This window comes from Salmo trutta, chromosome 20, assembly GCF_901001165.1.
Source record: "Salmo trutta chromosome 20, fSalTru1.1, whole genome shotgun sequence".
NCBI classification, from domain to species: Eukaryota; Metazoa; Chordata; class Actinopteri; order Salmoniformes; family Salmonidae; genus Salmo; species Salmo trutta.
In genome coordinates this window covers 47,422,621-47,494,709 of record NC_042976.1, presented here as the reverse complement: position 1 = coordinate 47,494,709, position 72,089 = coordinate 47,422,621, and positions in this window count along the sequence as shown.

The window sequence follows — 72,089 nt, the reverse complement described above, 5'->3', positions numbered from 1 at the left end:
ACACAAAGTCTGCCCACACACACACACACACAGCTACTCCCCCCTCCAGAAATGTAGATATTTGAGATTCCTCGAAAGACTCTTGTTGAGTGACTTAAAATCGTAGTCCTTTTTTGATGCAGTAACTTAATGACTCTCTTTCAAGCTAACAAACCTTGTCATGGTACTATACCTAATGAATTAGCAAAATTGGTGTGAAGTATTGTTTTGCACTAAATGTGGTGAAAATAAAAGACAATGTTTAAAGCCTCATATTGGGCACCAATGTGGACGTGTACAGAAAGTTGGAAATACAGTATCTGGGGACAATTGACATATACTGAGTCCCCCCCCCACAATAAAAAAAAAAGAAAAGTGGATAGTACCTTGACTTGAAAATTGCTACAAAACAACACCTGCCACATTATAAAGGTATACTTAACCTAGAACAAAACACAGTAACCAAATGATAGCTAGTGTGCTCCACTCAACCAAAGCAATTACGCAATGAAATTGACTAAAATGGTCTGCTTTCAACAACTATCAAATGGTACAGTATTTTTGTTTACGAATGTATTAAGACTGCCAACCATTTTTATCACACCCAAACTTGCCCATATACACAACTCAACCTTTTCAAGCTGAGGGCTATCAGACTCATGCCTCGGCTCTATCTCTGGAAAATTAGACTTCCATTACTGGCTGAGGCACCACCTGCTGCAGAGACGAGGCTACTATAGTACAGAGATGCCAGTGCTGACACCTCAATCACATTCGCCGTCTCCAAGGGAGACGTGCCACCGACCAAAGGGAGTCTGCCTAATAGTTTTGTGATATGGGTTTTGCAATCTCTCTTCCTAAAGGAGAGGTGATGTTGGGCATTTTTAAGAGGGGGTCTCACTGTCTGGGGCTTTATCAGGATTTGGGGGATATTCAGCAGAAGTATTTAGATGCAATTCTCGAGGGTTAAATAAGGGTCCAGACAAATTGATAGTCCTTTACGATCTTACAGATTTGAGACATTTGTTATTATACTTTATTCTAAAGTGGTGGCCTATGTTGACTTTTTGGTAGTATGTTCCGTTTGGGTTTTCTGCAAGGGACCTTTCAGTTCTGGCTTTGCCAGAAGAAGTGGACATAATGTTTAAATCATAGCAATGAGAAATCCATCCATGAAATGAGAATCTCATTCTCAGCTAAAACATACATTTTCCAAAGCATGCATATTAATGCATTCAATGTGTATTCAGTTTCTCCCAACATTCTCTATTTTGTCTTTAATAAAATTATTGCAATAAAATTATGAAAACGAGTCACCTACAACCACTATAACATGTTCCTGTTTGTAAGTTATTCATGAGATGTCAATAATTAATCAACAGTAATGTAAACGGTTGATAAATTATCTATGATTAATTCATTATTATTGTAATATTTGATCTCACACGTAAAAGAGACTTGTATAAAACCGCAGAAGAACTTATTATAAATGCAACATATAGTCGAAAGTTATGTGTTATGGGGACATAAAATAACAAGCGTACCAAATGTTGATAGAATAAGTTAGAGGTAGTACAGAAGTTTATTTGCTAATTGATTTTCTCAGATTTGAGCTGGAGTGTTTGCTGTATGGTTTGTATTTGGGTTGCAAATTTCTGGGAACTTTCAGTAAATTACCTGGTTGTCCAGAAATCTTGGTTGGAGGTTTCCGAATTTCCTGCTTATTCCCTCCTGATTCCGAGAATCCTGCATCCGGGATTTCAGGAAAACCAGGGAATTTATTGAAACTTCCCAGAATTTTGTGACCCAAGTTCGTATACACATTTTACATAAAATGTACTTAAACTACACATTGTACTGTTTTAAGGTAACAATATGTTTTTGCTCATGGGTGTGGGAAGATCATTTCTGGACAATTATATCTGTCCATTTAGGGGACCCGTTTAGGTTCAATAGCACAGTCAGAGGGAAAAGTTCTGTATAGCCTCTAAGTTCTCTCACTCTCATCTATATTTATTTCTTGCCCATCACAGTTACATTAGGGTTCACAAAGTGAGAGGGTAAGATTTCAGTTTCATACCAAATTATACTGTACTTAACTGGCCAAAGTAGCCACAACATGGTACCAGTAAGAAAATTTATAAATTCAACTAAATTCCGGTGACTGCTCATAAGATAAAATTCCTTACACAATGTTTTATTTGTTGTATATTCTCTGCAAGTTAATCAATCATTTGGTTGAGTTTCTCACCATTTTGCATATTAATTCTCTGCTGCAGGGATTCGGTCAACAAGGATGCACCACTTTGCCAAACGACTGATGCCAAAGAAATTCTAAATACTACAACAAGGAGCAAGCCACATGCTTGGTTGTGTTTAGAAGAGAAACTAGTAATTCCCTCGTCTATACTCCATGATGGCCGGTAAGTGACGGGCTGTCAAAAGCAGCTCTTGCTAGGAGACGGATTTGCCAGATTCACAACAGTCACGACTACTGCCGAGGGTGGTTCCTCTCCCTGTTCGGCTGGTGCTCAGTGGTCGTCGTCACGGCCTAGTAGCTGCCATCAATCCCCTTTTCGTTTTTCTGTTAGTCATGTCTTTATTGTGGTGTTATTTAAGCCCGCCTCTCCACCTGTTCTGTGTGCGGGCTTGTTACGTGTTTTCACTGTGTTTGTGTAGTGGATCGTGTTATTGGACTTTGGGTTTTGTTTTGCCCTTTTGTGTTTGGGCATAGTTTCTCCTTTTTTGGTACTTATTAAATATATTGTACCAAACATTTTTCTGCCTCCTGCGCCTGACTCCACACCCATGACGTCCAAGCGTTACAACAACCTTCAACAGTTATATCAGAACGGTTTGAATCTTTTCTTGGATTTTAACGAACGACCACCTTCAAAAATAAGAAATGTGTTTAGTGTGAGAAAAGTACTGAAAGAAACACACAAGACTGAATAAGAAAGAACATGCATGTCCACACACACACACACACACACACACAGGAATTGTGTTGCCATTGTCAGACATTGATTCGTTTCTGATGCAAGACACCTCACTTTGTAAAGAAGACGCCATTGCGCCACTCTCAGAAACCTACTTTTACCCTGGGGTGACTAATTTGTCACCACTGACAGGCAAAGGCCACCAGGTAGACAGCCATAATCAGAATCGATAGTCTTGAGTTGACGCAACTTCACTATAACCATACAATCACTCACCCGGATGCAGAATAATATCCCCTATTCCCTCTTGTCTATCCAGTCCTCACCTTACGGCCCTCTCAAAAACAGAATAACATAAGAGTTTCCTCGAAACTGTCGACAAACCCTTTTCCTCTGCCTCATGAAAACTCCCTCCACCCTTACAAACACAGCTTTTAATGGGTTATTGATTAAATATGAATTGAGAGTACCCTCGGAAGCCAAGCAATGCATGAATATTACAAACTACCTCACCCTAAATGAATGGCTGATCGATATGGGATTAATTGCTTTCCGGGAGCAGTGCGGCATAAAAGCTTTGGATGTTGGCTTGGCGCTGAGACAGCGAAAAAAACAAAAGGCAACACGCCGTAGCCAATCCATTGGATATCGTTCTGAAAATACATTTTAATAACGGATACACATAAATCATTAGGATTATACTTTCAGATGTTCCTCCCATGGTTGGTTACGAACTTACAAAGGCAATTGATTTAGTACACAGGTTGGCTACTCTGTGTGTATCAAGTGTTACCAATTGTAAACTTTTCAGAGAGAAATCGCAACGCTTGGAATTAATGGCATCTTGTCTTGTATACAGCATCCCTCACGCACACTTCAAACAATAATCAGTATTTTAATTGTGGGAGTTGGTATTACGTTGTCAGACGCAGACTGAACTGCCAACAAAGCTAGCCTTGAGAAATTCCCCATCCCCACCTCTGTTCAACATGGGAGGCTGATTGCTGCTCCCTCAGTAATGGTACATTCCCAAGGACGTTCTTTAAGGTCAGTCCTCATCTGTCACAGACTGGACAATCCAAAGGCCCAGGCTGACCGCAGGTTAAGACCTGCCAACAGTGCTCTGGAATATTGAGTGGTCTCTGGAGAGTAATGACATTTTCCACATCACAGAATCGCCTGAATTAGAGGACACAGATGTAAATTAGGCTTGCAGGCTTGGCCTTGGAGGGCAAGAGGGGGTCTACGGGGCAAGTGAGGATTCTGGAACATAAAGAAGAGAATAGAATGGTATCCAGCGTGTGTCCATACCAGAGCTTTCCTTCTGATAGTAATCCTTCACCGAGTCTTTTGAATGTAGTCTTCCTTTACTATTGACAAAAACATTCAAATGAGATCCAGGGATATGGTGCAACAAAAAGGTTTATTCTTCTTATATCTACAAAAATTGATTCCCCAATCAACTTAAAGCATAGATTACTTGATGTGAAAAAAACATAATATAGCCTGTTTGTTTGTATGTCTGTATGGTCTAAAGACTATACCGCTCTCGCATCTAGCAATAACTCCCCTCCCCCGAAAGCCACATTTCCTGTCTTTACCCTATCACTAACAAACTTACCACAGTACAATGAATGGACAACAGGGGAAGCTAAAAACTAAGTTACACTAATAACAAAGGAATATATATCTCAATCAGGTAAATATAAATCATAAAAGGTAATATTTCATCATATACATTCATATATTTACACACACATATGGAGCTCTGTATGTTCTCTTTTTTACAAATATATGTCTAAAATCAGCTCTAACAGGTAGCCTTACACTTTGAACCAGCGTGTATATAGCATTACTGATGCATTATACATTTATAGAGTATTTGAAAGCCATGAGCTGTTATCATTGCTTATAGAGCATTATCGGGGGATAGAAGGCATTAGAAATTAATTAAAAAATAACAATATTACCGCAAGTCAAGCCAGGCGAGGTAGCCAGCTTAACATTGATACAGACACCACTCAACTACGGGTTGTTCAGAAACTTTCCAAGCAGTGTACATACTGTTTCTTATTTATTGTAAAACTTTGAAATAACATCCTTGGCTTAACTTGTTGAAAGAGAATAACAACACTTAATAATATGTTTCTCAATAAAGACTAGTTTTTACTTATACAAACACGATTATGAGAAGAACCCAAAGGATCTGTGCACTTGTTTTGAACTTTTGTTCCAACACGATGGTCAAAGACACCCACACCATGATGCAGCTTGCTTTATCTTGTAAGTTATTTAAACAAGATTTTAAACCAACTTATGACCCCACAGGCCTTGAACAAAATTTTGCGCAAACAGTAACAACTCTTATTTCATCTTCTTGTAACCATAGTTATATTATACAGATGATGATACAGTACAGATTCCAGAATATTAATGCCTCATGTCCTATATGGTTCAACAATAGTACATTCATGAGGTCCTTAATGAGTTATTGCACTCAGGCCAGGAAGAGATCAGTGGAATAAAGATAGAAAGCAACAGCCTGACAGAGAAAGGAAAAAGCATAGAGGAAACTAGCTCTTCTGGAGGATGTCCTAAGTTGAACGGTACAAAAGGAGATAGAGCCTGCACCCTTACTGAGTGGCCAAACAATATTGTGAGGATGTAAAACAAAAAGGTTATTGACGTCAGAAAGTAGCTCTTTAGATTTGCACACAGACTGGGCAGGCAAAACAACAACCGCAATGGTTCATTCAAGAGGGGTCTAGTGGGGGAAGAGGCAGCTTTATGATGCAACTTTACCCTAAAAAATATTATTGTTGCCGGCTGTTGTATAGCTTTTTTAACCTCATCTTAGTTTCAGTTTATGAAGGTTTCTTTTCCAGTACTGTGACATTTTAGAGGGCCCCCTCTTCCTGGTTGTTTCATCACACGCACCTTCGATAATGGCACATGGTAGGTGTAGCGTATGTGTATCTAATCACAGACACTTGAAAATAAATGCTTGAATAGAACGGCTTTATTCATCAGCATGTTCTTGAGATGGATCATATCCATGTTCTTTTATCTCTGGAAGCCACTGATGCATTCATAACTGCTCTGGTGTGAAGTGTTAAACATCCCCAATGACGAAGAGGCAAAATTGAAAGCAAAAGAAAACAGGAAAGGAGCATGCGTCTTGATGAAGTCTCCCCATTTAATGAGAATTCCGGATGAGGAGAGAGTTGTATGATTTTCTTTTTTAATTTTAGGGTAACATGATATAGATCAGTTAAATATGAATGTGTGATGGGGCTCAGATATGAGCTGCCTCATGGCTGCCCGAGCAAAACTGTCACTTCAGACTTCATAGATAAGAAATTAGTTTGGCACTAAAGGAATAATCTGATAAACTGTCAACATACCACCAATGTTATTGAAATGTCCTTTCAGTTGAAGTTTGTGTTTTTTGTATTCCCAAACTGGGTTTCAATAATTATTTGGTCTTCATCACTTTACTATTATGTTGATGTCACGGTTTTGTTACCTTTTTTATGACACATTTTTTTGTTATTCTTTTGCCTCTTTTTAGCTGGATATTCTAGGAATCACTGAAAAGTTTAAAGCAAACAATGCATATCATTACAAAATATCTGTTTATTCCTGTCAGAAGGTGGGTGTAGCTGGTGCATGAAGTCAGGCGCAGGAGAGCAGAATGAGTGAGCAACGTACTTTACTCAAAATAAAGGCACAAGGTAACAATACACTTGACCAACAATAAGCGGTAATCAATTACGCACGGGTGAAAACAGCACCCGTCGAAAACCAGTCATAACGTACCGAATGAACATAGAAACAAACACGCACAAAAACATGGGGGAAACAGAGGGTTAAGTACATGAACATGTAATTGGGGAATGAATCCAGGTGTGTAGAAAACAAAGACAAAACAAATGGAAAATGAAAGGTGGATCGGCGATGGCTAGAAGACAGGTGCCGTCGACCGCCGAACGCCGCCCGAACAAGGAGAGGAACCGACTTCGGCGGAAGTCGTGACAATTCCATACTTTTGTCATCTCATTCACTGTCTGATTGAATGGATACATTTTCTACTAAATCACTTTCAGTAATCAGTAATACCTGAAGGACAGTGAAGAGGGCAGACATAAGTCACTGGCTGCCGCCTTTCTATTCTCACATTGAAGGACTTTCTTTTACACTATGAAAACATTGTCAGCAATCCAAGAGTCTGTCGATGTGTGGGCCGGCACAGATGGCTGTTATAACAGCAGGTGAGATTCCAGTTTTTCATAGAACGTGAGGTAATGGCAAATTAAGCCTAAATATTTTAAACATATTTCCTAAGGTTAGCACTCTGGGCCAATTGCAACCAGTATTGGTCCACCATAGTACTGCGTTATTACAGCAAGGTAATCTCTCATTATTAATTAACCCCTTCCCTCACCCATTAACATCAGTATTATACACACCTGGCATGGTACATCAGGTAAGCAGGAGCTCTAATTAAGGTTATACCAAATACAGTTAGTATGATAGTAATGGGAAAAGGTAACCTAGGGTCCATACAAATAGTACAGTTTTCCACCATCTTCACTCTTCTTACAAAATGCAGAAATGCAGCAGTTGTCTAAAAAACACGGTTTTGAGGATACTGTGAAAAGTATTATTTTCTCCATGTGTCCAACCACATGCGACCGTCTGCAACACGTGTACCTGCATTCGGTATAGTTGTGCAGCTGAGCAAAATGTTATGCAGCATTGATGCAATGACGCAGTCGGTGTGTTCAAAGCATAAGAGTGAGAGGGATTTTGCCCGGGCTTGTCCTCAACGCACATGCAGTCAAGTTCCACGCAAATGTTATGTCCGAACAAATGTGACAGATGCAGAAAGTAATTTAAAACATTTTTAAGAAGTGGGTAATATTCAGTATCTTAAATTGTATGAAAACGTCCAAATGGTTCTTTATGCTTTTTGAAGGTATTCAAATATTGAAGTAAAACCATAAAACTGCATTTTTATGAGAAAATGATTGATTCTATGGAGCAATATTTACTAAGCCTTTGAATATTTTTTTGGTGTATTTAATACCTCTTTCCTTTTCCAGTCTAAGACTCTTCATACAGTTTTACAGCATCCACCAGGGAAGACTAATACACCTGGCTCACACCTGGGGCTGTAAGCAGCGACCTAGCTATGAGCAACCAGTCATTTTCAATGGCACTTTGTTTTTCTCGATTGCTTGAACACTGAACGAAACTGGGATTCATATGAGCGAAACAATTATCCAAATGAGCAAAACTATTATCCACATGGCCAAAACAAACTTTTCCTCACAACAGAGTCCTATACTATAAATCTGGTTTGAGGAGTTAGCGAGGTAACTTTGGTCAACTGAGTACAACTCGAGATAACCGGTGACACTAATGTGGCTCACCTTTTAGCCTGGTACATTTCTACGGTAACAAATCCTTCAGAACTTACCTGCTCCGTGGCAGGCTAACTCAGGGCTTACTCCACTTAACCTGAATGAAGTTCAGGTTGTAAATGTAAGTGTAAGTGTTTGAGGACCAATCAAATTAGATTTCCTTCTTCTCTCAAAGAGTGCACAATCATCCCTTCATTTTCCGGACCATATTTGAGGAAGTCTGTTAAAAATAATCATATTAAAATACATATCACACAACACATTTAGTAATGACAGGATGCATGATACTTTCATTTGACTTAATAAAATTATTATATTATAGGCATGGAGAAAAAGGGACTATTGTATTGATAAGCACACCAAAGAAACAATATGTGTAAGAAAGACTGCATTTCTAATAGCCCATTCCGCACCATAGTGTGCTGAATTTGCAGTAAAAAAAAAATATATATATTTAGCTAAATATTCTGCAAAAATGTAATATGGTCCTGACTCGACCCATGGATTGATGTTTCAGTACTGTCTCAATGAAACGTTTGCAGTTCGACTAGCCATGTGCAACATGAACGGCAGTTTCAAGCCCAGCTCGAACAGGCTTGAGTAAGCAACGGGTGCATAATCAATATCTACCTTCGTAACATGGCTAAAGCCTGAGCTGGAATGTGAAGCTAACTGAAGCTAGCTAATTTCAGAAAAGCCAGAGTACATCTAGCTAGATTCGTAGTATACCCCTTAGATGGGCCATGATTCACTCAGATCAGCAGTAACCCGTGTTAACTATCAAACACATAGCTTTTCATTGCCTTTGTTTAGGGGGTGTCAGAGGTGTAAGTGCGTTAGCTGTAAAACAATGTTTACAAAACATATGAAAAGCTATGCGTTTGTTGGCTAATGTGGGTTACCGCTGATCTGATTGAACCCTGGCCTTAGAAATGGGCGGAAAGGGTCCATATCGGGATATCTTTACATAACACGTTTTTGATATTCTAGAAAATACAGACTATTTCCAATGCACCATATCCTGACAAATTCTGAATCCAGATGTATCGTTTACATATGATATTGGGATTACTCCAACTATCACACATGGACATTTTCTGTGGCCGGATATGGACTCAATCAATACCTGAGATATGTGACATCTTATTTTCTCTCGTAATGTTGCCAAATATTGACTGTTTACATCGCATATCTGTGTTTTCTCAGCACATTCAAGATATGAAACTATATTGATTCCAGATATGGTTCTCTTGGCTGAGGTCCATATCTGGATATTGATATGCATTTTGACATGCTGAAAATAAAGACCATTTCTGATGCATTTGAGTTTTCAGCTCATATTCAAAAATAATTGGACAAATATGAAATCAATATTTTTCTTTCATGCACAGATAATTTTGGGATTCCCTCCTGATATCATACATGGTATGGCCGGATATTGACTCATTATATTTCCTGAGATAAGCCTTTTCTCTATATGACGACAAATACTGACAGTATATTTTGTCAGCACATACTGTCTGTCAGCACAATGATTTCTAGTGCCTGAACAGGTGAATTACATTTTTTAAAGAAGTTACACAATTTCAAAATACAAAATACTTTCCATGAAAAAAAGCATTTGTGAAATGAGTGGCTCACACCCAGGAGGCAGCCCAGTTTCAAAACGAATGCAATCAATTTCCACGCTTTGAGAACTCCACCCACCTGGGCACTCGGGCCTGCTTAATCAAATTCCCTCACACTAAATGTCCCTCACAATGATTTCTCAGTTTGGCCGGGCGGCCAGCTCTAGGAGGTGTCTTGATGGTTACAAACTTCTTCCATTTAAGAATGATGAGGCCACTGTGTTCTTGGGGACCTTCAATGCTGCAGAAATGTTTTGGTACCCTTCTCCAGATGTGGCCTTGACACAATCCTGTCTCGGAGCTCTACGGACAATTCCTTCAACCTCATGGATTGTTTTTTTCTCTGACATGCCCTGTCAACTGTGGGACCTTATACAGACAGGTGTGTGCCTTTCCAAATGATGTACAATCACAGGACTACTCCAATCAAGTTGTAGAAACATCAAGAATGATCAATGGAAACAGGATGGACCTCAGCTAAATTGCGAGTCTCATAGGAAAGGGTCTGAGTACTTATGTAAATAAGGTATTTCTGTTAGTTTTTTTTGTAAATTTGCAAACATTTCTAAAAACCTGTTTTGTCAGTATGGGGTATTATGTGTAGATCGATAAGGGGAAAAAAATTACTTAATCCATTTTAGAATAAGGCTGTAACGTAACACAACGTGGAAAAGTCAAGGGGTCTGAATACTTTCTGAATGCACTGTATATACAAAAGTATGTGGACACCCCTTCAAGTTAGTGGATTTGGCTATTTCAACCCAACCTGTTGACTTACTGAAGAGCTCAGTGACTTTCAACATGGCACCGTCATAGGATGTCACCTTCACAACAAGTCAGTTCATTAAATTTCTGCACTGCTAGAGCTGCCCCGGTCAGCTAGAATTGCTGTTATTGTAAAGTGGAAACGTCTTGGAGCAATAATGGCGTAGAGGCGAAGTGGTAGGAAACACAAGCTCACAGAACAGGACCGCAGAGTGATGAAAAATTGTCTGTCCTTGGTTGCAACACTCACTACCAAGTTCCAAACTGCCTCTGGAAGCAACATCAGCACAATAACTGTTCGTCGGGAGCTTCGTGAAATGAGTTTCCATGGCCAAACAGCCGCACACAAGCCTAAGATCACCATGCGCAATGCCAAGCATCAGCTGGAGTGGTGTAAAGCTCGCCGCTATTGGTAGTGAGGAATCACGCTTCACCATCTGGCAGTCCGACGGACGAATCTGGGTTTGGCGGATGCCAGGAGAACGCTACCTGCCCCAATGGTGGAGGAGCAATAATGGTTTCGGGCTGTTTTAAATGGTTCAGACTAGACCACTTAGCTAAAGTGAAGGGAAATCTTAATGTTACAGCATACAATCACATTCTAGATGATTCTGTTCTTCCAACTTTGTGGCAAAGGTTTGGGGACAATCCTTTACTGTTTCAGCATGACAATTCCCCCGTGTACAAAGAGGTCCATACAGAAATGGTTTATTGAGATGGGCGTGGAAGAACTTGACTTGCCTGCACAGAGCCCTGACCTCAACCCAATTGAACACCTTTGGGATAAATCGGAAAGCCAACATCAGTGCCCGACCTCACTATTGCTCTTGTGGATAAATGGAAGCAAGTCCTTACAGCCATGTTCCAACATCTAGTGGAAAGCCTTCCCAGAAGAGTAGAGGCTGTGATAGCAGCAAAGGGGGGACTAACTCCATATTTATAACCTTGATTTTGGAATGAGATGTTCAACGAGCAGGTGTCCACATACTTTTTGTCATGTAGTGTCCCTCAAAGGCTGTTGAAGAATGTTGCGGTAAATGTGTCACTCAGCATCACTCAAAGTAGTAAAACATTTCATGAACTGAACATACCCCTGGTTTTATCTGGTTACATGGCTAGGTCTCTAGCTGGTTTTTAACTTCTTAAGGCTAGGGGACAGTATTCAGAAGTTCGGATGGCTGACGTGCCCCAAGTAAACTGCCTGTTACTCAGGATATGCATATAATTGGTAGCGATGGATAGAAAACACTCAGAAGTTTCTAAAACTGTTAGAATAATGTCTGTGAGTATAACAGAACTGATATGGCAGGCAAAAACCCGAGGATAATCCATCAGGAATTTTATTTTTTTGAGGTCACAGTCCATTCAAATGCTTGTCTATGGGATATTCAAAGGAATTCCTCACAGATTGCAATTCCTATGGCTTCCACTAGATGTCAACAGTCTTTAGAAAGGGTTTTGAGTTAGTAGTTGTAGTTTTTCCGAGGTGGCTCTCATTTGGACTGTAGTCTTGTGCCGCGTATGAATGAGGGCGCACACTTCGTTATTTATCTCTGGTATTGAACATACTACATTCCGTCTAAAATTTACATATTAGGGTACCTGAGGATTGATTAGAAATGTTGTTTGACTTGTTTGGATGAAGTTTATTGGGGGATATAAAGAAGGACTTTATCGAACAAAACAACCATTTGTTGTGTAGCTGGGACCCTTGGGATTGCAAACAGAGGAAGATATTCAAAGGTAAGTGATGTATTGCTAATTCTGATTTTTGTGACGCCTCTAATCGCATGGTATGCTTTCACCGTAAAGCCTTTTGAAATATGACAAAGCGGTTGGATTAACAAGTTAAGCTTTTAAATGATGTAAGACACTTGTATTTTCATGAATGTTTAATATTACGATTTTTGTATTTTGAATTTTGCGCTCTGCAATTTCACCAGATGTTGTCGAGGTGGGACGCCCACCTATTAAACCATCAATATGTGCTAAAATCACCTGCACAGCTTATCTCAATTGCAACCAACTCTCAAAAACTTTGAGGACATTTTCGCCCTTTAGTGGGTATTATTGGTAACAAATAAAACCTGCTAGTTGAGCAGACTAAGGGTAGAGTTAACTATATATTTGATAATCATTCCATACAACTGAAATAATATATTTCCTCATTTACCACAGCAATTCCACTATGGCAATTTACCCTACACATTATATGAATGGAAAACTCATGTTGCTTTACTCTTATACATTTTTTGTTTCTAATTTATGCAATCCATAATTCATGTAATCACATTAAAATATCTGATCATTTCTTGTCAAGATTGAAAAATAGAATATCCTGACACTTTGAAATGTCTAACTAAATCAAACCAATCAGGATTGAGGTATATAATGAATAATTTTTATTAAATGAATATGTAGTCTAATAAAGTGTAGTCTGATAAAGTTATTTCAAAAGGGCACAGAGCTCAACAGAGCCCCCTCAAATGGCACAGAGGCCAAGTGAGACCCCTCAATTATCCTCAAAGTACTTATGTGATAATGTATAGCCCCATTTACACAGACAATAACTTAAATTTGTACCTTTATTTAAACACTATAAATGTTGACCTCTTAAGAACCATCATTGTCCATAAAATTGCATTTTTCCCTCAAATAATTTTGTCTCATTTTCTCTCTTCATTTGGAAGTAATATTAAGTGACATTTGGGAGTAAAGACCACAGCATTATTAACCCTTTCATTTGTGAATTCCAAATATCTCTAATGGTCGACCCAGTGTGAGTTTTTTTATGCACGTGATGTTAGAATGTTCTCTCCATTCCAGAATGTGATTGTTACACAACAGTAAATTTAATCCACGCTGCCTTCAAACCAAGGCACGCAGCCTGTTTTTATTCATAGGATGTTTTCAACTTGTCAATTTCTAATTATTTTCTAACAAGTTATTTAATTTCTAAGAATAGTTTGAATTGAGGTGTGTTCCACCTCACTCATTCACATTAAAGTAGTCATTTTTACTTTTGTGAACCAATACATTTTTTAGACATTGTTGACCCGGACAAAATTCCCCAAACACTTCCCAATTGTTCGTGCAGTTCAAGTCTGCAGACATTTGCTCATCTCCCGTCCTGCACACACACACACACATACACACACGTGTTCACATTTTCCGTCTGTTGCCTGCATCGCAGTCATAGTTGTTTTCGTTACCAATAATAACTTTGGAAATGTGTGCGTTTCTATCAAAGTAAGTGCCTTATTACATTATAATAGTTTCTGCATGTCATGTTATGTCATTCCTACTGTAGCATAATATTTTGGTGTATATTCCTTATAACCGTGGACACGCGAGGTAACGTTACTCATTTCATAACCTCTATAGTGTTATACTCAATGCTTAGGTAGCGAGCTACATTCTTCTATTAGCTCTGGAAAACAATGTTAATTGCGTCAGAGAAGTATTAGCATATGTTGTATTTTGAAGTTACCCTGGCCTTGTAGCGCAGCTGTCTAAGGCACAGCGTCTCAGAGGCGTTACTACAGGCACCCAGGCTCAAATCCAGACTGTGTTTCTATCAAAGTAAGTGCCTTTTTACGTTATAATAGTTTCTGTATATTTTTTTTATTTCACCTTTATTTAACCGGTAGGCTAGTTGAGAACAAGTTCATTCACAACTGCGACCTGGCCAAGATAAAGATAAGCAGTGCGACACAAACAACAACACAGTTACACATGGAATAAACAAGCGTACAGTCAATAACACAATGGAAAAAGAAGAATGTTTATATACAGGGTGTGCAAATCACGTGAGGTGGTAAGGCAATAAATAGGCCATAGTAGCAAGTAATTACAATTTAGCAAATTAACACTGGAGTGATAGATGTGCAGATGATGATGTGCAAGTAGAAATACTGGTGTGCAAAAGAGCAGAAAAGTAAATAAAATAATATGGGGATGAGTTAGGTAGATTGGATGGGCTTTTTACAGATGGGCTATGTACAGCTGCAGCGATCGGTTAGCTGCTCAGATAGCTGATGTTTAAAGTTAGTGAGGGAAATATAAGTCTCCAGCTTCACCGATTTTTTGCAATTCGTTCCAGTCATTTGCAGCAGAGAACTGGAACGAAAGGCGGCCAAAGTAGGTGTTGGCTTAGCGTATGACCAGTGAGATATACCTGTGGAGCACGTGCTATGGGTGGGTGTTGTTATCGTGACCAGTGATAAGGCGGAGCTTTACCTAGCAAAGACTTCTAGATGACCTGGAGCCAGTGGGTCTGGCGACGAATATGTAGCGAGGGCCAGCAGATTAGAGCATACAGGTCGCAGTGGTGGGTGGTATATTGGGCTTTGGTGACAAAACGAGCATAATATATTTGTGTATATTCCTTATAACCGCGGACACACGAGGTACCATTATTAATTTCATAACTTTTTTGGTGCTATATTCAATCGTGCTTATGTAGCTAGCTACATTCTTCTATTAACTCTGTAAAACAATGCTAATTGCATCAGAAGTACTGGCTTGTTGTAATTTGAAGCTACTCTGGAGAAATCTCTTCTTGTACCACTTGGTCGTTTTCTGAGTGCATTCCACAAAGCTGTTTATCATGTCCGCCTTATCCACTGCCCCAATTTTGAGGTTATAGTCCCAGTCTGGTTTGATTTTTCTCTCTCCCATCAGGTGGTCCACCTTCCCTGTGGCCGTAGTGGTTTCTGTATTGACAGTGGAGAGGTCATGGATGTCTTGTTTGTCATGCCACTTTACTGCCAGCTGTTGACATTTCTTATTTTGTATAGCGAACGGGTCATTTAGGATGGCAGTAGCATTGTTGATGAAATGCAGTCATCGCAGCAGAACTAGGAAGCGGTCTTGGGAAAAGAGGGTGGCAAAGAAGTGAGTTGCAAACATAGGATCTGTGCTCCAGTATTCTCTTACGGAGTTCTTCTTTACTATCCCCATGAGGACTGTCACCAGGAAGGTATACATTTCACTAATTGTGGTTGTCCCCCCCACTCCTGGCTCTCTTTTCCTGTAGCTCCAAGGCATAGCGAATGGTCTCTACTATGTCTCCCACCAGCTCCTCTGTCAGAAACAACTTGAAGCACTGCCTCAGATGGAAATGGTAAGGGACGTTACACTCCAGACTGGGACTCAAAGCAAATAGCAGGGCCAGGAGAGGTGAAATGGCTGTCAGTGTTCCAGCTACCACAGAACTCCTGTACTTCATCCACTGTTGGTATGCCTCCATCACCACCAGCATTATCAAAGGGAACTGGGACTTTGTCAGTGGACAAGAGGTCCTCAGATTCAGGGTTCTCAATGGTTGGGGGACAGCTCCTCACTGTCACTGTCAGAATCTGCTACGTGACTGTCAATCTGCTTCCTGACTTTCATACTCAGACTTATTGTCAGAATTTTTTTTAAATATCCAGAATTTCTGCGTTTGTGACTTGTCTCTTTATTGAACAAGCTAAGCGAATTGCGAATGCTACAGCTTAGCACACTAGCTACATACACAAACAACACTGAATGGCTCAGAGTGGGAGTGAGAGGTGGGTTTCACGTAATTGTCTGTTGGACCAAAGATGCTATAACAAAATGAGGTGAGTAAGGGTTCACTCCTTTTTTGAGAACTTCAGGAAGTGAGTGGTGGGATGTGAACGATGGTAAATGACACCCTTTCAAAGTGCATACTATAAACATTATCTTTGGTTTCTGTGAGGGAAGAAAGTATGGCTGCGCGCTGAAACTAATCATCTTTGAATTACTTTCAATTTCTAGAAAGTGTTTTACTCAATAATGATTTTCAATGGTGAGCTTACTCAATAATGTTTTTATCAATTGTGAGCTCACCCATGATGTGATTAATTATAAATTGTAATTGCTATTAGCTAATTCATATTGTAGTTTGTCAGCCGAGAGTTAAACCAATATGACTGCTTGTGTTGCATCCTCAGTTAGCGCTAGGACAAATGTAGGCTACATTTTTCCAGTTTGGATGATTGTGATATGCTATAGATACTTCTGTGAATATCTGAACATTGCATCCAAAAACTGACCACATTCTGGACATAACTTTGTAAGGACTGTGCTTGTGTAAACAGTTTCTGAAAAAAGTGTGGCCAACTCAAATGCTGATTGTTGCGTCATTCAAAACTGGCTGTTCAAAATAAGCGTTATAAATAAGCATTCTAATCACATGGGTGTGATTGTACGCTTCAGGGACCACTGTAGAATGATCACACCCGTGTGATGGTATTTGTGAAAGGGTTCAAATTGATTTTTGGGGAGTTTGTATCATTTGATTTTCACAACATGCCTGCCAATTTGAAGATGCAAAACATTATATATACACAATTTATAAAAACAAGAAATAAGACTAAAAAACAGAAAACTTGAGCGTGCATAACTATTCACCCCCAAAAAGTCAATACTTTGTAGAGCCACCTTTTGCAGCAATTACAGCTGCAAGTATCTTGGGGTATGTCTCTATAAGCTTGGCACACCTAGCCAACTGCTTCAGCTCCTTCAAGTTGGATGGGTTCTGCTGGTGTACAGCAATCTTTAAGTCAAATAACAGATGCTCAATTGGATTGAGGTCTGGGATTTTACATGTCTTGGAATGGCCTAGTCAATGTTTCCCCTTAAACCACTTGAGTGTTGCTTTAGCAGTATGCTTAGGGTCATTGTCCTGCTGGAAGGTGAACCTCTGTCCCAGTCTCAAATCTCTGGAAGACTGAAACAGGTTTCCCCTCAAGAATTTCCCTGTATTTAGCGCCATCCATCATTCCTTCAATTCTGACCAGTTTCCCAGGTCCTGCCGATGAAAAACACCACCACAGCATGATGCTGCCACCACCATGCTTCACTGTGGGGATGGAGTTCTCGGGGTGATGTGAGGTATTGGGTTTGCACCAGACATAGCGTTTTCCTTGATGGCCAAAAATCTAAATTTTTGTCTCATCTGACAAGAGTACCTTCTTCCATATGTTTGGGGAGTCTCCCACATGCCTCTTGGCGAACACCAAATGTGTTTGCTCATTTTTTTCTTTAAGGATTGATTGTAAACAACGTTTGACATCTTTCTATGAACGGTAATGGAACTATTTGACTTTTCCGGTCTGGATTTACGCTCGCACGTTATGCCTTTGGATAGTGATCTGAACGCACAAACAAAACGGAGGTATTTGGACATAAATATGGAGTATTTTGAACAAAAATAACATTTCTTGTGGAAGTAGGAGTCCTGTGAGTGCATTCTGACGAAGATCAGCAAAGGTAAGAGAATATTTATAATACTAATTCTGAGTTTAGTTGACTCCAGAACTTGGCGGGTATCTGTATAGCTTGCTTTGATGGCGAGATATGCACTCAGACTATTGAAAAATGTGCTTTCTCCGTAAAGCTATTTTAAAATCTGACACAGCGGTTGCATTAAGGAGAAGTGTATCTATAATTCTTTCAATAACTGTTGTAAATTTTATCAACGTTTATGATGAGTATTTTTGTAAATTGATGTGCACATTCACCGAAGGTTTTGGTGGGAATACATTTTCTGAACATCATGCGCCAATGTAAAATGGGGGTTTTGGATATAAATATGAGCTTTATCGAGCAAAACATACATGTATTTTGTAACATGAAGTCCTATGAGTGTCATCTGATGAAGATCATCAAAGGTTAGTGAATATTTTAGCTGTATCTTTGGTTTTTGTGATGCATGTCCTTGCTTGGAAAATGGCTGTGTGGTTTTTCTTGTGAAGTTTGTGTCCTAACATAATCAAATTTTATGCTTTTGCCGTAAATATTTTTTGAAATCGGACAATGTGGTTAGATTAACGAGAAGTTTCTTTAAAATGGTGTAAAATAGTTGATTGTTTGAGAAAATGAAATTGAGATTTTAGCTGTTTTGTATTTCGCGCCATGCTATTTCACTGGCTGTTGAATAGTGTGTCCCGCAGGTGGGACGGTAGCGTCCCACGTAGCCCTGAGAAGTTAATAATGTCTACATATCTTACATTACTCATATCACATGTACTGTATATACTGTATTGAGACCCAATCATTGGACACTTTAATAAATAACTAGTCATTTTAACCTCTTATTGACCCCTTAACACGCAAATCCCGTTAGCGTGATCGATTTGACAACAGCCAGTGAAATAGCAGAGCGCCAAATTCAAAACAACCAAAATCTCATAATTAAAATGTCTCACACATACAAGTATTATACACCATTTTAAAGATAAGATCCTTGTTAAACTCACAGACATCATTCAAACAGTTTTAGAAACTTCAGAGTGGTTTCTATCCAAATCCACTAATAATATGCATATCCTACCTTCTAAGTCTGAGTACCCGGCAGTTTAATTTGGGCACGTTTTTCATCCGGATGTGAAAATACGGCCCCCTATCCCTAAGAATGCCACTTTAACCTGTTACATCTAGGGGGCAGTAATTTCACGGCTGGATAAAAAACGTACCCGATTTAATCTGATTATTAGTCCTGCCCAGAAACTGGAATATGCATATAATTATTAGCTTTGGAGAGAAAACACTCCAAAGTTTCTGAAACTGTTTGAATGGTGTCTGTGAGTATAACAGAACTCCTATGGCAGGCAAAAACCTGAGATGCTTCTGTTCAGGAAGTACCCTGTCTGAACATTTCTTGCCCTTCTTTATTATCTCTGTCGTTTACAAAGGATCTCTGCTCTTACGTGACACTTCTCACGTCAACAATGGAGTCTCACAGCCCGGGAAAAACAGGAATGATGTCATTCAAAGCCCTGGCTGAAGCACACGAGAGCAAATGCTGAGTGGTCAGTCAATGGACTAAGCCTTAGGCGCGTGACACGCCCCGCCCCCGGCTTTTGGTTTTTTCCTCAGTTTACAGACAGGCAGATTCCCGGTCGGAATATTATCGCTTCTCTACGAGATAAATTGCATAAATATTGGTTTTAAACAGCGGTTGACATGCTTCGAAGTACGGTAATGGAATATTTCGAAATTTTTTGTCATATTTTGCGTCATGCTCGTGGCCGAGATTTAGCGTTGGGATAGTGTCTAGAACGCACGAACAAAACGTCGCTGTTTGGATATAACGATGGATTATTTGGGACCAAACCTACATTTGTTATTGAAGTAGAAGTCCTGGCAGTGTATTCTGATGAAGAACAAGCAAGGTAAGAACATTTTTCTTATAGGAAATGTGATTTTGGTGAAGGCTACACTGGGTGGGTGTCTAAATAGCTAGCCCTGTAACGCCGGGCTATGTACTTACATTATTGCAAAATGTGCTTCATCCGAAAAGCTATTTTAAAATCGGACATATCGAGTGCATAGAGGAGTTCTGTATCTATAATTCTTAAAATAATTGTTATGCTTTTTGTGAACGTTTATCGTGAGTAATTTAGTAAAATCACCGGAAGTGTTCGGTGGGAATGCTAGTTCTGAACGTCACATGCTAATGTAAAAAGCTGGTTTTTGATATAAATATGAACTTGATTGAACAGACATGCATGTATTGTATAACACAATGTCCTAGGTGTGTCATCTGATGAAGATCATCAAAGGTTAGTGCTGCATTTAGATATGGTTTGGGTTTATGTGACATGATATGCTAGCTTGAAAAATGGCTGTGTGATTATTCCTGGCTGGGTACTCTGCTGACATAATCTAATGTTTTGCTTTCGCTGTAAAGCCTTTTTGAAATCGGACAGTTTGGTTAGATAAAGGAGAGTCTTGTCTTTAAATAGCTGTAACATAGTCATATGTTTGAAAAGTGTAAGTTTTCGGATTTAGAGGAGTTTGAATTTCGCGCCCCGCCCATCATTGGATATTGGAGCAGACGTTCCGCTAGCGGAACGTGTAGATGTAAGAGGTTAAATAATGCCACTTTAATAATGTTTACATATCTTACATTAGTTGAATGCTCGGCCATCGCTCATCCATATACTCATATGTACATATTCTCATATTCCCTTTAGATTTGTTTGTAGTTGTTGGGGAATTGTTCGATTATTTGTTAGATATTACTGCATTGTTGGAACTAGAAGCACAAGCATTTTTCTACACTCGCATTAAATTAACATCTGCTAACCATGTGTATCTGACCAATAAAATTTGATTTGATTATTTGATTTGAAATTCTGATTTACAATGACGGCCTACCCCGCCAAACCTGGATTACGCTGGGCCAATTGTGCACCGCCCAATGGGACTCACAGCCCGGCGCTTCAATCAAATAAACACTTGTTTAAATGTACATTTATGCAATTAATAAGAGGCTTTGAGCTAATCCTGGCCATCAATGTTGCATCATAAATGCAATATTTATTTGGGGCCCAGCTTTTTCTTTTGTTGTTGCAAGCACATTCTACAAACATTTTACATACATGCCTTTTTGTTGTTGTTGTAGTTACATAGCAATAATAAAGTCATTTGAGATTTTTATATATAATACATTGTATCTGGATAGATAGTGATTATGTAATGGGGTGAGTGACTGGTTGCCGGGAAGTCGGGCGCAGGAGAGCAGAGATGGGTGATAACAGGAGAACTTTAATATACACCCTTGCCCAAAGGCTCAGGCGAGGCTGCACAAAGCACAACCACGGTATCATGTACCGGATTAAACAAAGCAAACAAACCTAGATTTGAAACAAACCTAGCGCAAGCCAGCCTGGAGCGTAACACCCTACACAAAGAACAATTCCACACACAGACATGGAGGAAACAGAGGGTAATATACATTTAGTCTGATGAGGGAATGTGAACCAGGTGTGCGGGAAGACAAAACAAATGGAAAATGAAAGGTGGAGCGGCGATGGCTAGAAGAACGGTGACTTCGACCGCCGAACGCCGCCCGAACAAGGAGAGGGACCGACTTCGGCGGAAGTTGTGACAGTACCTCCCATGGACGCGCGGCTCCAGTAGCGCGCCGACACCGGCCTCGGGGATACCTGGAGGGCGAGGTGCAGGGCGATCCGGACGAAGACAGTGGAAGTCCCGCAGCATAGAAGGGATCAAAACGTCCTCCACCGGGACCCAGCATCTCTCCTCCAGACCGTACCCCTCCCAGTCCATGAGGTACTGAAGGCCCCTCGCCCAACACCTCAAATCCAGTATGGAGCGAACGGAGTACGCCGGGGCCCCCTCGATGTCCAAAGGGGGCGAAGGAACCTCCTGCACCTCATACTCCAGGAGAGGACCAGCCACCACCGGCCTGAGGAGAGACACATGGAATGAGGGGTTAATACAGTAATCGGGGGGAAGCTGTAACTGGTAACTAACCTCGTTCACTCTCCTCAGGACTTTAAATGGCCCCACAAACTGCGGCCCCAGCTTCTGGCAGGGCAGGCGGAGGGGCAGGTTTCGGGTCGAGAGCCAGACCCGGTCCCCCGGTGCGAACACCGGGGCCTCACTGCAGTGACGGTCTGCGCTGGCCTTCTGGCGCAGCACAGCCCGCTGGAGGTGAACATGGGCGGCGTCCCATGTCTCCTCCGCGTGCCTGAACCAGTCGTCCACCACAGGAGCCTCGGTCTGACTCTGATGCCAAGGCGCTAGAACCGGCTGGTACCCCAGTACGCACTGGAAGGGCGAGAGGTTAGTGGAGGAGTGGCGGAGCGAGATCTGAGCCATCTCGGCCCAGGGCACGAACGCCGCCCACTCCCCCGGCCAGTCCTGACAATAAGACCGCAGAAACCTACCCACATCCTTGTTCACTCTCTCCACCTGCCTATTACTCTCGGGGTGAAACCCCCAGACGTTCCATGAATACCCTCCAGACCCTCGAAATGAACTGGGGACCCCGATCAGACACTATATCCTCAGGCACCCCGTAGTGCCGGAAGACGTGTGTAAACAAGGCCTCTGTAGTCTGTAAGGCCGTAGTGAGACCAGGCAGAGGAAGGAGACGGCAGGACTTGGAAAAATGGTCCACAGCGACCAGGATCGTGGTGTTACCCTGTGAGGGGGGAAGATCGGTGAGGAAATCGACCGACAGATGTGACCAAGGCCGTTGTGGAATGGGTAAGGGTTATGGGGTATTGTGTGTCAATCTACACACAATACCCCATTATGACAAAGCAAAAACAGGTTTTTATACATTTTAGCTTATTTATTAAAAATAAAAAACTGAAGTATCACATTTACATAAGTATTAAGACCCTTTACTCAGTACTTTATTGAAGCACCTTCGGCAGCGATTACAGCCTTAAGTATTCTTGTGTATGACACTACAAGCTTGGCACACCTGTATTTGGGGAGTTTCGCCCCTTCTTCTCTGCAGATCCTCTCAAGCTCTGTCAGGTTGGATGGGGAGCGTTGCTGCTATTTTCAGGTCTCTCCAAAGATGTTTGTTCAGGTTCAAGTCCAGGCTCTGGCTGGGCCACTGAAGGACATATAGAGACTTGTCCCAAAGCCAATCCTGTGTTGTCTTGGCTGTGTGCTTAGGGTTGTTGTCCTGTTGGAATGTGAAACTTCGCCCGAATCTGAGGTCCTGAGTGCTCTGGATAAGGTTTTCATCAAGGATCTCTGTACTTTGCTCCATTCATCTTTGCCTTGATCCCGAGTAGTCTCCCAGTCCCTGCCGCTGAAAAACATCCCCAAAGCATGATGCTGCCACCACCATTCTTCACCGTAGGGATGGTTCCAGGTTTCCTCCAGACGTGGCGCTTGGCATTCAGGCCAAAGAGTTCAGTCTTGGTTTCACCATACCAGAGAATCTTGTTTCTCACGGTCTGGGAGTCTTTAGGTGCCTTTTGACAAACTCCAAGTTGGCTGTCATGTGCCTTTTACTGAGGAGCGGCTTCCGTCTGGTCACTCTACCATAATGTAGAAGAAAAAGAAACGCACACCTATTAAGGCGAGGTGCTGGCTAGCGGAGTGAAAACTTGAAAATAAGGGAGAGCCGCACACTCTAGGAGCTCAGATGCAAAAATGTAATATCCAATATTTCTACAGCCAAGCTGTCTTCATCAGGGTATCATCACAAACACTGCGAGATGACTCATTTATATAGTGTCAGAAGACACACAGGTGTCTAATCATGGCCAAATGTGGCCTTATATCATTGGTTAACTCTGAAATATAAAAATGGCATACAAAGAACATACAAAAGAACAAATGGATAGCATACGATCATAGATACATTTTAGACTACACAGCTTACAAACAATTACAATGGCAAAGTCACAAAAATCACAAGAATGGCTTCAAATCAGTCTACATTGAGACCGAAGGGAGCAAGGGTCTTTACATTAAAGATCCAGGCAGCCTCTCGTTTTAAAATAAAATTATCAAGGTCACCCTCTCTCCTCTCTCGTTATATTGTTCGATGCCAATATAACGCAGAGACGAAATCGAGTGGTTTGCTTCCATAAAGTGGGCCGCAACTGGGTAAGTCAAGTTTTTGCACCTAATGGTGTACGATGCTCTGAGATAAGTACTTTTAATTCATGCTTTGTTTTACCCACATCATTTTTACCACAAGGACAAGTTATAAGATAAATAACTGCCTTAGTGGAGCACGTGATAACACCTTTGATTGGGATCGATTTCCCTGTTTGTGGGTGTTTGAAGGATTTACATTTATAAGTGCCATTGCATTGAGCACAGCCATTACACTTGTAATTTCCATCCAGTAGTGGCGCAACTAGACGTTGTTCAGGAATATCTTGGGGTGGTAAATCAGAGTGTACCAATTGGTCTCTGAGATTTCTGCCCCGCGAGAATACGACCAAGGGAAGGTCCGAAAAACATTACCGAGACTATCATCGGATTTTAGAATGTGCCAATGTTTGAGAACGATTCCCTTAATTTGTTCAGAGCGCTTTGAATAGCGGGTAGTTAGAACGCAAGAATGCGTCTTTTTGCGAGATTGACCTTGAAAAAGGTCATGTCTCGTTTTGTTTTGAATTTTCTCAATGGCAATATTAATCTGATCATTTTTGTACCCCCTCTCCTTAAACTTTCTGTGCATCTTAGCCATATTTCTGTCGAAATCTGATTGTGTTTTACAAATTCTTTTGATTCGACAGAATTGGCTGTAGGGCAAACTCAAGGGAAGTGGGTGACAACTATCAGCCCTCAACAAACTGTTACGATCAGTAGGTTTCCTGTAAAGATCAGTATATAGAACATTATTTTCACACAAGATCAGAAGATCAAGAAAACTGGCATTCAGGCCAAAGAGTTCAGTCTTGGTTTCACCATACCAGAGAATCTTGTTTCTCACGGTCTGGGAGTCTTTAGGTGCCTTTTGACAAACTCCAAGTTGGCTGTCATTTGCCTTTTACTGAGGAGTGGCTTCTGTCTGGTCACTCTACCATAATGGCCTTATTGGTGGAGTGCTACAGAGATGTTTGTCCTTCTGGAAGGTTCTCCCATCTCCACAGAGGAACTCTAGAGCTCTGTCAGATTGGCCATCGGGTTTTTGGTCACCTCCCTGACCAAGGCCCTTATCCCCCGATTGCTCAGTTTGGCCGGGAGGCCAGCTCTAAGAAGAGTTTTGTTGGTTCTAAACTTCATGCATTTAAGAGTAATGGAGGGCACTGTGTTCTTGGGGACCTTCACTGCAGCAGAAATGTTTTGGTACCCTTCCCCAGATGTATGCCTCGACAAAATCCTGTCTCAGGGTTCTTTAGACAATTCCTTCAACCTCATGGCTTGGTTTTTGCTTTGAAATGCACTGTCAACTGTGGGACCTTATATAGACAGTTGTGTGTGCCTTTCCAAATCATGTCCAATGAATTGAAATTACCACAGGTGGACTCCAATGAAATTCTTGAAACATCTCAAGGATGATTAATGGAAACAGGATGCACCTGAGCGTAATTTTGAGTCTCATAGCAAAGGGTCTGAATACTTATGTAAATAAGGTATTTCTGTTTTTGTTTTTTTATACATTTACAAAAAAAAACATGTTTTTGCTTGGTAATTATGGGGTATTGTGTGTAGATTCCTGAGAAGAAAAAAAATAAGGCTGTAATGTAACAAAATGTAGAAAAAGTCAAGGGATCTGAATACTTTCCGAAGGCACTGCATGTATTTACATGCACATGTCAAAAGCCTTGATGCAGTGTATGCCATGCCAGTAAACTAACAGTCCGGAGCCCACTCTGTCTCAACATGGCCCCCAGCCAAATTTAAATCCTTCATTTGAAATATTTATCTATTGCATAACCGCCTAGGAATATTGGCCAAGGAAAACATTTCAGAGGACATCAACACAATGTTACATTTATGTGCTATGCCAAGCAAGCAGTGCTGCTTCTTCTGTATCTGGAGTTACCTGCTTCTTTGTCACTCGGATAAAGTCCCTCTCTCCAGACTGATGGGTCTCCATTGAAAATGTGGTGGCTAGCTGGGTGGATTTATCCTAGATGTAACCCCATTAGGAATCAGAGTGCATTCAAAATGTAAACCGAAAGAGATGATAGAGAAGCAGTCTTGTCGATTTTGTACTACTGTCAGCAACTGAATGCTTTTATGGTGTCATATTAATATCATGGGGTTATAGAACAGCTTTTTCCTATTGTATTTCACAGTGCCATAGAGATCTTTCTTTCACACAACATTTTGAACATTCAAAAATGCATTCTCTTCAAATGATTGATTAACAGTGTTTAACGCAGAAGGTTCTTCATGAGAGGGTTCAGGTCACTGGCAACCGAGCGGTTGTGAGTTCAACTCCAAGGTGAGGTTGACTCCCAAGTAATCAGAATACAGCAGCATACTGTCCCATACAGCAATAATACCTTAATCTAGCTCTAAAAATACAATAACTTTTTGTATATTTACTGTATTTTCACTGCAACCATTAGCCGGGAATTTTTTAAAAGTGTAATAGTGAACCATCTGGTTCTAACAGTGTAATTAAGAACCACACATCCAAAGCCCAAAAAGGGTTCGCCTACAGCAGGGCTCTCCAAACCTGTTTCTGGAGAGCTACCATCCTATAGGTTTTCGCTCCAACACTAATCTAGCGCATCTGATTCTAATAAGTGTAGAGTTGCATATGACCTCACTGTTCCTTCAAATGAGATGCTACCATTTCATCAAACATTAAATGGTGGAACAGCGACACTGGAGGCCCCCAGGCACATTGGTTATTCTTATTGTTTTGTTTATGAAACGGAGTAGAGGAGCATCCAGCATAGTGGTAAAAAAAAAATCTCATTACAAACTCTGCTGATGTGCAATGATGTCCGAGGGAAAAATACAGTGTTTGTTGTCTGAAGTAACGGCTTTGTTGTTCTAATATCGCAAATGGATTTGGCAGTTTCACCATTACCGATTCCAGCTTTAACAACAACAATATCTCCTGGCAAGTGTAACACTGACCTCCATAAAGGAATGTCTCTGGGCTGTATCATGACATATACTACTGTGCTCATAATGCTCTATGACTATGGTGTTCCATCTCCTTATTAATACATGGTCTGCTGCACTATTTCTCTTTCAGGTGTCTCTCACCAATGACATTTACATGTGGTATTTTGGAGAAGCTTCCATCGGTCTTTCATCTTCCTTCTAAGAGCTGACCAAAGATTACTCTGAAAGATCAACGTCCCTTGGGCCAACAGGTCAGGCACATCAGACTATGCAAAGCCTTGGAAGCCTAAATCCACCAACCTTATTGACATTTACAACATCAATGATGACCATCTCTTCCATCTGTGTTATGGCCTTTGTGCCTAGTTGGTGACAGTTAACATGACCCAAATTACCACATCTGATTGATTAGCCCTTTAACGAGCATTAGCATGAATTAGCTGTAGATTGCTATTTCACATTGCAATTTTGTGACGGTCGCACCGCGGACCGCACAGTACAAAATTAATTATAATTTATGCCCGTTAACGCTCACTTTGCACTATACACATGATATATAAATACTGGTGTTACATAGTAATTTCCAGGAAATTACTGCGAAATTTCCAACACAAAGTCAGAATTCCTCCTTTACAGATGGCACTATGCATTTGGGCAGGTTGCGTTATCCTGGCATCCTCCAAACCAGATGGTGAAGCGTGATTCATCACTCTGGAGAACGCGTTTCCACTGCTCCATAGTCCAATGGTGGTGAGCTTTACACCACTCCAGTCGACGCTTGGGTTTGCGCATGGTGATCTTAGGCTTGTGTGCGGCTGCTCAGTTATGGAAACCCATTTCATGAAGCTCCCGACGAACAGTGCTGACGTTGCTTCCAGAGGCAGTTTGGAACTTAGTAGTTGGTGTTGCAACCCAGGACAGACGTGTTTTTATGTGCTTCAGCAGTCGGCGGTCACGTTCTGTGAGCTTGTGTGGCCTACCACTTCGCGGCTGAGCCGTTGTTGCTCCTAGACCTTTTCACTTCACAATAACAGCACTTTCAGTTGACCAGGACAGCTCTAGCAGGGCAAAATGTTGACAGACTGACTTGTTTGAAAGGTGGCATCCTATGACGGTGCCACGTTGAAAGTCACTGAGCTGTTCAGTAAGGCCATTCAACTGCCAATGTTTGTCTATGGAGATTGCATGGCTGCGTGCTCAATTCTATACACCTGTCAGCAACGGGTGTGGCTAAAATAGCTGAATACACTAATTTGAAGGGGTGTCCACATACTTTTGTATACATAGTGTATGCCTTGCCACCGTGATATATAAGCCTAAGGCCAAGACAATAAGAAGACACAGTGAATAAATTCAGAATAAATCGCAGAATAAATTCAACCACACCTGTGTTTCATCACAAAACCGGAGAGTAACCTCTGTCCGGTGAAGTCCACAAAGCATATTGCATATAACAAACAGCATGGTCAAGCAAGTTAACATTTCCGACATTTTCGGAAACTAAACATCTATTTATTTAGAAACACAGAGTTACTGCATGTAAATGGAGCTGCCTCCACTATTCCAGCACCATTTCAACTTTAACCTTTCAACGTCATCAAATCACCTATGCTTAGTCTAATACAGTGACAACTAAAAGATACCAAAAACAATTTAGTCCAATCAACATAAGCCAAATATGATGTGGCTGTCCATGGTACTGAATTCTAAGTGTGTGTATGTGCTTACAAGTAGAAAAATGTTTACTTACCCTACTTGTAGAGAAACGCCAATGCCATCCTCCTCTCTTTCATGTTGACGAAATGTTCTATCACTCTGTTATACAGTACACAATTTTACAATAGTTTTTGTTGTCCTAGGCTACCTGGCTAAAATTCTTGCTCTCTAGCCTAACTTCCTTTCATGGGCAACGATGACTCAACTAGTTAGCATTAGCCTACTACATCTAGCTACGTATTGAACTACCATCCTCTCAGGCAAGGGGCACAATGTACTGTATGAATTAGTGGTTGGATCAGAATTGACATTATAATCATTGGCCAGTACAGAGAATTAAGTTTAATCACAAAATCCAAATCCCTAAAAAAAAAGAGTATGACATTGTTGCCGCCCGTAACATTGAATACAAGAGAAGCCATCAAGCATTTGGCCTCCTTCGATAATAAAAAAAACTGTAATAATAGCCATTCAGCATTGAGCTAAACTGAGTGAGCTGTGAATGGTCCTGGCACTCCAATAAAGGGTCAAGGGAAGCCAGTTTGGATTTTGCTTCACACCAATCACACCAAAAACCAAATGTCAGTTACAGAAACCAATTGAAATGTTGCATATCTTTGTATTGTTGTCTTCTGGTGGTTAGCTAGCTAGAAAAATTAGATTCACTTTGCTGTTCTTCGTCAGAATGCACTCCCAGGACTTCTACTTCAACAACAAATGTTGTTTTGGTTCCAAATAATCCATAGTTATATCCAAATACCGCCGTTTTGTTCGTGCGTTCAGGTCACTATCCGAAGGCTAACACGCGAGCGCATTTCGTGACAAAAAATTCATAATATTCCATTACCGTACTTAGAAGCACGTCAAATGCTGTTTAAAATAAATTTTTATGCTATTATTCGCGTAAAATAGCGATAATATTCCAACCGGGCAACGTTGTATTCATTCAAAGGCTGAAAGAAGAAAAATGGAGAAGTCTCGTGAACGCGCATCTCAGTCTCACTGTCCCCAGGCTGACCACTCACAAACAGAGCTGCTGTACTTTGCCCAGAGACAGCAGACACGCCATTTCACTTTCTGGTGGCTTTAGAGAGCCAATGGAAGCCTTAGAAAGTGTCACATTACAGCACAGATGCTGTAATGTCGATAGAGATGCAACAGAAGGACAACAAATTGTCAGACAGGGCACTTCCTGTATGGAATCTTCTCAAGTTTTGGCCTGCCATATGAGTTCTGTTATACTCACAGGCACCATTCAAACAGTTTTAGAAACTTTAGAGTGTTTTCTATCCATATATAATAATTATATGCATATTTTCGTTTCTGGGCAAGAGTAGTAACCAGTTTAAATCGGGTACGTTTTTTATCCGGCCGTGAAAATACTGCCCCCTAGCCCCAACAGGTTTTAAACTTAAACACACAAAACAACAAAACGACCATAAACAGTCCCGTCAGGTGCAACATACACAAAACAGGAAACAACCACCCACAAAACACAGGAAAAAACACCCCTACTAAATAGGACATTCAATTAGAGGCAACGAGGAACAGCTGCCTCCAATTGAAGGTCAACCCAAGAAACTAAACATAGAAATAGACATACTAGAATAAACATAGAAATATACTAACATAGAACATAAATCAAAAACACTGAAACATATAAAACAAACACACCCTGCCACGCCCTGACCAAACTATAATAACAAATAACTCCCTTTACTGGTCAGGTCGTGACACATAGACTGACCAAGTGAATCCAGGTAAAAGCCATGATCCCTTATTGATGTCACTTGTCCACTTCAATCAGTGTTGATGAAGGGGAGGCCACAGGTTAACCCTCCTGCTGTGTCCGGTCGAATTGGACCGTTTTACAAGTTCTCTCTCTGATTGTCATAAGGTTCTATGACTTTGTCCACACTGGGCATCTGAACACACAATATACATTGAGAATTTTCATTACATTTTGGATGTTTTATTTAACTTTTGTACACCTGTGGTGTTCCCGGTCAAAAATGACCGGTCATTAGAAATGAATGGGAGGGATTACAATTAGTGTATACAATTTAGTTCAGGCACATGCCCATTCATCAGATGCACACACTTCCTTTCCCAGATGCCCACATGCATTTGTTTGAGCGTGCGCACGCACACACACACACACACACACACCTCACTCCCCTTCTTGGCATCCATGACAACGCCCACAGGAACCTTTCCCCAACAGAATCTTTCCCCCACGGGAACCACACCTGTTGGCATTCTCACAAAAAATTGCAACATTGTTTCAATAATATATAAAACTTTTCTCGCAGCTCTGGTATATAAAGATTTTTTGAGGCCTTACACACAATTCATTCTGTGGCAGCACAATGACCAAACGATATACTGTATGTGAGGCTCTTGATCATATCTTTGATTGTGACACTGGTGAGGAGGAGAGAGTCCTTGTTAAACTTTGACACAAAGTAGTCTGTGATAAATAGCACAATATTTTTCATCTGAATATTTGTTATAGTCAAAATAATCCATACATTGTTTTTTTTACTCCAAAACTAGTTATATGAGCTCAGGTCAATGAGGCCTACAGGCCATAAATAGCAAAAGAAGTTCAAAATGTGTAATATTCACAAGAACTTAAGTTGATAAAAAGATCTAACACAACATTAGGTGATAATATATTATTATGGATTTATAACCAGCTATAATGGGGCAGTCATTTTGGACCGGGAACACAGAATTAATTAACATGAAACAAACACAGCAGGAGGGTTAAATAAGGATTTTTAAGCATTGAGACAATTGACATGGGTGGTGTATGTGTACCATTCAGAGCGTGAATCTCACATGGGATGACGCTGGAGAGACGAAGCAGATACGGGGAGTAAAACATTTAATATAGAACGGACATGGAACGAGACAGTAATAGCGTCAGCAAACAGGTAACACAGACAAAAACAATTAATGTAGCAGCAGGGAAAAGAGCAAGGGAACTGACAAACATAGTGAAGGTAATAAACAGGTGATGAGTGAGTCCAGGTGAGTCCAATATCGCTAATGCGCATGACGAGGGAAGGCAGGTGTGCGTAATAGATGGCAGGAGTGTGTGATGCAGGCAGCCTGGCGCTTGGGGGGAAGAGCGGGAGCAGATGTGACAGTGAATGGGCAAGACAAAATATTTAAATTAATTTGAACAGGGTATGGTAGTAGATGCCAGGCACAACGGTCTGAGTGTGTCAAGAACTGCAACGCTGCTGGGTTTTTCACACTCAACAGTTTCCAATGTGTATCAAGAATGGTCCACCATCCAAAGGACATCCAGCCACAACTGTGGGAATCGTTGGAGTCAAGATGGGCCAGCATCCCTGCGGAACTCTTTCGACAACTTGTAGAGTCCATGCCCCAATGAATTGAGGCTGTTCTGACGGCAAAAGGGGGTGCAACTCAATATTCCTAACGTACACTCAGTGTATATGGAGTACAAAATTACTAATGTGTATTCTCTGACTAATAACACCAGAATGTGTATACTGTAATATATATTTTTTGTTGGGGGGGGGGGTTGCATCATTTGATTTGCACAACATACCTACCACTTTTAAGATGCAAAAAACACTGAAAACTTTAGCGTGCATATGTCAGGAATCCCGCTTCCTGAGTCTGTTTTCTGCCTGAGCTGACAGTTTTTTTTGTTTTGGAGTCTTTTGTCTGAGGTTCCTGAACGCTCCCTGTCTGGTTGCCAGGCGACGAAGCTAGGCGGGAGAACTTTTGATTACCCGCACCTGCATCTCATCAACCTTCTGCACACCTGGTCCTGATCTTCACCTCTTCTTAAACCCTGAGCTGACATCCATTCCCTGCCGGATCGTTAGCAACGAACAGTATATTGTGCCAGCGTATCAGCCTCATGTTTCCTGAGCTAGTTTTGTTGTTTTGTGCTTGTTGCTGGTTACTCACTCCCGTTTACTCTGTCTACAGTCATTCTCCCGGAACATTCAACTCCCTTGCCTGGCCGTCGGTGGATTCAGTGACTTCATTGGATCAACCCATTCACTCTCATCAACTCACCTCCGCTGCCGTTCCGTCTCATGGATTATTCAATTTACACATCAAGACTACCAATAAATACTCACCTTCATTTTACTCACCTTGTCCTGGTCTGCTTCTGGGTTCTGTCTTAGAGAATCGTGACAGCATAACTATTCACCCCCTCAAAGTCAATACTTTGTAGAGCCACCTTTTGCAGCAATTACAGCTGCAAGTCTCTTGTGGTATGTCTCTCTAAGCTTGGCACATCTAGCCACTGGGATTTTTGCCCATTCTTCAAGGCAAACTGCTTCAACTCCTTCAAGTTGGATGGTTCCGCTGGTGTACAGCAATCTTTAAGTCATTCAACATATGCTCAATTGGATTGAGGTCTGTGTTTGACTAGGCCATTCCAAGGCATTTAAATGTTTCCCCTTAAACCACAAGTGTTGTTTTAGTGGTACGCTTAGGGTCATTGTCTTGCTGGAAGGTGAACCTCCATCCCAGTCTCAAATCTCTAGAAGACTGAAACAGGTTTCCCTCAAGAATTTCCCTATATTTAGTGCCATCCATCATCCCTCAATTCTGAAGAGTTTCCCAGTCCCTGCCGATGGAAAAACACCCCCACAGCATTTTGCTGCCACCACCATGCTTCACTGTGGGGATGGTATTCTTGGGGTGATGAGAGGTGTTGGGTTTGTGCCAGACATTACATTACTCATATCACATGTATATACTGTATTTTATACCATCTATTGCACCTTGCCTATGCCGCTCGGCCATTGCTCATCCATATACTTACATGTACATATTCTCATTCACCCCTTTAGATTTGTGTGTGTTTGGTAGTTGTTGGGGAATTTTCTTGATTACTTGCACTGTCGGAACTAGAAGCACAAGTATTTCGCTACACTCGCATTGACATCTGCTAACCATGGGTTTGTGACATAACATTTGATTTGGGGTAGTAAGTTGGTGGTCTGGAGATTTCCCTCCAGTGCTGTGGGGGCTGTGCCTTGGCAAAGTGAGTGGGGTTATATCCTGCCTGATTGGCCCTGTCCAGGGGTATCGTCGGACGGGGCCACAGTGTCTCTCGACCCCTCCTGTCTCAGCCCCCAGTAGTTATGCTGCAATAGTTTGTGTCGGGGGCTAGGGTCAGTCTGTTATGTCTGGAGTATTTCTCCTGTCTTATCCGGTGTCCTGTGTGAATTTAAGTATGCTTCCTCTAATTCGTTCTCTCTCCCTCTCCCTCCTCTCCTCTCTGGGACCATGCCTCAGGACTACCTGGTCTGATGACTCCTTGCTGTCCCCAGTCCACCTGGTCGTGCTGCTGCTCCAGTTTCAACTGTTCTGCCCACGGCTATGGAACCCTGACCTGTTCACTGGACGTGCTACCTTGTCCCGGACCTGCTGTGTTCGACTCTCTCTCTCTACCGCATCTGCTGTCTCTAACTCTGAAGGCTCGGCTATGAAAAGTCAACTGACATTTACTCCTGAGGTGACGACCTGTTGCACCCTCTACAACCACTGTGATTATTATTATTATAATTATTATTATTATTTGACCCTGCTGGTCATCTATGAACATTTGATCATCTTGGTCATGTACTGTTATAATCTCCACCCGGCACAGCCAGAAGAGGACTGGTCACCCCTCAGAGCCTGGTTACTCTAGGTTTCTTCCTAGGTTCTGGCCTTTCTAGGGAGTTTTTCATAGCCACCGTGCTTCTACATCTGCATTGCTGGCTGTTTGGGGTTTTAGGCTGGGTTTCTGGATATCACTTTGTGACATCGACTGATGTAAAAAGGGCTTTATAAATAATTTTGATTTATTGATTGAAATAGCAAATGGAGGACGTTTTTCCATGTGGTTCATTTTCATGCCAACCAGGTTGGCTATACTCCTGTTGTAAATATAAGCAATGTGCTTAATATTAAGAAAGTTTAGAAATAAATATAGTAGGCTTAGCCTATAGAAAGCTGATGGGATCTGCCTCTTTTTATTAGCGGCCATCACTCTGTTTTTCCCGCAATTGCATAGCCTATAGAAATGTTGAGCAACATGAGCTCACGGGCTCTCATGAAGTGTTTGATTAGATTTTCAAATACATTTGCATTGATGTCAGAGTGATTAGAGGGACAACAGAGTGCTGAGTACCAGGCAGTTAGCAAGTTTGGTAGGCTACTAATTACCAGCAGCAGCATCAGAGCTTGGGAGAAGCCTAATTACCGTGACTAAATGGCCATGTGGAATTTGACTGCCTTCATGACTCGTGACCGCCGGTGTGGCGGTAATACAATGAACGCAACAGCCCTACGCACTACCCTCTTTAGCGCCTTGTGGCTAGCTTGAAACATGTAGGTTTTACAGACTGGGTCAGGGAGAGGATGAAAATGTCAGTGAAGACACTTGCCAGCTGGTCAGTGCATGCTCTGAGTACGTGTCCTGGTAATCCATCTGGCCCTGTGGCCTTGTGAATGTTAACCTGTTTAAAAGGTCTTACTCACATTAGCTATGGAGAGCGTGATCATACAATCATCCGGAACAGCTGGTGCTCTCATGCATGGTTCAGTGTTGCGCGCCTCAAAGCGAGCATAGAAGGTATTAGCTCATCTGGTAGGCTCGCGTCACTGGGCAGCTCTTAGGTGGGATCCCCTTTGTAATCCATGATAGTTTGCAAGCCCTGCCACATCTGACGAGCGTCAGAACCAATGTAGTAAGTTTCGAGCTTTGCCTGTTTGATGGTTTGTCGGAGGGCATACACCTTGAAAACGGCTGCTCTCGCTTTTAGCTCAGTGCGGATTTTACCTGTAATCCATGGCTTCTGGTTGGGATACAGTGCTTTCAGAAATTATTCATATCCCTTGACATATTCAAAATGGATTACATCGATTTTTTTTTCCTCACCCATCTACACACAATACCCCATATTGACAAAGTGAAAATATGTTGTTTTTTGTTTAGCAAACTTATTGAAAATTAAAATAAAAATGTCTAATTTACATAAGTATTGACACTCCTAAGTCAATACATGTTAGAATTACCTTTGGCAGTGATTACAGCTGTGAGTCTCTCTGGGTAAGTCTCTTAAGAGCTTTGCACACCTGGGGCCTCATTTATAAAAATGTTCTTAGATTTATACTTGAACTTAGTCGTAAGATCATTTCCAATGGTGTGCTTACATTGGATTCATAAAAGATACTGAGCATAAATAACCTTGCTTACACAGGTTCTAAGAAGCCCATTTGTAATTTACGCACTTGTGATCTATAAATCTCAAATTAACTTAAAATTGACAACACCTGAACATGCCTTACAATCAGTGATTTCCCCTTATAGAATGCTAGCACAAATGAGGGTTTAGTCAGGAATAGCCATGGACCAAAAGAGAAAAGCAAACTTTTTGGAAGACGAGATCACGGCTATGGTAGAGGAGATTGAAGACAGGCCACGTATTATTTGGTGGACAAATAGTGGGTTGACAAACAAAGCCAAACAGGTAGCTTGGGAGTGTGTCACCGCTGCAGTGAACGAGGTGGCAGCAAGATAGAACTGTGGCTGATATGAAAAGAAATGATCTGACCTTAAACTGCAAGAGAAAAAAGAATAGCCAGACATAACCGGAGCATTAAGGCAACAGGAGGGGGGCCTGGCACGGCGGAGCTCTCCCAAATGGACCAGAGCATCTGGGCAATCATTGAAGAAAGCGCATACACTGGCACATGCTTAGACCACTGCGCCACTTTGGAGCCCCATTGTATAAACTTAGTATTTTACCAAATAGAGCAATCTTCTGTATACCACTCCTACCTTGTCACAACACAACTGATTGGCTCAAATGCAGTAAGAAGGAAAGAAATTCCACAAATTAACTTTTAACAAGGAACACCTGTTAATTGAAATGTATTCCAGGTGACTACCTCATGAAGCTGGTTGAGATAATGGCAAGCTGTCATCAAGACAAAGGGTGGCTACCTTGAAGAATATAAAATGTAACACTTTTTTGGTTACTACATGATTCCATATGTGTTATTTCATAGTTTTGATGTCTTCACTATTATTCTACAATGTAGAAAATAAGAAAAATTAAGAAAAACCCTGGTGTGTCCAAACTTTTGACTGGTACTGTATTTAATTTGCCTCTCGGACCCAGCCCTTATAAAACCATGCATTAATCCGGCCCTGTCTCTGTCATCAGCAGGTCTCAAAGGTCTCGTTCACAAGAAGCTGACTGATGGCAGGCTCTCAAGAGAGAAATCATGCAGGATGTTAAGGACCAAATGAAGGGGCTCAAATGGGAAATTATCCAGGAGCTTAAACCCCACCTAGGTGTTGACCGCCCTGCGGGAAGAACAAAGAAGGACATTGCTCTAGTATTCAAAGTCAATGCGAGGTAAACCATGTTGCTACTGCTGCAACCAGGCTGGACACAATACCAAGTCTTCAAGAGGACTCTCAGAATATGGGCCGGCTTAATATATCCCTCCTGCTGAGGTTCAAGCGGTATGGTTAGCTGGTAGTGCTAGTTGCTTGTTGAACACCAATGAGTTACTCTGCTAATAGAGTGACCCCAACCCTGCTTTTTGAATGGTGCTCGATTTTGGAAATTGTGTACGATTCAGCAGCGCAAGCCTCACCTCACTGACATGATGCTTCTATGACAGTTGTAGCATGGCTCATTGATTAAAGTGGCTAACAGGCGTAAGAAAAACAGACACGCGACTCTGAGTATAGTTTGAGGGTGATGCTATTTGCTTTTGTCTGTGCCTATCCATACCCACAGACTATGTTCAAGGTAAATGATTGTGTAATCTAATATGGGTGAATTGTCATATGGGTTGCAATCACTGAATGATTGACAGTGCTTGGCTAGCATGAGGCCTGTGTATTATACACTGAATAAACAAAACATTAAGAACACCTGCTCTTTCCATGACAGACTGACAAGGTAACTTTGTAAATCCACTTCAATCAGTGTAGATAAAGGGGAGGGGACAGTTTAAAAAATATGTTTAAGCCTTGAGACATGCATTGTGTATGTGTGCCATTCAGAGGGTGAATGGGCAAGACAAAAAAATGTAAGTGCCTTTGAACAGGGTATGGTAGTCGATGTCAGACGCAACGGTTTGTGTCAAGAACTGTGACACTGCTGGGGTTTTTACTCAACATTTTCCCGATGTTCCTAATGTTGGGTGTACTCAGTGTTTAAAACCTCTTACATCTACACGTTCCGCTAGCGGAACGATTGCTCCAATATCCAATGATGGGCGGGGCGCGAAATTCTAACTCCTCTAAATCCGAAAACTTACACTTTTCAAACATATGACTATTTTACAGCTATTTAAAGACAAGACTCTCCTTTATCTAACCAAACTGTCCGATTTCAAAAAGGCTTTACAGCGAAAGCAAAACATTAGATTATGTCAGCAGAGTACCCAGCCAGAAATAATCACACAGCCATTTTTCAAGCTAGCATATCATGTCACATAAACCCAAACCATAGCTAAATGCAGCACAAACCTTTGATGATCTTCATCAGATGACACACCTAGGACATTGTGTTATACAATACATGCATGTCTGTTCAATCAAGTTCATATTTATATCAAAAACCAGCTTTTTACATTAGCATGTGACGTTCAGAACTAGCATTCCCACCGAACACTTCCGGTGATTTTACTAAATTACTCACGATAAACGTTCACAAAAAGCATAACAATTATTTTAAGAATTATAGATACAGAACTCCTCTATGCACTCGATATGTCCGATTTTAAAATAGCTTTTCGGATGAAGCACATTTTGCAATAATCTAAGTACATAGCCCGGCATTACAGGGCTAGCTATTTAGACACCCTGCAAGTTTAGCCTTCACCAAAATCACATTTCCTATAAGAAAAATGTTCTTACCTTGCTTGTTCTTCATCAGAATACACTGCCAGGACTTCTACTTCAATAACAAATGTAGGTTTGGTCCCAAATAATCCATCGTTATATCCAAACAGCGACGTTTTGTTCGTGCTTTCTAGACACTATCCCAACGCTGAATCTCGGCCACGAGCATGACGCAAAATATGACAAAAAATGTCTAAATATTCCATTACCGTACTTCGAAGCATGTCAACCGCTGTTTAAAACCAATATTTATGCAATTTATCTCGTAGAGAAGCGATAATATTCCGACCGGGAATCTGCCTGTCTGTAAACTGAGGAAAAAACCGAAAGCCGGGGGCGGGGCGTGTCACGCGCCTAAGGCTTAGTCCATTGAGTGACCACTTAGCTTTTGCTCTCCTTTGTTTCAGCCAGGGCTTTGAATTACGTCATTCCTGTTTTTCCCGGGCTATGAGACCTCATTGGAGACGTGTGAAGTGTCACGTAAGAGCAGAGATCCTTTGTAAACGATAGAGATAATAAAGAAGGGCAAGAAATGTTCAGACAGGGTACTTCCTGAACAGAAGCATCTCAGGTTTTTGCCTGCCATAGGAGTTCTGTTATACTCACAGACACCATTCAAACAGTTTCAGAAACTTTGGAGTGTTTTCTCTCCAAAGCTAATAATTATATGCATATTCCAGTTTCTGGGCAGGACTAATAATCAGATTAAATCGGGTACGTTTTTTATCCAGCCGTGAAAATACTGCCCCCTAGCCATAACAGGATATCCTAGAAAATGCCAAACAAACACTCGACTCATTAGCTGCGACAGCCAACTCTGCTTTATTGTATGTTAATGCATTCGGGGAAATTCTATGCAATTGTTTCCCAGGATTATGCAATTTATGATATATTTCAAGCCACAGAGATGAAATACCTTGTTGTTTTAGCTTAATAGGTTCCTGCCGCCTACTTGTTCTGGCTCTGACCCTGTATATTCCACACCCAGTAGATTGAGCTCCAGTTCATTTAGGTAATTGTATAAGAGAGTAATGCACTAAGGAAACAGAGTTTAGATAGATAGGGATAAGTTTGTAGGAAAGGCTCCCTTTAAATCAAGAGCTATATGCCAATAAATGGTCATAAGAGGCATATTGATTGTATGGCCCCAGGTTCACAACAGTTTATAATTGAACAGCAGATACATCAAATTATAGTTCTCTTTAACAGTTAGTCTTGAGACATTTAATGACCGTGGCCCCCAAAAATGTTGAGGTCATGAATCGATTCCAAAGGGTTGTTTGTTGAACACTAAACGGCAATCATTATGGTCAAGTCTCCATGGTAGCGCACTGTTCCAGATGGTTTTAACATCGAGACATCTACTCCCACAAAACAGCAGAACACGAGTTTTAAGTTTGCAACTTCTCTCCCTGGAAGTGGAAGAAGTTTTAATGAGGGGAAAAATATGTTTCAGTCACCTTGTGACATGTAAACACTGTTGGAGATTCTGTCTCTTTAAAAGCAGCTTCTTTTTTCTCCCTCACTTTCATCTGTCTCATACTGTGGAAAGCTGTCCTGGTTGCATCGAGCCACCTCTTTCAACCCTACACCCTTCTCGTCTGGGAGAGAGCGCTCCAGTGTTTATCCCTGATCCGAGGAGCACAGAAGGTCTGGGTAAGTGATGGTAGACACACAGGAGCAGACGAGGAGACGGGCAGATCAGAGGACAGCCTCGCCAGACAAGGGCCCAGCTGCCTATCTGTTACATAAAGGATTAGCGGTGGAGAGACAATGTTCTGTCTGCACGAGGCTGCACTTGTTAATCTCTCTCCCCCAACCTCATTCTCTCTTTTTTTCGTGCCATTTCACATTCTCTTTAGGTCTGACTTTCGGTTGCAACTTTAATTAGTTTTTGGATTGAGGAAAAGTTGGGTGGTTTTGTCAGGTGATAAAATGGGAGTCTCATGCCAAGTTGGGTTTAGGGTTAAAACTGTTTTTTATCAGTTTGAGGAGAATGACGTACAGGATAAAGGTGAAGGATAGAGAGGTGGAGACATTAGTTAACAGAATAGAAAGAGGAAGAAAAATGGGTCTTTCACTTATTTCCTTTCTATTATCTAGACCACAATTCTAAATACGCTACATGACCAAAAGTATGTGGACACCTGCTCGTCAAACATTTCATTCCAAAATCATGGCCATTAATATGTAGTTGCTATAACAGCCTCCACTCTTCTGGGTAGGCTTTCCACTAGATGTTGGAACATTGCTGTGGGGACTTCCATTCTGCCACAAGAGCACTGATATTGGGCGATTAGGCTGCAGTCGGCATTCCAATTCATCCCAAAGGTGTTCGATGGGGTTGAGGTCAGGGCGCTGTGCAGGCCAGTCAAGTTCTTCCACACCCATTTTGAAAACCATTTCTGTATGGACCTCGCTTTTAACACTGGGGCATTGTTATGCTGAAACAGGAAAGGGCCTTCCCCAAACTGTTGCCACAAAGCATAGAATCGTCTGGAATGTCAATGTATGCTGCAGCATTAAGATTTCCCTTCACTGGAACTAAGGGGCCTAGCCTGTACCATGAAAAACAGCCCCAGATCTTTATTCCTCCTCCACCAAACTTTACAGTTGGCACTATGCATTGGGGAAGGTGGCCTTTCTCCTGGCATCTGCCAAACCCAGATGCGTCCGTCAGACTGCCAGATGGTGAAGCGTGATTCATCACTCCAGTGAACAAATTTCCACTGCTCCAGAGCCCAATGGCGGCGAGCTTTACACCACTCCAGTCGATGCTTGGTATTGTGCATGGTGATCTTAGGCTTGTGTCTGGCTGCTCGGCCATGAAAACCCATTTCATGAAGATCCCGACGAACAGTTCTTGTTGCTTCCAGAGGCAGTTTGAAACTCGGTAGTGAGTGATGCAACTGAGGACAGATGATTTTTACACACTTCAGCACTTGGCAGTCCCATTCTGTGAGTTTGTGTGGCCTACCACAACTTGGCGGCTGAGCCATTGTTGCTCCTAGATGTTTCCACTTCACAATAACCGCACTTACAGTTGACCGGGACAGCTCTAGCATGGAAGAAATTTGACAAACTGACTTGTTGGAAAGGTGGCATCCTATGATGGTGTCATGTTGAAAGTCACTAAGCTCTTCAGTAAGGCCGTTCTACTGCCAATGTTTGTCTATGGAGATTGCATGGCTGTGTGCTCGATTTTATATACCTGTCAAAAATGGTTGGGTTGAAATAGCTGAATCCACTAATTTGAAGGGGTGTCCACATACTTTTGTATATATAGTGTATCTTGTGGACTGATGGATCTGTTTTAATGTTTCAGTAAAACAAAAAGTTAAATTGTCTCCAAATGTATCCTCAACGGGATGAATAGTGGTTTAAGACAGGGTTCCCCAACTGGCGGCCAGCGGGATTTTGGCCCGCTTGTGATTTCATTTGGCCCCCCAAGTTTTCTGAGCAAAAAAAATTATAATAATGTAAACAAGGTCTGAAATGATTATGTTTTAGTGAAATATATTTGCTTCTTGTGGTCAATTTGCAGCCCCTGACCGTCTGCTCAAGAAAAAAATTGTCCCGCAGCTGAATCTAGTTTATGATCCCTGGTTTAAGATGACCACATGCTCCTCCTGCCATGGTCCTCCGTTCATGAATTAGGCATAACAGCGCTAATTAGGAAAAATGATTTTGTTAACCATTACCTCAAACAACAAAGCAAAACCAGGTGAGCAACAACATCTCAGCACCTGGACATCTTACAACACACAGGCTTTGTGCCAAATGGCTCCCTTTTTCCAATATCGTGCACTACTTTTGATCAGAGCCATATGGGTACACCAACAATTCAGTACTGGCTTTCTTGTCTGTGCTGTCTTACATTTACATTTTTAGTCATTTAGCAGATGCTCTTATCCAGAGTGACTTACAGTAGTGAATGCATACATTTCATTTCATTTCTTGCTTTTTTTTTTTTTTTTGCACTGGCCACCCGTGGGAATCGAACCCACAACGCTGGCGTTGCACACACCCTGCTGGCGTTGCAAACACCATGCTCTACCAACTGAGCCACAGGGAAGACTTCATTTGGGCACTGATCCTCGCAGCGGTGCAAGCATTCAATTCTGTAAGCGTGCGTGTAAATTTGAAAGGATGTTACCCGTTTTGCACATGGCAATTGAAATTCAGTACACATCATGTTTGCTTTCGCTCTACTCCAAAATGCCACAACACTGTGGGAGGTCACAGAGGGAGTTTGATGATGAAGATCATTGCATATGTGTTCTCCCCCATCAAAGAGACAAGGACCATCACTCCCGGAGAGCACTGCAAAAGGCAATACAAAACTCAAAATGCCCAAAATATTGATTTGCAATATAATGGTGAGACACTGACCTATCAAGAAGAATGCAAAAAGGAAAGCACCCGAACAGGTTCTTCATTATCTAGGTATGTGCTCTCTTTGGGTGTCCTTCAATTTCACCTCACAAGTGTTTTTAACAAACTGCTGCTCAACATGAGGCATAAATATTTTTAAAATAGTTCACTTTAAATGACTCGTCACACTTTGTAGTGGCAAAAGATTGACATCTAATTTGTATTTTCATCAATATGTCAAGGACCAACAGAAATATTCTCAAAACATGGATACAATTATCTTCCCTTTTTCTTTTGACAGCACGAGAAGTGTCTGGTTTTGGTTGAGAAGTGAAAGCACCTACGGACCTAATAATATTATTTCAAAATGATGTTGGAATTCTTTGGATCATATCAGGAGACACATGTAAATCAATATAGTACCTGCTTAACCGATCAATAAGTCAGTCACTGGGGAAAATGACCTTTAGCTTAAAAACTAAATAGATTCACTGTTGCTATCGAGTCATTCCAAACCGTAGTTTTAACAGAGCAAATGAAATGAGAACATACTATATCACTCATATATCATCAATGATGCTTTTAGGCCTACAGTGCTTTCAGAAAGTAGTCATACCCTTGACTTATCCACATACACCATAATGACAAAGTGAAAACAAGTTCTTAGAAATGTTTGCCAATTCACTGAAAATTAAATACATAAATATCTAATTTCCATAAGTATTCACACCCCTGATTTAATACATGTTAGAATCACCTTTGGCAGTGATTACAGCTATGAGTAATTCCAGGTAAGTCTCAGAGTTTTGCACACCTGGATTGTTCAATATTTGCACATTCAAGTTAGTTGTTGATCAGACAGTAATTTTCAAATATTGCCGTAGATTTTCAAGACGATTTAAGTCAAAACTGTAACTAGGCCACTCAGGAACATTCAATGTAATCTTGGTAAGCAACTCCAGTGTATATTTGGCATTGTGTTTTAGGTTATTGTCCTGATGAAAGGGGAATTTGTCTCCCAGTGTCTGTTGGAAAGCAAACTGAAGCAGATTTTCCTCTAGGATTTTGCCTGTGCTTTGCTCTATTCCGTTTCTTTTTATCCTATAGAACTCCCTAGTCCTTGCCGATGACAAGCATAACCATAACATGATGCAGCCATTACCATGCTTGAAAATATCAGTGATGTGCTGTGTTGGATTTGCCCAAGACTGTCACACCCTGATCTGTTTCACCTGTCGTTGGGATTGTCTCCACCCACCTGAAGGTGTCTCCCATCTTCCCCATTATCCCCTGTGAATTTATACCTGTGTTCTCTGTTTGTCTGTTACCATTTTGTCTTGTTTGTCAAATCAACCAGCGTTTTTGTGTCTCAGCTCCTGCTTTTCCTAGTCTCTTTTTCTCGACCTCCTGATTTTGACCCTTGCCTGTCCTGACTCTGAGCCCGCCTGTCTGACCACTCTGCCTGCCCCTGACCCTGAGCCTGCCTGCCGACCTGTACCTTTGCCCCACCTCTGGATTATTGACCCCTGCCTACCCTGAGCCTGCTTTCCGACCGGTACCGTTGCCCCATTTCTGGTTTACTGACCCCTTCCTGTCTATTGCCAGCCCCTTTTGGATTATTAAACCATTGGTGATTCTACGTTGTCTGCATCTGGGTCTTACCTTCATACCTGATAGTATGAACTGGCCATGACTGACCCAGCAGACCTGGGCCAGCTGCGCAATGCCATCTCCTCCCAAGGAGCCTCCATTGGTAGGCACAAGGAATTGCTTCGTGGTCTTATGGAGGGGGTCCAAACGTTGGCTGGGTGCCATGACCAGGCGATGGACATGCTGCTGGAGCAATTCCGCGGGTTGTCTGGGGGGGCAGCCTGCCACGGTGGAATCCCCACCGCACCTCAGTAACTCGGCGGTTAGCAGTGCCGCCCCACCGGCCACTCCACCTTCCCGGGAGCCCCGTTTACCTTCCCCGGAACGTTTAAATGGAGAGCTGAGCACCTGTCGGGTGTTTTTAGATCAGTGTGCCCTCATTTTCGAGCTTCAGCCCTCCTCCTTCCCCTCGGATCGCCCCAAGATAGCCTCCCTCATCACGCTGATGTCTGGGAGGGCTCTCACCTGGGCTACCGCCATATGGGAACAACAGACGGCCATGTGCGTGAGTCTGGAGGGGTTCGTGAGAGAGGTGAGGAAGGTTTTTGATGCCCCGTTCTCCGGGAAAGAAGCTGCCTGGAGGTTAATCCAGCTCCGGCAGGACGCCCGCAGAGTGGCCGACTATGCGGTGGATTTCCGCACATTGGCAGTGGAGAGTGCGTGGAACCAGGAAGCACTGTTCGACATGTTCCTGCACGGTGTCTCTGAGGAGGTTAAGGACGAGCTTGCTGTTCGGGAGTTACCCATGGATCTTAACTCCCTCATCGCTTTGACCATCCGCATCGATGGGCAATTACGGGAACGACGGATGGAGAGGAAATTCGATTTCGCTTGCACGTCCAGGAATTCCACCTTCGAGTCATCCAGGAAGTCCCCGATGGTCCCATCGCCGAGAGCACCCGAAGTTTTCCAACCTTCCTCAAGAGTCACCGAAGACGGCCGAGGCACTGTTTCCCTAGCCTATGCAACTAGGCAGGGCTGGGCTGTCGCCAGCAGAACGGCAACACAGGATCAACACAAGGAGCTGTCTGTATTGCAGGACTTTTGTTCATTTTGTGTCCTCTTGCCCGGTAAAAGACCAGGCTCACCGGTAGGAGCGAGTACTCTGGTAGGCCATATGGAGAACTTTTCTACTTCCCTTACTTGCATCCATTTTCATGTCATTCTGCTGCGGGGAAACCAGTCCAAATCTCTCCGGGTCCTCATTGACTCTGGGGCCGATGAGAGCTTTTTGGACACCACACTGGCTTCCGAGCTGAACATCCTCACTCAGTCCCTGTCCATTCCCATGGATGTTAGAGTGCTGGATGGGCACTCTATGGGTCGGGTCACCCATAACACCACTCCCAGCAACCTATGTGTGTCAGGGAATCACAGCGAGACTGTTCAATTCCTGCTCATCAAGTCCCCCCAGATTCCCGTGGTTTTGGGATTCTCCTGGCTCCAGTGACACAATCCCCTCATCAACTGGTCTATGGGTGCTATCACGGGCCAGAGTCCATTCTACCATGTCCATTGTCAGAGGTTGGTTCAACCTGCCCTGAGACATCTTCCTGGGGGCTCGGAAGTTGCTCCAGATCTCTCCGCCATTCCCGTGCAGTGCCTGGACCTCTGGGAGGTGTTCAGCAAGTCCCGGGCCACTTCCCTTCTGCCGCACCATCCCTATGACTGCGGGATTGACCTTCTCCCTAGACAAATGCTATGGAGACCTACATTGGGGAGTCCCTAGCTGCAGGATTTATCTGTTCCTCTCTCGCTGGCACAGGTTTCTTCTTCGTGGTGAAAAAGGCCAAAGACCCTGAGCCCGTGCATTGACTACCGGGGACTCAATGACATTACTGTGAAGAACCGTTATCCATTACCACTCATTTCCTCTGCCTTTCGAGCCACTCCAGGGGGCCACTGTTTTCTCCAAGCTGGATCTACGAAACACCTACCAGCTGGCGCAGATATGAGAGGGGGATGAGTGGAAGACCGCCTTCAACACGACCAGTGGCCACTATGAATATCTGGTCATGCCCTTTGGTCTCACCAACGCCCCTGCCGTGTTCCAGTCTCTGGTGAATGATGTTCTCTACAACATGCTGAACCGGTTCGTCTTCATCTACATTGATGACATCCTCATCTTCTCCCGCTCCCCCCAAGAACACATGCTCAACGTCCGACAGGTTCTCTTGCGCCTTCTGGAGAACCAGTTGTATGTTAAGCCGGGAAAAGTGCGAGTTCCATCGCTCCACCATTCCCTTTCTGGGCTACATCATCTCTGCTGGGAGTGTCCAGATGGATCCCAAGAAGGTGAGAGTGGTGGTGGATTGGCCTCAGCCTACGTCCAGGGTGCAGCTGCAATGCTTCCTGGGGTTCGCCAATTTTTATCGCCGCTTTATCCAGGATTACAGCACCCTGGCCTCCCCCTTGTCTGCACTCACCTCTACCAAGATTCTGTTCACGTGGTCCTCTGCCGCTGAATTGGATTTCTGGAACCTTAAACACCGCTTCACCACTGCTCCTATCCTGGTTCATCCTGACCCTTCCAGTCAGTTCATGGTGGAGGCATATGCTTCGGATGTCGGAGTGTGGGCTGTTCTGTCCCAACGTTCTGCCCTGGACCTTAAGCTGCAGCCCTACGCCGCCACCTCCCACCGCCTCAACGCCACGGAGAGGAACTATGATGTGGGGAATCAGGAGCTTCTCATGGTGAAGATGGCGTTGGAGGAATGGAGGCACTGGCTAGAAAGCGGCGGAACATCCATTCATTCTGTGGACCGACCACAAAAACCTGGAGTATCCCCGCACCACCAAGCGCCTCAACTCCAGGCAAGAGAAATGGGCCCTGCTGTTTACCCGGTTCTACTTTTCCTCTCCTACCGGCCAGGGTCCAAGAACATCAAGCTGGATACCCTGTCTCACCTCTATAACCCCACGGTTACCATCTCGGAGCCCGAGACCATCCTTCCCACCTTGCACCTGGCGACAGCACTCAGCTAAGGTATAGGGAAACAGGTCCGGGAGGCGCAGCGGTCCCATCCAAACCCTGGGGGGCGCCCAGATAACCGGACGTTTGTGCCTGACGCTGTCCGCTCCACGGTCCTGGAGTGGGCCGTTCCTCTAGGCTTGCTTGTCACCCGGGCTCTCGTCGGACCCTGGCCTTCATGCAACAACACCTTTGGTGGCCTACTATGGTTCCGGATGTTGTCGCGTTTTTCGCTGCCTGCAGGGTCTGCGCACAGAATAAGACTCCTATGGTTGACTGGTTTTCCTAAGCCGCCCACTTTATTCCTCTCCCCAAAATACCCTCAACCAAGGAGACGGCCCAGCTTATGGTGCAGCACAACTTTGGGATCCACGGACTCCCGGTGGATATGGTCTCTGACCGGGGTCCGCAGTTCTCATCCCGCTTCTGGAAGGCATTCTGCACGCTCATTGGGTCGTCGGCCATCCAGGTCCTCCAGATCCCACCCCCAGTCCAACGGCCAGTCGGAGCGAGCCAACCAGGACTTAGAGAAGACTATTCACTGCCTAGTCTCTGCCAACCCTACCACCTGGAGTCAGCATCTGGTATGGGTTGAGTATGCTTGCAACACCCTTCCTTCTTCTGCCACGGGTCACGCCCTTTGATTGTTCCTTAGGATATCAGCCTCCGCTCTTCCCCGAGCAAGAGGAGGAAGTCAGCAATCCCTCTGCCCAGATTTTCATCTGCCGCTGTTGCTGTACCTGGCAGAGAGTCCGGGCCGCTCTGTTGAAGACCACTTCCAGGTATAGGCAACAAGTGGATTACCACCGGACCCCTGATCAACTCTATCGGCTTGAACTTTGCCTGTCCTGACTCTGAGCCCACGTGCCTGACCACTCTGCCTGCCCCTGATCCTGAGCCTGCCTGCCGACCTGTACCTTTGCCCCACCTCTGGATTATTGACCCCTGCCTTTAATTTTTTTTTTTAATATTTCACCTTTATTTAACCAGGTGGGCCAGTTGAGAACAAGTTCTCATTTACAACCTGGCCAAAATAAAGCAAAGCAGTGCGACAAAAACAACCACACAGAGTTACACATGGGATAAACAAACGTACAGTCAATAACACAATAGAAAAATCGGAATACAGTGGGAGCAGATGATGTAAGGAGAAAAGGCAATAAATAGGCCAATAGTGGCAAATGAATTACAATTTAGCAATTTACATTGGAGTGATATATGTGCAGGTGATAATGTGCAAGTAGAAATACTGGTGTGCTAAAGAGCAGAAAAACTAAAACAAATATGGGTATGAGGTAGGTCGTTGGTTGGATGGGCTATTTACAGATGAGGCTGTGTACAGCTGCAACGATCGGTAAGCTGCTCTGACAGCTGACAATTAAAGTTAGTGAGGGAGATATAAGTCTCCAACTTCAGTGATTTTTTTTTTTCAATTCGTTTGTCATTGGCAGCAGAGAACTGGAAGGAAAGGCGGCCAAAAGAGGTGTTAGCTTTGGGGATGACCAGTGAAATATACCAGCTGGAGCGCGTGCTATGGGTGGGTGTTGCTATGGTAACCATTGCACTGAGATAAGGCAGAGTTATACCTAGCAAAGACGTATAGATGACCTGGAGCAAGTGGGTTTGGTGACGAATATGTAGCGAGGACCAGCCAACGAGAACATACAGGTTGCAGTGATGGGTGTATATGGGGCTTTGGTGACAAAACAGATGGCACTGTGATAAACTGCATCCAATTTGCTGAGTAGCGTGTTGGAGGCTATTTTGTAAATTACATCGCCGAAGTCAAGGATCGGTAGGATAGTCAGTTTTACGAGGGTATGTTTAGCAGCATGAGTGAAGGATGTTTTGTTGCGGGTGTGGGCAGCGATCGGTTGAAGAGCATGCATTTCGTTTTACTAGCATTTAAGAGCAATTGGAGGCCACAGAAGGCGCGTTGTATGGAATTGAAGCTCGTTTGCAGGTTTATTAACATCAACGCCATAAAACGCTGTTTTTAGATATAAATATGAACTTGATAGAACTAAAAATGCATGCATTGTCTAACATAATGTCCTAGGAGTGTCATCTGATGGAGATTGTAAAAGGTTAGTGCATAATTTTAGCTGATTTTATGGTTTTGGTGACGCCTGTCTTTGAATCGACAATACACTACACACAGCTATTGTCAATGTACTCTCCTAACATAACCTAACTTTATGCTTTCCCCATAAAACCTTTTTGAAATCGGTAAACGTGGTTAGATTAAGAAGATGTTTATCTTTCAAAGGCTGTAAGTTAGTTGTATGTTTGAGAAATTTGAATTTTGACATTTATTTGGTTTCAAATTTGCCGCTCTTGAAATGCATCTGCTGTTGATAGGGTGCGCCACGGGTGGCACGCTAACGTCCCACATAGCCCCAAGAAGTTAATCGCCATTTGTGAATTTATGAAACCTGTGCCGGTGAAAAATATATTGATGTGGGGCGCGGTCCTCAAACAATCGCATGGCATGGTTTCACTGTAAAGCCTATTGTAAACCCGACAGTGCAGTTAGATTAACAATAATTTAAGCTTTTAACCGATATAAATGACTTGATTGTTCCTAAATGTTTCATATTCAAATTTTTTATGATTATTTTCTTCAATTGCGTCCCCTCCAGTTTCACCGGAAGTTGTCCCGCTAGCGGGATGAATAGCCTTAAGAAGTTTTAACCTGTTAGGGTATAGGGGGCAGTATTGAGACTTTTTGAAAAAAGATGTGCCCATTTTTAAATGCCTCCTACACCTACCCAGTAACTACAATATGCATATACTTATTATATATGGATAGAAAACACCCTAAAGTTTCAAAAACTGTTTGAATGGTGTCTGTGAGTATAACAGAACTCATTTGGCAGGCAAAACCCTGAGACAGATTCTGACAGGAAGTGGATACCTGATGTGTTGAATTGACTTTGAGCCTATGCCATTGAAAAACAAAGGGGGTGAGGTATATTCTGGCACTTCCTATTGCTTCCACAAGATGTCCCCAGCCTTTACAAAGTGTTTTGAGTGTTCTACAGTGAGATCTGACCGAATAAGAGCCATGGAACGTGATGGTCCATCATTCACCCTGGCGCGCGATTTGATGGTGGGTACTCTCATTCCGAAACGTTTTAAAAGAAAACCCAATGGTCCGCCTTGAATTTTATTCATGTTCTGGTTAAAAAAGGCCCTAATGATTTATGCGATACAACGTTTGACATGTTTGAACGAACGGAAATATATTTTTTCCGTTCTTGAAGTGAAGTGAAGTCCGGCTGGCTTAGATCATGCGCTACAACACGGAGGTTTTTCGACATAAATGATGAGCTTTTTTGAACAAAACTACATTCGTTATGGACCTGGGACTCTTTGGAAGTGACATCTGATGAAGATAATCAAAGGTAATGGATTATTTATATAGTATTTTCGATTTTAGATTCCTCCAACATGGCGGTTAGTCTGTATCGCGATGCGTATTTTTCTGGCGCAGTGCTCAGATTATTGCAAAGTGTGATTTCCCAGTAAGGTTAATTTAAAATCTGACAAGTCCATTGCGTTCAAGAGATGTAAATCTATAATTCTTTGAATGACAATATAATATTTTAGCAATGTTTTCTAATATTAATTAATTATTTTGTCGTCATGACTTGACTGCCGGTATTGGAGGGAAACGATTTCCTGAACATCAACGCCGTAGTAAAACACTGTTTTTAGATATAAATATGAACTTGATAGAACTAAAAATGCATGCATTGTCTAACAAAATGTCCTAGGAGTGTCATCTGATGGAGATTGTAAAAGGTTAGTGCATAATTTTAGCTGATTGTATGGTTTTGGTAAAGCCTGTCTTTGAATCGACAATGCATTGCACACCGCTATTGTCAATGTACTCTCCTAACATAACCTAACTTTATGCTTTCCCCGTAAAACCTTTTTGAAATCGGTAAACGTGGTTAGATTAAGAAGATGTTTATCTTTCAAAGGCTGTAAGTTAGTTGTATGTTTGAGAAATTTGAATTTGTACATTTATTTGGTTTCAAATTTGCCGCTCTTGAAATGCACCTGCTGTTGATAGGGTGCGCCACAGGTGGCACGCTAACGTCCCAGGTAGCCTCAAGAAGTTAAGGAAATCGTTTCTCTCCAATACCGGCAGTCAAGTCATGACAACAAAATAATTAATTAATATTAGAAAACATTGGTAAAATATTATATTGTCATTCAAAGAATTATAGATTTACATCTCTTGAACGCAATGGACTTGCCAGATTTAAAATTAACCTTACTGGGAAATCACACTTTGCAATAATCTGAGCACTGCGCCAGAAAAATACGCATTGCGATACAGACTAACCTCCATGTTGGAGAGATCTAAAATCGAAAATACTATGTAAATAATCCATTACCTTTAATTCTCTTCATCAGATGTCACTTCCAAAGAATCCCAGGTCCATAACGAATGTAGTTTTGTTCAAAAAAGCTCATCATTTATGTCCAAAAACCTCCGTGTTGTAGCACATGATCTAAGCCAGCCGGACTTCACTTCACTTCAAGAACGGAAAAAATATATTTTCGTTCGTTCAAACATGTCAAACGTTGTATCGCATAAATCATTAGGGCCTTTTTTAACCAGAACATGAATAAAATTCAAGGCGGACCATTGGGTTCTCTTTTAAAACATTTCGGAACGAGAGTACCCACCATCAACTCGCACGCCAGGTGTCTAATGGGCCATCGCCGTTCCAACGCTCTTCTTCAGTCAGATCTCACTGTAGAAGACTCAAAACACTTTGTAAAGGCTGGGGACATCTTGTGGAAGCAATAGGAAGTGCCAAAACATTCCTCACCCCCTTTGTTTTTCAATGGTATAGGCTTAAAGTCAATTCAACACATCAGGTATCCACTTCCTGTCAGAATCTGTCTCAGGGTTTTGCCTGCCAAATTAGTTCTGTTATACTCACAGACACCATTCAAACAGTTTTAGAAACTTTAGGGTGTTTTCTATCCATATATAATAAGTATATGCATATTGTAGTTACTGGGTAGGATTAGTAACCAGATTAAATCGGGTACATTTTTTTATCCAGCCGTGAAAATACTGCCCCCTATACCCTAACAGGTTAAATATTCACTTCTTACGGAAATAAGTATTTTCAATAGGAAACCGATATTAGCAGGTGCATCTTGTCTTCATCGCGTGTCCAAACACACATTTTCAAGACTGTGTCCTTGTAGTAAAACTCATAATTCTTACTGGTTTTGGAAGTTAGAAGCCTGAAACCTTGAACCTAGACTGCTGACATCCTGTGAAACCCATATGAATTGCATCCTGTGAGCTAGAATTCATTATGCCCCTATACTTTCCATTGTAAGAGCATGGGCTCGCAAAATAAAAATTCTGGTTGGTTTTTCTTTGGATTTTCTCCTACCATATCTATTGTGTTATAGTCTCCTACATTAGTTTAACATTTCTACAAACTTTAACATGTTTTATTCCAATGGTACCAATTATATGCATATCCCGGCTTCACGTCATGAGCAACAGGCAGTTTACTTTGGGCATGTCAGTCAGACGGACATTGAGGAAAAAAAGACCCTAGCCCTAAGAACTTGTTTAATCAGGGTGATTTTTTTTCCCCACAAATAGACAGGTATTTTCATCAAGGATAAGTTGTTTACAGAGTCCACAAACAGGAGGTAGAGTTCCAGAACTCAGAGGTGTCATAATGTCGCTATCATTAAATATGAAGACTGTTGTATTATCAAATTAATTCTCTACGTGTAATGATTCCTTACGTGATTAAACTAATCATGTACACTTTAATTAACTAGGAAGTCGGGGCACAACGGGAAAATGTTTAAAGAGTCTCTATTTCCCGAATTAACTCTACAGTTAATATCATATGTTATCGATTACAGTCTTCTATTAATGTATTATTAGCTCATCAGTCTCATTCCTGAATGTCACAAACCCTTGGATATCTGCAGGAACCCTAACATGAATCAGCAATATACAAATTGGCTTAATTATTTATTTACTAACTAATCAATCACAGAATTTCATAAACACACACGCAGTAGGTCATACATTGGTTACTAACATGACACAAAGAAAAGTCGCTAGTGGATGAAACCGATATGACGGCTTGGTAGAGCAAGGAAAGGGGTGGGGACAGCTCAAGAGCGCGAAACTCAGAGTGGATCCACGGACATACAGTTGACTACACTCGTGGAAAAGCTAATACTTTGAACATGCACAGCCGATCATTCGAAAATACATTTCAATTTGCATATTTCCGAGTGTATGCCTTTGTTGTCTCTCTCTGTGGTCGCTGGTCCATCTGCTGGATATATTGTCGACAAAGTCTCTGATTTGTCCACCAGAGATCAAATTGTTTCTTAGTTGTAGCTTGTTACAATGGTTATGTCAGAGTACCATTCGGTCGTTCGAACGGATGCGTTTACCAGACTTAACTTCTTCGGGATAGGGGGCAGTATTCGGAAGTTTGGATGAATGAGGTGCCCAAAGTAAACTGCCTGTTACTCAGGCCCAGAAGCTAGGATATGCATGTAATTGGATAGAAAACACTCTAAAGTTTCCAAAACTGTTAAACTAATGTCTTTGAGTATAACAGAACTGATATGGCAGGCGAAAACCCGAGGACAATCCATCCAGATTTTTTTTATTCTGCTCACCCTTGATTACTATGGCTGTCAATGGGAATATAAAAGGAAGCCCTCCCAGATTGCAGTTCCTAGGGCTTCCACTAGATGTCAACAGTCTTTAGAAAAAGCTTCAGGCTTGTTTTTTGAAAAATTAGCTAGAATTTGTAGTTTTAGTAAGTGGCTCCCATTTTGGCTGTAGTGTTTGTAGCCCTTTCCAGTGAGTGTGCATACTTCGTTATTTATCTCCGGTAATGGTCGCCGATATTCTCTGTATTAAATTGTATCATTTATTTACATATTAGGGTACCTGAGGATTGATTAGGAACATTGTTTGATATGTTTGGAAGAAGTTTATTGGTAACTTACGGGATTCATTTGTATGCATTTTGAACGAGGGAAACCGGTGGATTACTGAGTCTAGCGCGCCAATGAAACTGACTTTTTTGGGATATAAAGAAGGACTTTATCAAACAAAAGGACCATTTGTTATGTAGCTGGGACCATTGTGATTGCACCCAGATGAAGATCTTCAAAGGTAAGTGATTTATTTTATCGCTATTTCTGACTTTTGGGACTCCTCTGCTTGGTTGGAAAATGTATGTAATGCTTTTGTGTGCGGGCGCTGTCCTCAGATAATCGCATGGTAAAGCCTTTTTGAAATCTGACAACGCGGCTGGATAAACAAAAAGTTAAGCTTTTAAATGATGTATTTTCATGAATGTTTAATATTACAATTTCTGTAATTTGAATTATGCGCTCTGCAATTTCACCGGATGTTGTCAAGGTGAGACGCTAGCATCTCAATAATCCGTAAGAAGTTGCTTGCTGCAGACTGAATAATTGGTCTTTTAGTTTGTAGATTCCTTATCCATTTCAGCATGGGGATGATAGTTTAACCTGTTTGGGATAGGGGGCAGTATTGAGAATTTTGGAAAAAATATGTGCCCATTTTTAACTGCCTCCTACACCAACTCAGAAGCTAGAATATGCATATTATTGTTCAGGTTTGGATGGAAAACTGTTTGAATGGTGTCTGTGAGTATAACAGAACTCCTATGGCAGGCAAAAGCCTGACAAGGTTTCATGCAGGAAGTACCCTGTCTGACAAGGAGTCGTGCGTCTTGCATCTGTTTATTGAAAAGTAAGGATCTTAGCTGTAACGTGACAATTCCCAGGGCTCCGATAGGCTCTCAGAACCCAGGAAATACCTGAAGGTTGACGAGGCAGCCTCAGGCTGAAACACATTATCGCCTTTGGTAAGTGGCGGATCAGAGGACCTTTGAATGAGGCGCGTGCACGATTCGCTCCTGAGGAGAAATTTAATTCGGCTGTTTAGGCTCAATGCATATTCCCGGTCGGAATATTATCGCTTTTCTACGAGATAAATGGCATAAAAATTGGTTTTAAACAGCGGTTGACATGCTTCGAAGTACAGTAATGGAATATTTAGAATTTTTTTGTCACGCCAATGCGCCATGCGCGAGACCGTGATGTAGCATTCTGATAGTGTCTAGAACTCACGAACAAAACGTCGCTGTTTGGATATAACGATGGATTATTTGGGACCAAACCAACATTTGTTATTGAAGTAGAAGTCCTGGCAGTGTATTCTGACGAAGAACAAGCAAGGTAAGAACATTTTTCTTATAGGAAATGTGATTTTGGTGGAGGCTGACCTGGGTGGGTGTCTAAATAGCTAGCCCTGTGATGCCGGGCTATGTACTTAGATTATTGCAAAATGTGCTTCATCCGAAAAGCTATTTTAAAATCGGACATATCGAGTGCATAGAGGAGTAATGTATCTATAATTCTTAAAATAATTGTTATGCTTTTTGTGAACGTTTATCGTGAGTAATTTAGCAAACTGTTAGTAAATTCCCCGGAAGTTTGCTGGGGTTATGCTTTTTCTGAACGTCACATGCTAATGTAAAAAGCTGTTTTTTGATATAAATATGAACTTGATTGAACAGACATGCATGTATTGTATAACACAATGTCCTAGGTGTGTCATCTGATGAAGATCATAAAAGGTTAGTGCTGCATTTAGCTGTGGTTTGGGTTTATGTGACATGATATGCTAGCTTGAAAAATGGGTGTCTGATTATTTCTGGCTGGGCACTCTGCTGACATAATCTAATGTTTTGCTTTCGTTGTAAAGCCTTTTTGAAATCGGACAGTGGGGTTAGATTAACGAGATTCTTGTCTTTAAATAGCTGTAAAATAGTCATATGTTTGAGAAATTGAAGTAATAGTATTTCTAACGATTCAAAAATCGCGCCACTGGATTTCAGTGGCTGTTACGTAGGTGGGACGAGTTCGTCCCACATGCGCCAGAGAGGTTAAAACCATTTTGCAACATCTGGCTCACGGCTTAGTCTGCTAAGGGGACCCGTCCCTTCATTATCTTGACTTAATGTACATTTTGTCACAAGTCCTTTTATTAACTCTGTGGAAAGGGGCGTTCCATGACGTTTGAGTATAATGTCTGTGATTTTGAGGTGTCAAAGCCCTTTATCTCAACAATGGCAGGAGAATCAAACAGGCTACCCCAACCAAATGCAGAGGGCTTTGAAGCTGCATCCCGCTGTTCAGAGGTAATTAAAATACAGTACCCTCTGTATGTAAAAAATTACAAGGCAAGAAAAGAGTACAAAATGAAGCTTCTTATCAAGAGACACTTTTAGCTGATTGTTATAAAAATGGGAACACAAGCAACTTAATCTTCCACACAGACCATCCCCTGGCATGGCACAGTGCTATATTAACCCTTTCACACGTACCATCACACGGGGTGTGATCGTTCTACAGTGGTCCCTGAAGCGTACGATCACACCCCGTGTGATTAGAACACTAATTTAGAACGCTCATTTAGAACGGCCAGTTTCGAATGACGCAACAATCAACATTTGAGCTGGCCACACTTTTTTTCAGAAACTATTTACACAAACAGTCCTTACGTAAACTATACCATGAATTAGCTAATAGCAATTACTATGTACAATTAATCACATCACGGGTGAGCTCACCGTTGATCAAAATAATTGAGTAAAACACTTTCTAGAAATTGAAAGTAATCCGACGATTAGTTTCAGCGCGCAGCTGGCCACACTTTTTTCAGAAACTATTTACACAAACACAGTCCTTACAAAGTTATGTCCAGAATGTGAGCAGTTTATTTTTGGATGCAATGTTCAGATATTCACAGAAGTATCTATAGCATAACACAATCATCCTAACCGGAAAAATGTAGGCTACATTTGTCCTAGCGCTGAGGAAAGATTGACGCAACACAAGCGGTCATATTTTCTAACTCTCGGCTGACATAAACTACACTATGAATTAGCTAATAGCAATTACTATGTACAATTAATCACATCACGGGTGAGCTCACCGTTGATCAAAATATTTGAGTAAAACACTTTCTAGAAATCGAAAGTAATCCGACGATTAGTTTCAGCGCGCAGCCATGCTTTTTTACCTCACAGACACCGAAGATAATAAGAGAAGACAAGATGAGTTGTTGAAGGGGTGTGGTCTACCATCGTTCACATCCCACATTCACTTCCTGAAGTTCTCAAAAAATGAGTGAACCCTTACTCACCTCATTTTGTTATAGCATCTTTGGTCCGACAGACGATCAAGTGAAACCCAGAATGCATTGTATGTCAACAAACATGGCTCCATACACATAGCTGGAATTAGCTTAGCTCATTATAATCAGTACAACCTTCAAAACATTATTTTACACACATACTATGCGCCCTTTACAATTTATGCAAAAATCGGAACGCATGATTTATCACGGGTAATTGAAAAACGTAAATAAAATAGTAAATATATCAATAATACCACACAAAACATTTTCTGATAGTGATTTATTGATACAAATTGCGCGTTTAGGCAGTTAATCACGGTAACCTCTCACTCACACTCTGAGCATTCAGTGTTGTTGTTTATGTAACAATCACATCCTGGAATGGAGAGAACGTTCGAACATCACGTGGATAAAAAAACTCACGCTGGGGCGACCGTTAGAGATATTTGGAACTCACGCATGAAAGGGTTAACACACTACCCCCATGTTAGGGGGGGGTGTATTAGCGATGGGTGGAAACTCAGGATATTAGACAATGAGGACTCCGAGTCAGCTTATATAAATCTCTATAAGTCTGGAACAGTATTCGTACAGGGCAACCCCAAACAGTTTCAGCTGGACCTAATCAAAGAATTAGCTCAGCAGGAGAAACTCTCCCTTGAGAAAGATATCCCCACCCCGAGCGAGTCAAACCAGACTTCTTCATTATACAACAGAGGAGCAACCCCAATCGGAAAGTCATCCTCCCAGCACAGAGTACTACTTCCTCATTGAAATTAAGGATAAATTCACCCAGCTGGAGGTAAGGCAGGTGGATACACTCCAGTCAGCACAGACCCAGACAACAGTCCAACACAACAACACCTGGAGAGCTGGAGGTGGAGAGAGATATATCTGCACTCTGGACTGTAGTGAGACAACATAAACAGGAGAAAGAGCAGCAGAACAGAGCACTGGAGGAGAGGGTGAGGGGGAGACACCACAGCAGAACAGTCCACCCCAGACACTGACCATAGCGTCGAAATCACAGCGGGACAGACAAATGAAGAACCCCAAGCCCAGGGTATTTCACCTTCTCTGAGTACCCCCCTTGTCAGCCACCCTGATAGCCATCCTGACAACCCCCCCCCCCCTCACCCACTGAGGACATACACAGGACACAGATTTTACTCCTACAGGACTCAAACGGGAAATATATTCAAGAAAGAAAAAAAACATTTTCCCAAACAGTGTCTAAACTCTGGTGTCCAAATACCCAGCACGCTCTAGATCTTCTGTGTGAGGACCAACTAGGGTCACTCAGCCACATAATAATATACACAGGCACAAATGACCTGAGAGCACATCAGGAAAGGATGGCCACAGCACTCAAGGGAAAAATTAAAAAAGCTTCTTCTACTTTCCCCAATGAACAAGTGGTTATCTCCACCCTGCTACCACGAAAAGACTCCACCCTGCTGCCATACAGCGGATAAACACAAGTATTTCCCATGACTGTGCCTCAAAACCGAATGTTTACTTGGTCCACCACTCCACCCTGGACTTGAACGGCCTTTACGACCAGGTCCACCTATACAAGGCAGCAGTGCTCATCTTTGCCCGGAACCTAAAGGACATCGCTCTCAAACGCAGCCCCATCACTTCACACAGGAGCAACAGATCAATAGACACCCCGCCCAGCCCAGTGAGACACTATCCCAGACCTGCAGGACCCCCCCCGGACATACACATAGAGGACTCACGCCAAGAGGACCTACATCCAGACCACAACACAACCAGACACATCCACACCCTAACCAATCAACACCCCCCCAAGTCAACCATACCCACACCCCATTTAGGCCCCCATAGATCAGACCTATGCCTCTCCTGCCCACCCCATGCCCCCCACTCCCGCAAAGAGGGCCTCAACATGGAAGTCACATATACCCCCAGGCCGTGAGCATGCAAACAGCCCCCCCCCCACTCTTACACTAGCCCAAGCCAATGTAATGTACCAGGGGATATCCTGGTTGGTGTTTGCCATTGCAGTCCCCCTCTGGTGGTTTACCCTGGTAGGCCTTCTGCAAATAGAGCAGGCCGCCACAAGGATGGGCAGCGGATGTTCGGATTGGGATCACCGTTCCGGACCTGTCGTCTGGTCGTCCAGGCTGGTGGATCTAGGCAACAACTTAGGCAGATGTTAACAATGCACACACACTCACGAAATACATAATTACATTTCTTCCCAAAAGAGCGGCATTGTAGCACTAAGTGATGGTTGTATGGGGAACTTGTTTATGGCTCTCACTTCCTAAGTGTCACAGGAAATGAAACGAAAAGGAATGAAAGCATAAACAAAAGATATTCAAAATATTGTTATCGCACGTTAATCATATATTTGGACTGTATTCTGTATACATCCAAGGTCTTGGCAAAATAACCTATCATGGCATTGTCTAATGTCATATCTCGGCATTCCTAATTAACGGTGTGTTGCTTAGGGCACAATCCTAAGTTGATAACAACATGATAAGTCTACAGCTGTAAGGCAACAGTTTTGGGCAGTCTACAGGGATGACCTATGGACCTCTGTGGAGAAACTGGTGAGTGCTGTAGCTGTAGAGTCAAAGGCTGGTGTAAATGTTCAACTTTACTAAGGCTGGTGCACATACCAAGTGCACATACCAAGGGAAAGAAACCAAGTATCTGGGTAGGCTGCAACCTGTTCAGAGTGAGTCTGACGTCATCAGATATTTTCAAGGTCACTGCCTGGAGGTCAGTAAGAATTGATGTCGACCTCAAGGCGTCAAGGGGATCTGTAGTAGTTTTACTATACGTCAATGTGTGTTACACCATTGTAGTGGTGATAGGCATGAAGGAGTCTTTTTCATAGCTATGTTATCCACGGAGGAGCTAACCTCATGACGGAAGAACTCTCTCAGCACTGAACCAGTCGTATGCGGTGTGATCATGGTTCATGACTTCTAATAACTTTCCTTCTGAATGGAGGGTTATTTTTATTAGTGGCATGTGTGTTAACCATCAGAAGAGTGTTCTGGAGATTCCCTTACACTTGTTGCAATCTGAGGGACTACTAACTCATCTATCAATAGCAATTTTACTTCTGAGGTCTCTAAACCTCTTACTGATTGTTTCTGGACTGACTGTGCTGGCATTGGTACTGGTACTCAAGTTGACCAGTTATCCTACCGATTTATTCTGAAATGTTATCCTACCGGAAGACATGATTAGAGCATTGTAGTTGAAACTACACATGGCAAGGCATGATTATCTTTGACATTTGTTTTTGAGATGGAACGTCCACTGAACTTCTTTTACGACCAGTGTGGTATACCTCAGTAATATCTTAGATGTGTTCTAAGGTTATCCCCGTCGAGGGGCCTGTCCACTCCTCTCTTCTCATAGGAGAGTTTACAACTAGATTTGTTTTCTGCTCTGGCGGCCTCGTACAGTGTTGCATGTAGTCTCAACCGATCATGAGTCTGGGCTACTGTTCCCCCCCTTTGTGTCTCAGGACCCCCCCCCCACACCAGCGGTTGGTGTTGGTATCCGTGGCACAAACGAAAAGGTCGGACCCTAAAGTATGTACGCGTTGTCAGCGGCCGCGTTATGAGAATGGCTGTAACCTTCCAACCAAATCTCCTGGTGTTTGTGCTTCAAAACACTGTGGCTGTCGAGGCTGTCACAGGCTGTCACAGCGTCTGCATGTGGTAACCTCTCCAGTACCTGCAAACTGAGACGAGGATGTCTGTCTGTGATATCACGAAGTGTTTCACAAGTGGGAGTCATCAGGTCAGTTGCTGGACTGACGCCATTAGTGTCATTATAATGGGTGACAGTCCCCCAAAAAGCGGAAGATGCATAATCGGAAGCAGAGTACACTCTACACGTCAATGTTTTATTTCTGAGAAGGCCGCAGTGCTTGAGGAAGTGTCTGAAGGGAAAGAGAAGTTCATCTCAGCTACAGTATTGCACGACTTCAAGCAGGAAGGAAGTTGCTCATTCACAGAGACTGCTGGCTTGAAATCATGAAAAGAATGGTCAATCAGATTGGCTGATGGAATGTGTCGAGATATCGTACTATCTCCTTTGATCGGATTCTGCACCAAGAGGTTACAAAACGTATTTTTTCCAAGGGGTGCTGTTGACAGATATCCTTCATGAATGACTACGTTGCAGCTAGTGTTAGGGGAAGACAGTGTAGTCAGTGGAGAAGGCACTGTGGCCTGTGACCATACATGGTTGGTTTTCCAATCCATCAGTGGGTGTAAACGATCCATCAAGTCTGCTCTGAGTAGCAGGGGTTCAGATTCGAGGCTGGTAACATACACATGGTGAACAAGCGATATATCCTGGAAGTGTAGTTTCAGAATGATTCTCAATGTGAGAGGCGAGGTAGTCTGAGTGAAACCTCAAAGTGTAGTGTCGCATAGTTCCACTTTTATGCAACTTTTAGTTGGCTTCAAAGCACTTTTGAGATCATTGAACAATGTTTGAGAGATGAGTGATATCGTCGCAACCGACTCAATTAGCGCATGAAAAGTTAAGCAGTCCTCCAGGACTGGTTCCAGGTATGGCTGTTTAGAGTTGCGTTCAATTGACATATTCCCCACAAAGTGGAGTGGTCGTTCGTAACGACGTGATGTGCCATTTCTGTTCAAGGTGAAAGCAGATCGACTTGTCGGAATTTGAGTTGGCTTGGTTTTAGCGAAGCTTTTTATCTTTTTCTTTACAAACTTTGTATCAGTCTATAGACAAAGCCTGTGGGCTTGTTCCTTGATCAAGCAGGCCCTGGACAGGGTTTCGAGTGAGAGCGGGAGAAATTCGATTTTTTTATGTCCTTGCTAAGGGTATTAATTCCTGTGGAGCTGGTATCCGGCAATTCCCCGTCTAGTCACTGTGACTTATCTTTTTCCCTTTTCTAAAATGTTCTCGCTTTAGTTCTTCACGTAGTGGAACTTCTAGAAAAAATTGGTCTACGTTTCAATCATCCTGTAACCCTTGTGCTCTGACACTTTGTGTGGGTTGGGTGCGGGAACGTAGTGATCAGGTTTAATGTAGCGATAGTCCGTTTGATGGCGACGTACTTTACAGTTATTTCGACAGCAGTGGTTATTGGAGTCTTGGTTTTGTGGTAGAAACCGTTGTTGTGTGTCATCTCTCAATGCTCCAATAACTGATAATGCACCCTCTAACAGGAATGAGTGCTCCTGGTCAAACTTTAAAACCGAGATGCCTCAAAGCTGTGCTTGCAAGCTCTCTGAGTTGTAAGATAGGCAACCCAACATGGGCTCGTAGGGCCCAAGTAGGTAATGACGGTGGGACACATGTTCGACGGAAACATTTGTTTGAATGGTAACAGCTCTTCCATTCCTGTTTCAGTGAGTAGGCCAAGGTAAGCTGAACGAAGCCTATGATAGTGCGTGTTCATTCCGAGCTTGTTTGACAGTGTTAGCCAGTGAGCTATCGTGTTTGCGAGTAGCAGAACCATTGAATTCTAATTTCAAAGCTGTGGCAAGTTTAGCGAAGTCATTTAGCACGTGTTGCTGTTGTAGACAAATTAACCTCGTCACCTGTCTATTTGATGTTCAATTCAACAAGTAAAGCCTGTCAAAACCCTTAAGGTTCTGTAATCCATGCTGAAGAAAGTTAACATGAAGCTGACTTTAAGTCTGGCAAGGAGGAACACATCGTTCAAGCTGCCCTGTGCACTGTAACCGAGATTGGGATGACAGCTCTTGGTCCCCAGAGGGCTACGCCACGAGCATGAAGTGTGTTTTTGAGAGACAAGCACTGGTCAGAAACACAGGCAGCTGCAGTGCCAGGTCCTGTGGTCATCCATGTGTGAGGTTTACACCATGCTACACTGGGAATTACCCTGTGTGTGTGTGGGTAAAGAGAGTGGGGGATAATGTTCTTAAGAGAAAGAGAACTTTGACATTTTATTTTACCCAGCAAGTTAACTGGGAACACTTTCTCTTTTATGACAACATCCTGGGGAATATTTACAGGGGACATGAACAAACCCACTGGAAGCTTAATATGATTGGGTGGCCATGATGGCCATATTGGGAAGTTAGTCAGGACACTGGCTAAAAGACAGCACCTTAAACAGGACAATGTCCCCAATCTCTGTCCTTGAGCATTGGGATATTTATTTGACCAGAGGAAAGAGTGCCTCCTACTGACCCTCCAACACCACTTCCAGCAGCATCTGGTCTCCCATACAGGGACTGACCAGGACCAACCCAGCTTAGTTTTAGAGGCAAGCCAGCAGGGTGGTACTGAAAGTTTTCTTGGTTCATGCCCCATTTTCTGCTTTTTACAGAAAGGCTGTCCCATGAGTCCTCCAAAATAAAAATGGACAAGTGTTAGGGCCACAATGTGGACTGAAAAAAGAGACTACGGAGGGGATATTTAAGAATTCAGTTACTTTTACTGAAACAAACATTTTTAGGGTGACAAGTGGTTCTCATCTGATACCGTTGTGGAAAATAAAAATATCAGTCAGCTATTGCAAACTAACCTGTTACATCTAGGGGGCAGTAATTTCACGGCTGGATAAAAAACGTACCCGATTTAATCTGATTATTAGTCCTGCCCAGAAACTGGAATATGCATATAATTATTAGCTTTGGAGAGAAAACACTCCAAAGTTTCTGAAACTGTTTGAATGGTGTCTGTGAGTATAACAGAACTCCTATGGCAGGCAAAAACCTGAGATGCTTCTGTTCAGGAAGTACCCTGTCTGAACATTTCTTGCCCTTCTTTATTATCTCTGTCGTTTACAAAGGATCTCTGCTCTTACGTGACAATTCTCACGTCAACAATGGAGTCTCACAGCCCGGGAAAAACAGGAATGATGTCATTCAAAGCCCTGGCTGAAGCACACGAGAGCAAATGCTGAGTGGTCAGTCAATGGACTAAGCCTTAGGCGCGTGACACGCCCCGCCCCCGGCTTTTGGTTTTTTCCTCAGTTTACAGACAGGCAGATTCCCGGTCGGAATATTATCGCTTCTCTACGAGATAAATTGCATAAATATTGGTTTTAAACAGCGGTTGACATGCTTCGAAGTACGGTAATGGAATATTTCGAAATTTTTTGTCATATTTTGCGTCATGCTCGTGGCCGAGATTTAGCGTTGGGATAGTGTCTAGAACGCACGAACAAAACGTCGCTGTTTGGATATAACGATGGATTATTTGGGACCAAACCTACATTTGTTATTGAAGTAGAAGTCCTGGCAGTGTATTCTGATGAAGAACAAGCAAGGTAAGAACATTTTTCTTATAGGAAATGTGATTTTGGTGAAGGCTACACTGGGTGGGTGTCTAAATAGCTAGCCCTGTAACGCCGGGCTATGTACTTACATTATTGCAAAATGTGCTTCATCCGAAAAGCTATTTTAAAATCGGACATATCGAGTGCATAGAGGAGTTCTGTATCTATAATTCTTAAAATAATTGTTATGCTTTTTGTGAACGTTTATCGTGAGTAATTTAGTAAAATCACCGGAAGTGTTCGGTGGGAATGCTAGTTCTGAACGTCACATGCTAATGTAAAAAGCTGGTTTTTGATATAAATATGAACTTGATTGAACAGACATGCATGTATTGTATAACACAATGTCCTAGGTGTGTCATCTGATGAAGATCATCAAAGGTTAGTGCTGCATTTAGATATGGTTTGGGTTTATGTGACATGATATGCTAGCTTGAAAAATGGCTGTGTGATTATTCCTGGCTGGGTACTCTGCTGACATAATCTAATGTTTTGCTTTCGCTGTAAAGCCTTTTTGAAATCGGACAGTTTGGTTAGATAAAGGAGAGTCTTGTCTTTAAATAGCTGTAACATAGTCATATGTTTGAAAAGTGTAAGTTTTCGGATTTAGAGGAGTTTGAATTTCGCGCCCCGCCCATCATTGGATATTGGAGCAGACGTTCCGCTAGCGGAACGTGTAGATGTAAGAAGCTAAAGAACTAAATGTAGACCCTACTCAGTCAAATCCAGTTAAAGAAAATATCTCACAGCTGGTTTGTATTAATTTCCTTAGCCAACCAGTGCTTACACCGGTGTAAAATGGTAAAGAAACCCAACTAATTGAAACATACTTTCTCGCTGCACTGGAAGAGGGATTTTCTTTAAACTTTTCCCATGAACCTTCATTGATTGAATAGCGCTATTAATTAAACAGAGCTTGTGGTGGCTAATTTCTGTATTACCAAATGAGGAGAAACAAACTTCACACACCAGTCAGAGTAACACTTAATTAACCTCTTACATCTAGATGTTCCGCTAGCGGAACGTCTGCTCCAATATCCAATGATGGGCGGGGCGCGAAATACAAACTCCTCTAAAATCCGAAAACTTCCACTTTTCAAACATATGACTATTTTACAGCTATTTAAAGACAAGACTCTCCTTTATCTAAGCACACTGTCCGATTTCAAAAAGGCTTTACAGTGAAAGCAAAACATTAGATTATGTCAGCAGAGTACCCAGCCAGAAATAATCAGACACCCATTTTTCAAGCTAGCATATAATGTCACAAAAAACAAAACCACAGCTAAATGCAGCACTAACCTTTTATGATCTTCATCAGATGACACACCTAGGACATTATGTTATACAATACATGCATGTCTGTTCAATCAAGTTCATATTTATATCAAAAACCAGCTTTTTACATTAGCATGTGACGTTCAGAACTAGCATTCCCACCGAACACTTCCGGTGAATTTACTAAATTACTCACGATAAACGTTCACAAAAAGCATAACAATTATTTTAAGAATTATAGATACAGAACTCCTCTATGCACTCGATATGTCCGATTTTAAAATAGCTTTTCGGATGAAGCACATTTTGCAATATTCTAAGTACATAGCCCGGCATCACAGGGCTAGCTATTTAGACACCCAACCAGTTTAGCCTTCACCAAAATCACATTTCCTATAAGAAAAATGTTATTACCTTTCCTGTTCTTCGTCAGAATGCACTCCCAAGACTTCTACTTCAATAACAAATGTTGGTTTGGTCCCAAATAATCCATCGTTATGGTCCATCAACGACGTTTTGTTCGTGCGTTCTAGACACTATTTGAATACTAAATCGCGGTCACGAGCATGGCGCAGAAAGTGACAAAAAATGTCTAAATATTCCATTACCGTACTTCGAAGCATGTCAACCGCTGTTTAAAACCAATTTTTATGCAATTTATCTCGTAGAAAAGCGATAAAATTCCGACCGGGAATCTGCCTGCCTGTAAACTGAGGGAAAAACCGAAAGCCGGGGGCGGGGCGGGTCGCGAGCGTAAGCATTTCCCCACTGAGAGACCACTTAGCTTTTGCTCTCCTTTGTTTCAGCCAGGGCTTTGAATTACGTCATTCCTGTTTTTCCCGGGCTCTGAGAGCCCATTGAAGACGTGGGTATTGTCACGTAACAGCAGAGATCCTTAGTTTTTGGAAGAGATGTCAAAGAAAGCAAATAAATGGTCAGACAGGGTACTTCCTGAACAGAACCGTCTCAGGTTTTTGCCTGCCATAGGAGTTCTGTTATACTCACAGACACCATTCAAACAGTTTTAGAAACTTTGGAGTGTTCTCTCCAAAGCTAATAATTATATGCATATTGTAGTTTCTGGGGAGGACTAATAATCAGATTAAATCGGGTACGTTTTTTATCCAGCCGTGAAAATACTGCCCCCTAGCCATAAGAGGTTAAACTACATTTTTTATAATAAGAGCTTTGCATTAGCAATGACTTTCAACGAGTCACTATTTCTAATGAACTGTTGATAGTGACAACACAAAAGTACAAAGATCTTTTATAGCCAAGATACACCCCTCTCAACCTACATGACGAACCACAGATCTTAGGAACAGTTCACAAATAAATACTTTTACTTGAGAGAGGAGTATCCCATAGCCAGATAGCATTCGCTATTTATCACCCAAAGACATCGTAAATCTCCTCTGTCAGTGCTATCCTCAGTAAAACACACACACAATAGTTAACCTGTTGAGAACAGACGTTCCGCTAGCGGAACCCCGTTCCGCCTGCGGAACCCCTAGCCAAAAGCCAATGGCATCGCACGGCGCGAAATACAAAACCAAGTAAAATACCACAATTCAATTTTCTCAAACAATCAACTATTTTACACCATTTTAAAGATAAGACTCTCGTTAATCTAACCACATTGTCCGATTTCAAAAAGGCTTTACAGCGAAAACAAAACATTAGATTATGTTAGGAGAGTACATAGACACAAATAATCACACAGCCATTTTCCAAGCAAGCATATATGTCACATAAACCCAAACCACAGCTAAATGCAGCACTAACCTTTGATGATCTTCATCAGATGACACTCCTAGGACATTATGTTATACAATACATGCATGTTTTGTTCAATCAAGTTCATATTTATATCAAAAAACAGCTTTTTACATTAGCATGTGATGTTCAGAACTAGCATACCCACCGAAAACTTCCGGTGAATTTACTAAATTACTCATGATAAACGTTGATAAAATACATAATTATTTTAAGAATTATTGATACAGAACTCCTTTATGCAAACGCTATGTCAGATTTTAAAATAGCTTTTCTGGCTCATTTTTCCAAAAACCAGCATGAAACTCTTTCTAAAGACTTTTGACATCTAGTGGAAGCCCTAGGAACTGCAATCTGGGAGGACTTGGCCTTATAACAAAAGTGACAGCCATTGAAAATAGTGGTAGGCAGAATATTTCTTTTTTTGGGATGGTTTGTCCTCGGGGTTTCGCCTGCCATATCAGTTCTGTTATTCTCACAGACATAATTGTAACAGTTTTAGAAACCTTAGAGTGTTTTGTGTCCAGATCCACAAATTATTTGCATATCCTTGCTTCTGGGCCTGAGTAACAGGCAGTTTACTTTGGGCACGCTTTTTATCCGGATGTGAAAATACTGCCCCCTACCCAAGAGAGGTTAAACACACAGTCCATGGAACTTATTAAGCCAATTTTTACTCCTGAACTCATTTAGGCTTGCCATAACAAAGGGGTTGAATACTTATTGAGTCAACCATTTCAACTTTCATCATTTTATTAATTTGTAAACATTTCTGAAAACATAATTCCACTTTGACATTATGGGGTATTTTGTGTAGGCCAGTGACACATCTACACTTCTCAGTTTAATCCATTTTAAATTCAGGCAGTAGAAACACAATGTGGAAAAAGTATAGGGGTGCGAATATTTTCGGAAGGCACTATAGTTCCCTATACACTTAGTGCACAAAACATTAAGTACATGTTTATGACAGACTGACTAGGTGAAAGCTGTCACCCTTTATTGAGGTCACTTGTTAAATCCACTTCAATCAGGGGAGGAGACAGGTTAAAGAAGGATTTGTAAGCCTTGAGACAATTGAGATATGGATTTGTAAGTGTGCCACTTAGAGGGTGAATGGGCAAGACAAAAAATGTAAGTGCCTTTGAACGGGGTATAGTAGTAGGTGCCAGGTGCACCGGTTTGTGTCTAGAACTGCATTGCTGCTGGGTTTTTCCACGCTCAACTGTTTCCCATGTTTATCAAGAATGGTTCACAACGCGAAGAACATCCAGCCAAATTGACAACTGTTCAAAGCATTGAAGTCAACATTCCTGTGGAACGCTTTCGACACCTTGTAGAGTCCATGCCCTGACAAGTTAAGGCTGTTCTGGGGGCAAGGGAGGGGGATGCAACTCAATATCAGGAACGTGTTCTTAATGTTTTGTACACTCAGTTTAGATAAGTCTTATGAACACATTTGTAGTGTATCTGTTGGTGATCAGGATTCTGTGAAGATTGTTGAATATTAGACCACACACAGTACCAAGTAAAACATTTTTAAGAGGAAGACGTTTATAAGAAGTTGACGGTAAAAAAATTTATACATTTTGGAACTAGACCTTTTTTTTCTCCTTAAATGTATAATCTTATGCTGAGGATGTAGCGTCACAGATAACTGCTAATGAACACCATGAGCCTTATTAAGGGCAGACCTAAATTGTAAATAAAATACAAATTATGTGCCAGGTAGATTAAAACTGTCTTTAAGATCTTGGAATGAACGAAGATAGATTTCCCTATCCTTCCATTGAGGAAAACGTATTGGTTGATGACCAAGTAAAAGACCCGAGTTGCTGAAAATAGTGGAACCCAGATGACATTTACACAAGATATTACAGAATTGTTCTGCCATGCGTCAGGTAGTAACCAGCTTTGTTACAATGGGACCAAAACGTAGCTTACGTTCTTTGATAGAAATATGCGAAAAATAGATCTTTTAAAGCTGCAACAAACTTTCCTCCAAAGCACACAATAGAGAAAGAATCAAACCAAGTGACTAGAGAGCGTAAGCTAAAAGACCAGTAAGAAAATTAAACATTTAGAAGAGATAAACCTCCATCTAGTGTACCCCTTTTTTGTATTGTTGATCATTTTAAATGCATGCTTTTGCCCTTCCAAATGAACTTGGAGATAACTGAATGCAGTTTACTCCAGTATCCCACAGGGGTGCTGTCTGGGATGATGAGTTGACCTAAAAAACTTAGGGAAGCACATTCATTTTAATACAGTTTTTCTCGATTGTTTACACACATTTTCTGAAAGCATGCCTCATATTCTCAGAACTCTACACACAAATCAAAAAACACACACACAATGGCAAAACCCCTCAATTCTCCAGCAAAATTAAACTTTACATTCAAAACAATTTTATTTCTTATCAAAATGGTATTTTGTTTTCAAATGACACACACAAACCATCATATGAATAGACATTTATAAGAACCAGTTGAACACTGATGTGCTCAATGTAAAACACTATGATGAATGTAAAACACTTCTCCATTCATCATAATGACTTTGGCCTTTTTTTGGTTCAGTGTTGCCATTACTACAGACAGTATATACATAAGTGTGTTGTAAAATATTTGAGAATATTGTTTTTATACTCAGAACACACAAATACACGGTAACAAATATATTTTATTTTTCCTACAAAAACAATGTACACAGTGTACATCCCATTCCCAACCAACACAAAGTTGCACATACAGTGGTCTACATACAAAACAGAAACATTTAATGCATACAGTTAAAATAAAATAAAAAAAATGTATATATATTTTTTAAACAATGCTGCATCCTCTCTTCTGTTGCGGTCTGGCCACAGCACCTCATCCACATCACAAGCAATGTTTTTCCTGGCCAAGCAGCGGGGGAAATATCGCCTAGCATGGCGATTCCAGCCATGAAAAGCATCAGCTGCTATATCTCCACATGCGTCTTCCATAGCTTGGAGAAGAGGTATACCCATTTGTGGATTTCGGTCATACACTTTCCATCTCCAGGCAGAAAAAAAATCCTCAATAGGATTGAGGAATGGAGAATATGGAGGGAGATAAACAACTAAAAAGCGTGGGTGGGCAGTGAACCAGTTACGAACCAGAGCAGCCCTGTGGAAACCTACATTGTCCCAAATGACAACGTACCTGAGCTGCTCTGGGCCATCTACCTGATCTGGTGGAATGAGTGTGTTGTGTAGGGTGTCCAGGAATGTGATCAGAGATGCCGTGGTGGGTAATCGGTGCACACATTGTGATGTTCCCTCCACGCTGGCCAGGGACTTGAACAATGGCACGCTGGCCGATGATATTCCTTCCCCTCTTTCGTCTTTTTGTGAGGTTGAATCCAACCTCATCAATGAAGATGAACTGGTGCTCCACTGCAGCCACCTCTAGCTCAAGGACTCTCTGAAACACACATGATAATATCATTAATAGACATGGAGTGGTCACTATTGTGAAGCACAATCATTATGATTACAATACTGAAATATGTATAATTTATACAGTGTTGAGAGTATGCATCAATTGTGGGATTGTATAGGACTCACTTGCACATAGTTATATCACAATTCTTTGACTCTTTCTGAATTGCGTTCAAATGGCACCCTCTAGACCTGCTTCATCCTGAGATTATTTCTGCGCAAGACACGGTCCAGTGTTGATAAGCTTACCCTATCAATGTTTTGAAATATCTCATTGTTTTCTATTATTTTTCTTTGTATTTGGCGTTATTTTCT